At 45.9% G+C, this 72,089-nt stretch overlaps 1 long non-coding RNA gene across 2 annotated transcripts; it reads right to left on the bottom strand.

The window, feature by feature from the left end:
• Nucleotides 1–15,756: 15,756 nt before the first annotated feature.
• On the bottom strand, nucleotides 15,757–67,291 carry LOC131276363 (uncharacterized). Of its 2 annotated transcripts, none has more exons than XR_009183874.2 (3): nucleotides 67,255–67,291; nucleotides 66,732–66,818; nucleotides 15,757–16,026 (listed from the first exon to the last, which is right to left on the bottom strand). It is a non-coding gene; the product is annotated as an uncharacterized lncRNA (long non-coding RNA). The 2 variants fall into 2 exon arrangements; XR_009183873.2 differs by lacking the exon at nucleotides 15,757–16,026 and adding an exon at nucleotides 38,127–38,227.
• Nucleotides 67,292–72,089: the final 4,798 nt, after the last annotated feature.

Genomic DNA, 72,089 nt, shown 5'->3' with positions numbered 1-72,089 from the left:
AACGTGGTCGTCACCGCGGAGGGAAGCCAAAGTGCCGACACCTGCCAGCGGGAGAGCCGCATCCAACAGCCCTGTGGGATCTAAGCCCCCTCTCGCTCACATCCGCTGCCTCCGCCTGAACCCCTCCTTTCGGGGCGCCCAGACGGCGCCCGGGGTGGGGGTGGGGGAGGGGGAGGGGCAAGCGCTAGGCCTCCCGCGCCGCCGCAGACCGCTCTCCGACGCCCGCAAAGCCGGGAGCAAAGCGCAGGCGCCGCGGCCCGCTGGGCCGCCCACGCCCAGCGCCGCCCTGGCGCGCAGGCGCCACTCACCCCGCCCCCGGCAGAATCGCCCCGACCCCGCCCCTCCTGGTTGCTCTGGAGACGGTGGCCACTGGCGGGAGGTGCCCAAGCCCGGGAGCGGGAAGACGGTTGTGATGGATTGGGGGGGGAGGGCAGGCGTTTTCTGCCCTCGGGAGTTGTCCCCAGTGGCAGTGCCGGGACAGATGCGGCCAATAGGCATCCTGCCGAAACCCACCCGGTGCACTTCGGGCAGCGCGTCCACTGCCAGGAAAACCTCCGGCGCTGGGGGAAGCGGGGTTCCAAAATGTATACAGCGAATGCCAGCAGGAGGCCACGGGGACCCGACGGAAGGGGTCGCCGACGTGGGTGGAGCCTGCCGGGTGGGGACTGGGCTAGGAGAGAAGCTCTGCTATGCTGTCCTGGACAGTTGTTCCCTCCTGTCTGTCTGGTGAAAAGCCAAGAGACGGAAGAAGCTCCAGGAACGAGAGAGCGGCTCCGGTGCCCAAAGTCAGAGCCAAAACTTCCACCGCTAGGGGCCACTGGTGGATAGGAATAGTTCCTTCCTGACACTCGCTGGAGGCCAGAGGGCTGAGTTCTAAGGCAGGGGGAGGGGCAGGGCCCCTTGCAGAAGGGGCTGTGGGGGAAGGGACCCGTGGGCCAGCTCTGGGGCTGCTGGGAGAGCCCCCTCTCCATGCCATAGCTCACCTGGCCCAGGCCAAGGGTCTGGGTTGGGCCAGGCTGCCAGACCCGTCTGAAGAGGGGGTTTCCTCGCCAACCAAAGTCCCCGAGGCCTCCTCAAGCCGGGGCCTAGCTAGGGCCGGCCGGCGTTGCCCTGCAGGTCTCTCCCACGGCAATGGTCACAGACATGCTGTCTCCCATCGCCGTCACCTCCAGCTTATGTCAGGGGAACCCCGGCCTTTCCCACCGGTGGCCTGCGGGCTTCGGCCTGGGCTCCCGGCCAGGCCTGCAGAGGCCTGTCTCCCGGAGAGGACAGGCCCAGGGTCTTCCCTCTCCCTTGTCAATGACCTCTCTTTTCTGGGACGAGAGGGGCCCCAGAGCACCCCGACGACTCTGAGCAAGGAGCCCGCCCTTCCTCCTCTCGCCCTCCTTTTTGGGACCGTACCGACCAACGAGCGTTTCTCTCGGCTCTGGGGCCGCGGGACGCAAAACGAAACTGCTTACCTATTGGGTGGTGAGACACTTGCGTGGAAATCATTTCTGCTCACTTGAGGCAGGCACTGCGGTCAAGTGGGCTTACAGGTCCAGGTGTTCCATGGACCGGGTATATTCTAAGCGGCCATCGTGACCGTCCAAAGCGGACGTATGGGTTGTCTGGGCAGTGACTCGAGTCGTACCCATCCGTTTTTGGGGGGAAAAAAGGGAGAACCCATCATCTTCAGCACATTTCCCTCTGCCACAGCACGCCACGCAACCAGGTGATTTTCCTATTGATTGCCGTTCCAAGCTACCATAGCGGGCAATGCCGCAGGGATACTGTCCAGATTTCCAAACCGAAGCAGATAGGCCTTCTCGCCGAGGCGCAGCTGCCGGGTCGATCAAGCCCCAGGCCCTGGTGCTCCTGAGGGCTGCGGGGACACCCAGGACTGCGCTGCTGATGGCAGGTGGCTCCGGGCCTCAGTGGCCTGCCAGTGGGCTGTACTTGGGAATCCGTGCTCTTGCACGGGGTACGGGGTGGGGGGGTGGGGGAGTCGGTTGCAGGGGGGCCTCCCTACACATGCCTCTCCTTCTGTCACTTTGGCTGCGGCTGAGCCTGGCACTGGGTGCGTGCACGCTCAGGAGACAGGCTTCTGCATGTCTCTGGACAGGCCCCGTGCCAGCTGGGACCTGAGCCCCAGCGCAGGTGCACCACCTGCGCTCAGGTTCGTTGGACCGGCCCAGGTCAGCTGAGAGGGAGGAGAACGTGGTCGTCACCGCGGAGGGAAGCCAAAGTGCCGACACCTGCCAGCGGGAGAGCCGCATCCAACAGCCCTGTGGGATCTAAGCCCCCTCTCGCTCACATCCGCTGCCTCCGCCTGAACCCCTCCTTTCGGGGCGCCCAGACGGCGCCCGGGGTGGGGGTGGGGGAGGGGGAGGGGCAAGCGCTAGGCCTCCCACGCCGCCGCAGACCGCTCTCCGACGCCCGCAAAGCCGGGAGCAAAGCGCAGGCGCCCCGGCCCGCTGGGCCGCCCACGCCCAGCGCCGCCCTGGCGCGCAGGCGCCACTCACCCCGCCCCCGGCAGAATCGCCCCGACCCCGCCCCTCCTGGTTGCTCTGGAGACGGTGGCCACTGGCGGGAGGTGCCCAAGCCCGGGAGCGGGAAGACGGTTGTGATGGATTGGGGGGGAGGGGAGGCGTTTTCTGCCCTCGGGAGTTGTCCCCAGTGGCAGTGCCGGGACAGATGCGGCCAATAGGCATCCTGCCGAAACCCACCCGGTGCACTTCGGGCAGCGCGTCCACTGCCAGGAAAACCTCCGGCGCTGGGGGAAGCGGGGTTCCAAAATGTATACAGCGAATGCCAGCAGGAGGCCACGGGGACCCGACGGAAGTGGTCGCCGACGTGGGTGGAGCCTGCCGGGTGGGGACTGGGCTAGGAGAGAAGCTCTGCTATGCTGTCCTGGACAGTTGTTCCCTCCTGTCTGTCTGGTGAAAAGCCAAGAGACGGAAGAAGCTCCAGGAACGAGAGAGCGGCTCCGGTGCCCAAAGTCAGAGCCAAAACTTCCACCGCTAGGGGCCACTGTTGGATAGGAATAGTTCCTTCCTGACACTCGCTGGAGGCCAGAGGGCTGAGTTCTAAGGCAGGGGGAGGGGCAGGGCCCCTTGCAGAAGGGGCTGTGGGGGAAGGGACCCGTGGGCCAGCTCTGGGGCTGCTGGGAGAGCCCCCTCTCCATGCCATAGCTCACCTGGCCCAGGCCAAGGGTCTGGGTTGGGCCAGGCTGCCAGACCCGTCTGAAGAGGGGGTTTCCTCGCCAACCAAAGTCCCCGAGGCCTCCTCAAGCAGGGGCCTAGCTAGGGCCGGCCGGCGTTGCCCTGCAGGTCTCTCCCACGGCAATGGTCACAGACATGCTGTCTCCCATCGCCGTCACCTCCAGCTTATGTCAGGGGAACCCCGGCCTTTCCCACCGGTGGCCTGCGGGCTTCGGCCTGGGCTCCCGGCCAGGCCTGCAGAGGCCTGTCTCCCAGAGAGGACAGGCCCAGGGTCTTCCCTCTCCCTTGTCAATGACCTCTCTTTTCTGGGACGAGAGGGGCCCCAGAGCACCCCGACGAATCTGAGCAAGGAGCCCGCCCTTCCTCCTCTCGCCCTCCTTTTTGGGACCGTACCGACCAACGAGCGTTTCTCTCGGCTCTGGGGCCGCGGGACGCAAAACGAAACTGCTTACCTATTGGGTGGTGAGACACTTGCGTGGAAATCATTTCTGCTCACTTGAGGCAGGCACTGCGGTCAAGTGGGCTTACAGGTCCAGGTGTTCCATGGACCGGGTATATTCTAAGCGGCCATCGTGACCGTCCAAAGCGGACGTATGGGTTGTCTGGGCAGTGACTCGAGTCGTACCCATCCGTTTTTGGGGGGAAAAAAGGGAGAACCCATCATCTTCAGCACATTTCCCTCTGCCACAGCACGCCACGCAACCAGGTGATTTTCCTATTGATTGCCGTTCCAAGCTACCATAGCGGGCAATGCCGCAGGGATACTGTCCAGATTTCCAAACCGAAGCAGATAGGCCTTCTCGCCGAGGCGCAGCTGCCGGGTCGATCAAGCCCCAGGCCCTGGTGCTCCTGAGGGCTGCGGGGACACCCAGGACTGCGCTGCTGATGGCAGGTGGCTCCGGGCCTCAGTGGCCTGCCAGTGGGCTGTACTTGGGAATCCGTGCTCTTGCACGGGGTACGGGGTGGGGGGGTGGGGGAGTCGGTTGCAGGGGGGCCTCCCTACACATGCCTCTCCTTCTGTCACTTTGGCTGCGGCTGAGCCTGGCACTGGGTGCGTGCACGCTCAGGAGACAGGCTTCTGCATGTCTCTGGACAGGCCCCGTGCCAGCTGGGACCTGAGCCCCAGCGCAGGTGCACCACCTGCGCTCAGGTTCGTTGGACCGGCCCAGGTCAGCTGAGAGGGAGGAGAACGTGGTCGTCACCGCGGAGGGAAGCCAAAGTGCCGACACCTGCCAGCGGGAGAGCCGCATCCAACAGCCCTGTGGGATCTAAGCCCCCTCTCGCTCACATCCGCTGCCTCCGCCTGAACCCCTCCTTTCGGGGCGCCCAGACGGCGCCCGGGGTGGGGGTGGGGGAGGGGGAGGGGCAAGCGCTAGGCCTCCCGCGCCGCCGCAGACCGCTCTCTGACGCCCGCAAAGCCGGGAGCAAAGCGCAGGCGCCCCGGCCCGCTGGGCCGCCCACGCCCAGCGCCACTCACCCCGCACCCGGCAGACTCGCCCCGACCGCGCCCCTCCTGGTTGCTCTGGAGACGGTGGCCACTGGCGGGAGGTGCCCAAGCCCGGGAGCGGGAAGACGGTTGTGATGGATTGGGGGGGAGGGCAGGCGTTTTCTGCCCTCGGGAGTTGTCCCCAGTGGCAGTGCCGGGACAGATGCGGCCAATAGGCATCCTGCCGAAACCCACCCGGTGCACTTCGGGCAGCGCGTCCACTGCCAGGAAAACCTCCGGCGCTGGGGGAAGCGGGGTTCCAAAATGTATACAGCGAATGCCAGCAGGAGGCCACGGGGACCCGACGGAAGGGGTCGCCGACGTGGGTGGAGCCTGCCGGGTGGGGACTGGGCTAGGAGAGAAGCTCTGCTATGCTGTCCTGGACAGTTGTTCCCTCCTGTCTGTCTGGTGAAAAGCCAAGAGACGGAAGAAGCTCCAGGAACGAGAGAGCGGCTCCGGTGCCCAAAGTCAGAGCCAAAACTTCCACCGCTAGGGGCCACTGTTGGATAGGAATAGTTCCTTCCTGACACTCGCTGGAGGCCAGAGGGCTGAGTTCTAAGGCAGGGGGAGGGGCAGGGCCCCTTGCAGAAGGGCCTGTGGGGGAAGGGACCCGTGGGCCAGCTCTGGGGCTGCTGGGAGAGCCCCCTCTCCATGCCATAGCTCACCTGGCCCAGGCCAAGGGTCTGGGTTGGGCCAGGCTGCCAGACCCGTCTGAAGAGGGGGTTTCCTCGCCAACCAAAGTCCCCGAGGCCTCCTCAAGCAGGGGCCTAGCTAGGGCCGGCCGGCGTTGCCCTGCAGGTCTCTCCCACGGCAATGGTCACAGACATGCTGTCTCCCATCGCCGTCACCTCCAGCTTATGTCAGGGGAACCCCGGCCTTTCCCACCGGTGGCCTGCGGGCTTCGGCCTGGGCTCCCGGCCAGGCCTGCAGAGGCCTGTCTCCCGGAGAGGACAGGCCCAGGGTCTTCCCTCTCCCTTGTCAATGACCTCTCTTTTCTGGGACGAGAGGGTCCCCAGAGCACCCCGACGAATCTGAGCAAGGAGCCCGCCCTTCCTCCTCTCGCCCTCCTTTTTGGGACCGTACCGACCAACGAGCGTTTCTCTCGGCTCTGGGGCCGCGGGACGCAAAACGAAACTGCTTACCTATTGGGTGGTGAGACACTTGCGTGGAAATCATTTCTGCTCACTTGAGGCAGGCACTGCGGTCAAGTGGGCTTACAGGTCCAGGTGTTCCATGGACCGGGTATATTCTAAGCGGCCATCGTGACCGTCCAAAGCGGACGTATGGGTTGTCTGGGCAGTGACTCGAGTCGTACCCATCCGTTTTTGGGGGGAAAAAAGGGAGAACCCATCATCTTCAGCACATTTCCCTCTGCCACAGCACGCCACGCAACCAGGTGATTTTCCTATTGATTGCCGTTCCAAGCTACCATAGCGGGCAATGCCGCAGGGATACTGTCCAGATTTCCAAACCGAAGCAGATAGGCCTTCTCGCCGAGGCGCAGCTGCCGGGTCGATCAAGCCCCAGGCCCTGGTGCTCCTGAGGGCTGCGGGGACACCCAGGACTGCGCTGCTGATGGCAGGTGGCTCCGGGCCTCAGTGGCCTGCCAGTGGGCTGTACTTGGGAATCCGTGCTCTTGCACGGGGTACGGGGTGGGGGGGTGGGGGAGTCGGTTGCAGGGGGGCCTCCCTACACATGCCTCTCCTTCTGTCACTTTGGCTGCGGCTGAGCCTGGCACTGGGTGCGTGCACGCTCAGGAGACAGGCTTCTGCATGTCTCTGGACAGGCCCCGTGCCAGCTGGGACCTGAGCCCCAGCGCAGGTGCACCACCTGCGCTCAGGTTCGTTGGACCGGCCCAGGTCAGCTGAGAGGGAGGAGAACGTGGTCGTCACCGCGGAGGGAAGCCAAAGTGCCGACACCTGCCAGCGGGAGAGCCGCATCCAACAGCCCTGTGGGATCTAAGCCCCCTCTCGCTCACATCCGCTGCCTCCGCCTGAACCCCTCCTTTCGGGGCGCCCAGACGGCGCCCGGGGTGGGGGTGGGGGAGGGGGAGGGGCAAGCGCTAGGCCTCCCGCGCCGCCGCAGACCGCTCTCTGACGCCCGCAAAGCCGGGAGCAAAGCGCAGGCGCCCCGGCCCGCTGGGCCGCCCACGCCCAGCGCCACTCACCCCGCACCCGGCAGACTCGCCCCGACCGCGCCCCTCCTGGTTGCTCTGGAGACGGTGGCCACTGGCGGGAGGTGCCCAAGCCCGGGAGCGGGAAGACGGTTGTGATGGATTGGGGGGGAGGGCAGGCGTTTTCTGCCCTCGGGAGTTGTCCCCAGTGGCAGTGCCGGGACAGATGCGGCCAATAGGCATCCTGCCGAAACCCACCCGGTGCACTTCGGGCAGCACGTCCACTGCCAGGAAAACCTCCGGCGCTGGGGGAAGCGGGGTTCCAAAATGTATACAGCGAATGCCAGCAGGAGGCCACGGGGACCCGACGGAAGGGGTCGCCGACGTGGGTGGAGCCTGCCGGGTGGGGACTGGGCTAGGAGAGAAGCTCTGCTATGCTGTCCTGGACAGTTGTTCCCTCCTGTCTGTCTGGTGAAAAGCCAAGAGACGGAAGAAGCTCCAGGAACGAGAGAGCGGCTCCGGTGCCCAAAGTCAGAGCCAAAACTTCCACCGCTAGGGGCCACTGTTGGATAGGAATAGTTCCTTCCTGACACTCGCTGGAGGCCAGAGGGCTGAGTTCTAAGGCAGGGGGAGGGGCAGGGCCCCTTGCAGAAGGGGCTGTGGGGGAAGGGACCTGTGGGCCAGCTCTGGGGCTGCTGGGAGAGCCCCCTCTCCATGCCATAGCTCACCTGGCCCAGGCCAAGGGTCTGGGTTGGGCCAGGCTGCCAGACCCGTCTGAAGAGGGGGTTTCCTCGCCAACCAAAGTCCCCGAGGCCTCCTCAAGCCGGGGCCTAGCTAGGGCCGGCCGGCGTTGCCCTGCAGCTCTCTCCCACGGCAATGGTCACAGACATGCTGTCTCCCATCGCTGTCACCCCCACCTTATGTCAGGGGAACCCCGGCCTTTCCCACCGGTGGCCTGCGGGCTTCGGCCTGGGCTCCCGGCCAGGCCTGCAGAGGCCTGTCTCCCGGAGAGGACAGGCCCAGGGTCTTCCCTCTCCCTTGTCAATGACCTCTCTTCCTCTGCGTTTCTTTTCTGGGACGAGAGGGGCCACAGAGCACCCCGACGACTCTGAGCAATGAGCCCGCCCTTCCTCCTCTCGCCCTCCTTTTTGGGACCGTACCGACCAACGAGCGTTTCTCTCGGCTCTGGGGCCGCGGGACGCAAAACGAAACTGCTTACCTATTGGGTGGTGAGACACTTGCGTGGAAATCATTTCTGCTCACTTGAGGCAGGCACTGCGGTCAAGTGGGCTTACAGGTCCAGGTGTTCCATGGACCGGGTATATTCTAAGCGGCCATCGTGACCGTCCAAAGCGGACGTATGGGTTGTCTGGGCAGTGACTCGAGTCGTACCCATCCGTTTATGGGGGGAAAAAAGGGAGAACCCATCATCTTCAGCACATTTCCCTCTGCCACAGCACGCCACGCAACCAGGTGATTTTCCTATTGATTGCCGTTCCAAGCTACCATAGCGGGCAATGCCGCAGGGATACTGTCCAGATTTCCAAACCGAAGCAGATAGGCCTTCTCGCCGAGGCGCAGCTGCCGGGTCGATCAAGCCCCAGGCCCTGGTGCTCCTGAGGGCTGCGGGGACACCCAGGACTGCGCTGCTGATGGCAGGTGGCTCCGGGCCTCAGTGGCCTGCCAGTGGGCTGTACTTGGGAATCCGTGCTCTTGCACGGGGTACGGGGTGGGGAGGTGGGGGAGTCGGTTGCAGGGGGGCCTCCCTACACATGCCTCTCCTTCTGTCACTTTGGCTGCGGCTGAGCCTGGCACTGGGTGCGTGCACGCTCAGGAGACAGGCTTCTGCATGTCTCTGGACAGGCCCCGTGCCAGCTGGGACCTGAGCCCCAGCGCAGGTGCACCACCTGCGCTCAGGTTCGTTGGACCGGCCCAGGTCAGCTGAGAGGGAGGAGAACGTGGTCGTCACCGCGGAGGGAAGCCAAAGTGCCGACACCTGCCAGCGGGAGAGCCGCATCCAACAGCCCTGTGGGATCTAAGCCCCCTCTCGCTCACATCCGCTGCCTCCGCCTGAACCCCTCCTTTCGGGGCGCCCAGACGGCGCCCGGGGTGGGGGTGGGGGAGGGGGAGGGGCAAGCGCTAGGCCTCCCACGCCGCCGCAGACCGCTCTCCGACGCCCGCAAAGCCGGGAGCAAAGCGCAGGCGCCCCGGCCCGCTGGGCCGCCCACGCCCAGCGCCGCCCTGGCGCGCAGGCGCCACTCACCCCGCCCCCGGCAGAATCGCCCCGACCCCGCCCCTCCTGGTTGCTCTGGAGACGGTGGCCACTGGCGGGAGGTGCCCAAGCCCGGGAGCGGGAAGACGGTTGTGATGGATTGGGGGGGAGGGGAGGCGTTTTCTGCCCTCGGGAGTTGTCCCCAGTGGCAGTGCCGGGACAGATGCGGCCAATAGGCATCCTGCCGAAACCCACCCGGTGCACTTCGGGCAGCGCGTCCACTGCCAGGAAAACCTCCGGCGCTGGGGGAAGCGGGGTTCCAAAATGTATACAGCGAATGCCAGCAGGAGGCCACGGGGACCCGACGGAAGTGGTCGCCGACGTGGGTGGAGCCTGCCGGGTGGGGACTGGGCTAGGAGAGAAGCTCTGCTATGCTGTCCTGGACAGTTGTTCCCTCCTGTCTGTCTGGTGAAAAGCCAAGAGACGGAAGAAGCTCCAGGAACGAGAGAGCGGCTCCGGTGCCCAAAGTCAGAGCCAAAACTTCCACCGCTAGGGGCCACTGTTGGATAGGAATAGTTCCTTCCTGACACTCGCTGGAGGCCAGAGGGCTGAGTTCTAAGGCAGGGGGAGGGGCAGGGCCCCTTGCAGAAGGGGCTGTGGGGGAAGGGACCCGTGGGCCAGCTCTGGGGCTGCTGGGAGAGCCCCCTCTCCATGCCATAGCTCACCTGGCCCAGGCCAAGGGTCTGGGTTGGGCCAGGCTGCCAGACCCGTCTGAAGAGGGGGTTTCCTCGCCAACCAAAGTCCCCGAGGCCTCCTCAAGCAGGGGCCTAGCTAGGGCCGGCCGGCGTTGCCCTGCAGGTCTCTCCCACGGCAATGGTCACAGACATGCTGTCTCCCATCGCCGTCACCTCCAGCTTATGTCAGGGGAACCCCGGCCTTTCCCACCGGTGGCCTGCGGGCTTCGGCCTGGGCTCCCGGCCAGGCCTGCAGAGGCCTGTCTCCCGGAGAGGACAGGCCCAGGGTCTTCCCTCTCCCTTGTCAATGACCTCTCTCTCTCTCTGCGTTTCTTTTCTGGGACGAGAGGGGCCCCAGATCACCCCGACGACTCTGAGCAAGGAGCCCGCCCTTCCTCCTCTCGCCCTCCTTTTTGGGACCGTACCGACCAACGAGCGTTTCTCTCGGCTCTGGGGCCGCGGGACGCAAAACGAAACTGCTTACCTATTGGGTGGTGAGACACTTGCGTGGAAATCATTTCTGCTCACTTGAGGCAGGCACTGCGGTCAAGTGGGCTTACAGGTCCAGGTGTTCCATGGACCGGGTATATTCTAAGCGGCCATCGTGACCGTCTAAAGAGGACGACGTATGGGTTGTCTGGGCAGTGACTCGAGTCGTACCCATCCGTTTCTGGGGGAAAAAAAGGGAAAACCCATCATCTTCAGCACATTTCCCTCTGCCACAGCACGCCACGCAACAAGGTGATTTTCCTATTGATTGCCGTTCCAAGCTACCATAGTGGGCAATGCCGCAGGGATACTGTCCAGATTTCCAAACCAAAGCAGATAGGCCTTCTCGCCGAGGCGCAGCTGCCCGGTCGATCAAGCCCCAGGCCCTGGTGCTCCTGAGGGCTGCGGGGACACCCAGGACTACGTTGCTGATGGCAGGTGGCTCCGGGCTTCAGTGGCCTGCCAGTGGGCTCTACTTGGGAATCCGTGCTCTTGCACGGGGTACGGGGTGGGTGGGGGGAGTCGGTTGCAGGGGGGCCTCCCTACTCATGCCTCTTCTTCTGTCACTTTGGCTGCGGCTGGGCCTGGCACTGGGCGCGTGCACGCTCAGGAGACAGGCTTCTGCATGTCTCTGGACAGGCCCCGTGCCAGCTGGGACCTGAGCCCCAGCGCAGGTGCACCACCTGCGCTCAGGTTCGTTGGACCCGCCCAGGTCAGCTGAGAGGGAGGAGAACGTGGTCGTCACAGCGGAGGGAAGCCAAAGTGCCGACACCTGCCAGCGGGAGAGCCGCATCCAACAGCCCTGTGAGATCTCAGCCCCCTCTCGCTCCATCCGCTGCCTCCGCCTGACCCCCTCTTTTCGGGGCGCCCAGACGGCGCCCGGGCTGGGGGTGGGGGAGGGGGAGGGGCAAGCGCTAGGCCTCCCGCGCCGCCGCACGCCGCTCTCTGACTCCCGCAAAGCCGGGAGCAAAGCGCAGGCGCCCCGGCCCGCTGGGCCGCCCACGCCCAGCGCCACTCACCCCGCCCCCGGCAGACTCGCCCCGACCCCGCCCCTCCTGGTTGCTCTGGAGACGGTGGCCACTGGCGGGAGGTGCCCAAGCCCGGGAGCGGGAAGACGGTTGTGATGGATTGGGGGGGAGGGGAGGCGTTTTCTGCCCTCGGGAGTTGTCCCCAGTGGCAGTGCCGGGACAGATGCCGCCAATAGGCATCCTGCCGAAACCCACCCGGTGCACTTCGGGCAGCGCGTCCACTGCCAGGAAAACCTCCGGCGCTGGGGGAAGCGGGGTTCCAAAATGTATACAGCGAATGCCAGCAGGAGGCCACGGGGACCCGACGGAAGGGGTCGCCGACGTGGGTGGAGCCTGCCGGGTGGGGACTGGGCTAGGAGAGAAGCTCTGCTATGCTGTCCTGGACAGTTGTTCCCTCCTGTCTGTCTGGTGAAAAGCCAAGAGACGGAAGAAGCTCCAGGAACGAGAGAGCGGCTCCGGTGCCCAAAGTCAGAGCCAAAACTTCCACCGCTAGGGGCCACTGGTGGATAGGAATAGTTCCTTCCTGACACTCGCTGGAGGCCAGAGGGCTGAGTTCTAAGGCAGGGGGAGGGGCAGGGCCCCTTGCAGAAGGGGCTGTGGGGGAAGGGACCCGTGGGCCAGCTCTGGGGCTGCTGGGAGAGCCCCCTCTCCATGCCATAGCTCACCTGGCCCAGGCCAAGGGTCTGGGTTGGGCCAGGCTGCCAGACCCGTCTGAAGAGGGGGTTTCCTCGCCAACCAAAGTCCCCGAGGCCTCCTCAAGCAGGGGCCTAGCTAGGGCCGGCCGGCGTTGCCCTGCAGGTCTCTCCCACGGCAATGGTCACAGACATGCTGTCTCCCATCGCCGTCACCTCCAGCTTATGTCAGGGGAACCCCGGCCTTTCCCACCGGTGGCCTGCGGGCTTCGGCCTGGGCTCCCGGCCAGGCCTGCAGAGGCCTGTCTCCCGGAGAGGACAGGCCCAGGGTCTTCCCTCTCCCTTGTCAATGACCTCTCTTTTCTGGGACGAGAGGGGCCCCAGAGCACCCCGACGAATCTGAGCAAGGAGCCCGCCCTTCCTCCTCTCGCCCTCCTTTTTGGGACCGTACCGACCAACGAGCGTTTCTCTCGGCTCTGGGGCCGCGGGACGCAAAACGAAACTGCTTACCTATTGGGTGGTGAGACACTTGCGTGGAAATCATTTCTGCTCACTTGAGGCAGGCACTGCGGTCAAGTGGGCTTACAGGTCCAGGTGTTCCATGGACCGGGTATATTCTAAGCGGCCATCGTGACCGTCCAAAGCGGACGTATGGGTTGTCTGGGCAGTGACTCGAGTCGTACCCATCCGTTTATGGGGGGAAAAAAGGGAGAACCCATCATCTTCAGCACATTTCCCTCTGCCACAGCACGCCACGCAACCAGGTGATTTTCCTATTGATTGCCGTTCCAAGCTACCATAGCGGGCAATGCCGCAGGGATACTGTCCAGATTTCCAAACCGAAGCAGATAGGCCTTCTCGCCGAGGCGCAGCTGCCGGGTCGATCAAGCCCCAGGCCCTGGTGCTCCTGAGGGCTGCGGGGACACCCAGGACTGCGCTGCTGATGGCAGGTGGCTCCGGGCCTCAGTGGCCTGCCAGTGGGCTGTACTTGGGAATCCGTGCTCTTGCACGGGGTACGGGGTGGGGGGGTGGGGGAGTCGGTTGCAGGGGGGCCTCCCTACACATGCCTCTCCTTCTGTCACTTTGGCTGCGGCTGAGCCTGGCACTGGGTGCGTGCACGCTCAGGAGACAGGCTTCTGCATGTCTCTGGACAGGCCCCGTGCCAGCTGGGACCTGAGCCCCAGCGCAGGTGCACCACCTGCGCTCAGGTTCGTTGGACCGGCCCAGGTCAGCTGAGAGGGAGGAGAACGTGGTCGTCACCGCGGAGGGAAGCCAAAGTGCCGACACCTGCCAGCGGGAGAGCCGCATCCAACAGCCCTGTGGGATCTAAGCCCCCTCTCGCTCACATCCGCTGCCTCCGCCTGACCCCCTCCTTTCGGGGCGCCCAGACGGCGCCCGGGGTGGGGGTGGGGGAGGGGGAGGGGCAAGCGCTAGGCCTCCCACGCCGCCGCAGACCGCTCTCCGACGCCCGCAAAGCCGGGAGCAAAGCGCAGGCGCCCCGGCCCGCTGGGCCGCCCACGCCCAGCGCCGCCCTGGCGCGCAGGCGCCACTCACCCCGCCCCCGGCAGAATCGCCCCGACCCCGCCCCTCCTGGTTGCTCTGGAGACGGTGGCCACTGGCGGGAGGTGCCCAAGCCCGGGAGCGGGAAGACGGTTGTGATGGATTGGGGGGGAGGGGAGGCGTTTTCTGCCCTCGGGAGTTGTCCCCAGTGGCAGTGCCGGGACAGATGCGGCCAATAGGCATCCTGCCGAAACCCACCCGGTGCACTTCGGGCAGCGCGTCCACTGCCAGGAAAACCTCCGGCGCTGGGGGAAGCGGGGTTCCAAAATGTATACAGCGAATGCCAGCAGGAGGCCACGGGGACCCGACGGAAGTGGTCGCCGACGTGGGTGGAGCCTGCCGGGTGGGGACTGGGCTAGGAGAGAAGCTCTGCTATGCTGTCCTGGACAGTTGTTCCCTCCTGTCTGTCTGGTGAAAAGCCAAGAGACGGAAGAAGCTCCAGGAACGAGAGAGCGGCTCCGGTGCCCAAAGTCAGAGCCAAAACTTCCACCGCTAGGGGCCACTGTTGGATAGGAATAGTTCCTTCCTGACACTCGCTGGAGGCCAGAGGGCTGAGTTCTAAGGCAGGGGGAGGGGCAGGGCCCCTTGCAGAAGGGGCTGTGGGGGAAGGGACCCGTGGGCCAGCTCTGGGGCTGCTGGGAGAGCCCCCTCTCCATGCCATAGCTCACCTGGCCCAGGCCAAGGGTCTGGGTTGGGCCAGGCTGCCAGACCCGTCTGAAGAGGGGGTTTCCTCGCCAACCAAAGTCCCCGAGGCCTCCTCAAGCAGGGGCCTAGCTAGGGCCGGCCGGCGTTGCCCTGCAGGTCTCTCCCACGGCAATGGTCACAGACATGCTGTCTCCCATCGCCGTCACCTCCAGCTTATGTCAGGGGAACCCCGGCCTTTCCCACCGGTGGCCTGCGGGCTTCGGCCTGGGCTCCCGGCCAGGCCTGCAGAGGCCTGTCTCCCGGAGAGGACAGGCCCAGGGTCTTCCCTCTCCCTTGTCAATGACCTCTCTCTCTCTCTGCGTTTCTTTTCTGGGACGAGAGGGGCCCCAGATCACCCCGACGACTCTGAGCAGGAGCCCGCACTTCCTCCTCTCGCCCTCCTTTTTGGGACCTTACCGACCAACGAGCGTTTCTCTCGGCTCTGGGGCCGCGGGACGCAAAACGAAACTGCTTACCTATTGGGTGGTGAGACACTTGCGTGGAAATCATTTTTGCTCACTTGAGGCAGGCACTGCGGTCAAGTGGGCTTACAGGTCCAGGTGTTCCATGGACCGGGTATATTCTAAGCGGCCATCGTGACCGTCCAAAGCGGACGTATGGGTGGTCTGGGCAGTGACTCGAGTCGTACCCATCCGTTTTAGGGGGAAAAAAAGGGAGAACCCATCATCTTCAGCATATTTCCCTCTGCCACAGCACGCCACGCAACAAGGTGATTTTCCTATTGATTGCCGTTCCAAGCTACCATAGCGGGCAATGCCGCAGGGATACTGTCCAGATTTCCAAACCGAAGCAGATATGCCTTCTCGCCGAGGCGCAGCTGCCTGGTCGATCAATCCCCAGGCCCTGGTGCTCGTAAGGGCTGTGGACAAAGTCAGAAGAGACTTGTGGACAAAGATCACCTCTATGTCCTGCCCTGTCATAGAAAAACACAAACTCTAAAGTAGGGCAACTGAGATGGCACTGAACTTCATCTACCATGACCATAGAAACTGTGGGTCTCTGTAGCCCTCAAAAGAACTAATACCTGGGGTTGTATCTACTTTATCTGGCTCTGGGATAACAGGATTATTAACCACCTTTACTTTAAGGCATTAAAAGTTTTAAATTGGGGTACCAGAGGACAAACTGCTTTTTAGTTCTACAGCCTAGATGATTCTTTTAATCTGCCACTCCTAGCCCTTCACTCAGAGCTCTGGCAAAGGGAAGGCCCAGGGGGCTGGGAAGGTTAAAGGGCTCAGGAAAACCTTTCCCTTTCCCAATTCCCAAATGACCCACTCCCTTCCCTTCCCACACTTTCCCACATTAACCACATCCCTCATTAGTGTGGTACATCTGTTACAATTGGTGACCACCTACTGGAGCACTGACACTAAGTGGGGATTATACTTTACATTATAGTTTAAATTCTCTCCCATACAATTTTGTAAGTATGACAAGATATATAAAGGCCTGCACCTGACACTGCAACATCATTGAGCACAATTCCAATGTCCTGAAAATGCCCCCTTATTATACCTATACCCTCTCCCTCCCCTCAGAACCTCTGGGGGCCACTGCTTCCTCATCAATGATAAATGTTCTCCCATTACTAGAATCACAATAAGTCTGTAACAGAATAACAGTCAGTCTACTGTAGTCCATCATTCATTCCCCAATTGCAAGGATTCTGGAAAGGTGATGCCCAGTCTGTCTCTGAGAGAAGGCTTAGATCCCAAGGGGCAGGCAGATGAGACTATCTTCTTGAAGTTGCAGACTCTGTTCTTTGGAATGGCTGTTGTCCATTCTCATCTCCTTGTCAGATGTCCTTGGTAAGTTCAATGAACTGGAGAGTAGGTGTTGCAAATCTCTTGAGCTTCGGAGTCCACTGGCACATAGAAAGCCCAAAACTTTAAGTCTTGTGGACATAAACCTATCAGTTCTATTACTAACTATAGGCTCAGATACAATGGGCAGAAGATCCATGTGTTTGGAAACTACAACTGAGTCCAACTCTGTCACACTGGGGAGCATAAATTCCAAAGTAGGACCCAATGGCGGGGTGCCAAACTCCTCAAACGTCGACCCAGCCTATAGTGTCTGGCTGTCTGCAGAGCCCTCGGGAACCTAGCTATTTGAGGCAATTATTTACTATGGCAGTCAATCAGATCCTGCTAGGATGTGCATAAATGTAACCTCTAGCATGACCTCCCCATTCACTTTGAAGTCTCTTAACCATATAAACTCATTTGTCTTTACTCTTTCCTCCTTTTGATCAATGTCCAGTTGCATTGCTACTTGGTGCTTGGTGGTAATCCCTCGGTGCATGGGAGCCTCATCCCTGGGCATTATGTCCCATGCCAGGGGGAAGATAGTGTATTTATATGCTGAATTTGGCTAAGAGGCCACACTTAAGCAACAAGGACGCTCTCAGGAGGTAACTCTTAGGCAGCCTATAACACTAAGCTAGGTTTCAATTTCAAAAGTAAAGGTTCAAAAGCACAGTCATCAATATCAAGGGTCCATCAATGGCCCATCCTCTTTTACTAGTCACTGCCTGTATACTCAGGGGGTTCTTGCTGTCCCATTAAGGAATATGGCAGAACTGGAAATTTAATGTTCTGGTTATTGTGTGAATCTTCACCCACTGTGACAATGCCCCATGAACATTTGACCACATGCCTTACATATATGCCCCAGGTGAACCTCTTCCCATGAATCGCCCATCATTGACAGCCCACACCATTGATCCTCCCCTGCCACAGTTGGAACCCTTCTTAGATCCAACATTTATTCAAAAAATGAAGCCAATGAAATAACCAAACAGAATAAGAAAATGAAATGATAGGTTAAAAAATAAAAATTGAAAAAAATTGAAAAAAAAATTAAAAATAAAATTTTCATTGTGCCTTTCATCACTATAAGATCTGTTGTCTTGTATGTGCAGTGACATTTTCTTCCATTTATTCCCCCAGAGTCTTATTTTCTTCACTGTACCTTCAGAGAAGCTTTAGGTTATTTAAAAAAAAAGCCATGTACAGAAGATAGGGTTTTCCCATATACCCAATATCTTCCCCCTTTTCCTGTTTCCCCCATCAATAACATTTTACATGTGGATGGTACATTTGTTACAATTGATGTACAAATATTGAAGCATTGCTACTAACCATGGTCAATGATTTACATTATGGTTTATAATTTGGACCCTACACTTTTATAAATTTTGATGACATTTAACAAGGCCTGCATCCATCACTGTAAGACCATGTGGAACAATTCCATCACCCCAAAAATGCCCCAAGTTCCACCTATTTTATTTCTCTCTTGCCTCCCCTTAGGATCTGGGCAAGCATCATGCTTCATTCCATAAGAACGAGATTCATAGTTACTTACAACAACACTGAGTGCTTCATACACTGGCCTGTCCTCCCATTTAAGGCACTGCCTATAATCTTAAGAGACTCCTGCCACTCTGAGAACACAGCAGGACTGACTCCCCAGGAGACCACAACTTCCCTCTCATTATGTGGGTCTCCACCCTCTGATAACACATACTATGATGGGATGAACACTCACACACTCCCTAGAGGCCTGCCTCAGGTGTACCATGCCCTGCATGCTCCCCACATCCAAAACCCTAAACCAATAACTCTCCCTTCCATATTTGCCAAAATAACATTCTCAATGTTGTCGTTTCAACCACATACCCACAAATCCCCAGTGTTCACCTGCTCCCTCCCCCAACCCTCTTCCCAGTTCCCTGTACAGTCCAACCCACCTTACCTTCCCCTCCCCAACCCCTCACAAACCAGCACCACTGAACCCAAGAGCCTCACTGCACCACTGTCACACCCATTCACTACAACACTAATCCCCAGAGCTCATCTGTTCCCTCCCCCAACCCTTGCCCCAGTTCCATGGACAGTGCAACCCACCCCCACCCTACCCCCTCGCAGACCAGCACCACCCATCCCAATAGCCTCACTGCACCACCATCATGCCCAGCCACTGCACAGATAGATACACCCTTCCACCTTATCATCAATTTTGCCCATAAGGGCACTGGCCCACAACCCACTACACCATTTCTGACAGACACTTAAATTTAAGAAAGGATTAAAATAAAGTGGTCATTTATTGGCAAAGCAGCTGTGTTTCATAGATAGGGCACTGACCTTGGAGTTTCCACTCCCAGGTGTGAATCCAGCTCTGAGTCACATTAAGTTGTGAGATCTCAGGCAAGACATTGGACCTTTAATTAACCTTCCCAAGCATCTACAGTACATACTTGATATATATTAAGTCATTCATAGACAAATGTAATGGTTGATATATTCTCCTCCTCCTCAGGTGGAAAAACTGAGGTACAGAATTATACATGCAACAATGACAAAAAAACAAGTGAACTTCATCAGAAGTCAAAAGTTTTGTCAGTCAAAGAACATTATCAAGAAAGTGTAAAGAACCTACAGAAAAGTTGCAAATCTTATTTCTAGTATGGGTTTAAATATCCAGTATGTATAAAAGAACACCTACAACTCAACAACAAAAAGAAAAAAAAAACAATTAAAAATGGGCAAAGGACTTGAATAGATAATTCTCCAGAAGATATATCAAGTACCAATAAGCACATGAAAAGATATTCAAAGTCATTATTCATTAGGGAAATTCCTATAGAACATACAATATCTGCAGGGTCAGCCTTTGTGGATACATGGAGATTGAAATGATCTGGAAGATGTCAAGAAGACACTGCCAATTTTGGAAATTTAGGTGAATACAGAACAAATGGGAGGCACCATGGAAACCTGTCACTGAATTTTAGAACCATTTGTAGGCTGATTATTATAAGTTACTTTAGATTGCCATTAACTACAATTCTTTTCTTCTATTGTCTTTGCTATTCTTCTTACAGTAAGACGGATGGCCCAGCAGCAGCTCATACAGTACTTGTTAATCCACAAACTCCACTCTACCCTCCTGCCCAAGGCTAGAATACTACTTGAGTAATTCATGGTTAAACAATTAGTGTGCTCACAGATACTCTGTGTCATCCAAGCTCCCAAGGAATAAATGATAGTGGAGCTTCCCAAAAACCAAGAAGATGAGGTAGCCCAACTAATGCTGAGGTGAGGTCACTATTCTTTGTCTAAGATATAAATGTTACCCTTTTTGTTTCTTTCTCTTTCCATTGACTTCAGATAAGGTTATCTAATTACGTATAATATATTTCATACATACAATTTCCTAGGAGAGGCAAGTGTCGAGTGCGGTCCTCTTCAAACTGACCCCTTCTTTAAAAGAGCATCCACAAAAGGCAGCAGATTATAAACTATGTGGTTGGGGTCTTTACCTCAGCAAAATTTTTCCCTCCACTGATTAAGAATTTTATAATCACAAAGCAAAACGGACTTGAGAGATTTATGTTCAAGCAAAGCATGTGCCCTACCACAGATGTCCCTCCACTTGCTTATGGGGTCTTCGACTTGACCACAGTTTCCCATCTGTTCTTCTAAAGCACCAAGGGAACAAAGTACCTGAGCAAACACTACACAGCATGATCCACTATGGAGTTTTCATTTCTGTAATTGGGAATGACACTAAGCAGAAGCAAAAACAGCACATATTTTGGAAGCACTCATGTTTGAGGAAATATCTGCATAAGAAAATCAGAGCATTCTTGCTGGCTTTGTCTGGAGAGTCATTCTGTTTCCATATCCCGGAAGAAATGAAGATTGGGGTATGGCTAAAGAAAAGAGAGTTTCCAGGTAAAGAACTAGGTCTTACAAGCATCAATGTTCCCTTAGATGGCATGGACTCTGTGTACAGGGACTGGGGACTGTCTATGTGCAAGTCTGAGTGGTGTGCTTGTGAATGTGGGGGCAGGGGAGGGGGTGTGAGTGTGTGTCCTGGAGAGGGACAGTGGGATGCATATCCTTGAACACACTTCTAGCCTCCACTCTACACCCAGATCCAAAATTCAAGGATTAGGAATAAAACCTGAACTTGTTCTCAGTTGAGAGGGATTGCTGTCCAGCTGCCCCTCAATACTTCCCAAGGCCTGGCAGGCTTTCTGGAGGACTTGTGTGAAGGGGCTATTGCCTGGCTTGTTCCACACACTGGCTCTCACACTCCTGCTGACATGGTTTCCTGGAATGAACCAGACCCACCACAGAATCTCTGGACCACAGGGCCCAGGGCTCCCTGCTCTTCTCAGAACCCACAGCTCCAGTGAGACAGGTCAGCCTTGTCCCCCAGACTCTACCAATGCCCCTCCCTGTGAAGTTTCCTCAGGCCATAGTTTTCCTGCACTGGGTCATTCCAACAGGCACAAATGTTTTCTTCCTTCCCCCAGCTGTCAACACTGTTTCAGAGCAAGTCTGGTTCCAAAAATTATTCTGCACTGGTTCAAGAGAAGAGACTTGGGAAGAATGAAGAGTTGAAGAGAAAGAAAAGGAAATGTGGAGCAGGTCAGAAGAAGGGAAGGGAAGTAAGTGTATATGGAATCCACTGCTTTTCTAGCTTTCTTTTTGGCATTTCAGGAAATTCAGCAAAACTGAGGGGAACACTAGGTAACTGCAATTAACTTTTTATGTGAACATGCAAGTGGAGCTGGGAACTAGCTGGTAAAAATAGGCACAGGAAGTAAAGATGCCCTGACAACTTCTACCCAGGGGACAGAAACGCTTTCCATAAAAGCCCTTTAGTTGCTTGGCCATCCATTCAATGGCTCCTTAATTTGGGCAAGAGAGCTGTAGGTGCATGTAGGGTCACTGTATACAGCTTCCTCTTCCATTAATCTGTGCCTTTCCAGATTCTAGAACTTGTGTTTGTGTTCCAGATCCTAGTATCAACAGCTACAAAGACCATGCATGAACTGAAGGTCTTTGCCAGAGCCTCAGAGGAGCTGGTGTTTGCAGACTGAAAGGCATAATTCCATGAAATGGAGAAACCTCAGTACTCAACCCCTTATACCCATTCTCTAATCAGCTGATTTAGTGAAAGTCTGGTTTTTAGTTTGACAGATTTAAAGTGAGGTTTAGAGACTTTACTTTTAATGTTAGGTATTATTATACTAAACAATATTTATCTCCTACAAGTTTTCTTAATATTTATCAAGCACTCTAAAGAGAGTTAGAACTTCCTGAATTATCCTATGTCTGTTTCCCTAGTAGCTTTCACCAAAGACACTCTCATACAACCCTCATTTAGTCATAGTGGAACAAGTGTAAATGTAATACTTAATTAAGCATCTGTCCTCAGGTCAATGTTTTTCTAAACATACCTTTACTGAACTTTGTTCACTCAGCTGGAAGGGAATGTGGGAACAATATTACCCAGGGTCTAACAGTATAACTTGGACTTCCTGTCTTTTATACTTGCAAATTAATTTTGTTGGGTGCGGTCACCCCTCGGGCTGAAGTGTGGTTTGCTGGCCTGGCGAGGGGAGCGGCCGCGGTAGGCCTAATTCCGCTGCCCCCATAATAGGGTGGTTGGTCGGGCCCACCGCCACCCCTGAAGGAAGCTTGGCATGGGCGCAGAGTGCCCTCGGGTCTCCCCTTCTCGGCAGCCATGCTTCCGCGGCTGCCCCTCCTCCCAGATGGCGCCACCCAATGCCTTGTGGGGCGGCACCCTTCTTCTTCCTTCTCCCTGCGCAGGCGCAGGGCAGAAAATTCCAGTCTGCCCTTTTCCCCTCCCCCGACAGCAGCAACAGCCAGGCGTGGGCGGAGAAATCCAGTCTACCCTTTTCCCCTCCCCTGACAGCAGCAACAGCCAGGTGTGGGCGGAAAAATCCAGTCTGCCCTTTTCCCTCCCCCTGACAGCAGCAACAGCCAGGCGTGGGCGGGAAACTCAAGTCTGCCCTCCACCCCAGCAACAGCAGCCACCAATCCCTAAACCCTGCCCCTTCCCCCAGCAACAGTGACAGCCAATCCCTAACCACCACCCCTCCCCCATCCAGTACCGCCCACTGACCTTTCACCGGCAACCAATCAGAACAGGGCGTGGCTTCGACCAATCAGCCTTCCCCAGCCCCTATAAAACTGTTGCCTCTCCCTCAGTAAAGTGGACTTGTGTGTTTACCTTGTCTCCGCGGTAGTTCTTCTGCCATGCGCCCTCCAGTCCTGAGAGCCCCCGACAAGGGCCTGGCCTCCCTTGTCCCCAGTTTATTGCCTGCTTCTCCGGGCGGCCCCTTCGTCGCCGGCTTTGCCGGGTGACCCCATCAGCCGAACCGCGCAACCCCTGTGAGACCGACCCCTCGTCTGCTGCCGGACCGACCCCTCGTCCCAAGCGGGACCGACCCCTCGTCCAAAGCTGGACCGACCCCTCGTCCGCAGCCAGACTCCACCTCTACCGACCGAGCAAGCCGCCGCAGTTGGGTATAAAAATGGCTCCATTTTCTTCTGACACAATGCACTGTCTTCAAAAACCTTGATGGGGATCTAATTTTCTTTCTATCTATTGTGCTAAACGCACAAATGATTTTTCTTTTTCTGCAAAGCCCATCAATTCTACTACACTATATATTGTCATTATATTCATTCTTATTCAGTGCTCAGTATGTACTTTCAATAAGAAACTTCAAAGCATTCCTTCTATTTACAGACAAAAATGACATCTTATGGGAAACGGACTTTGGCCCAGTGGTTAGGGCGTCCGTCTACCATATGGGAGGTCTGCGGTTCAAACCCCGGGCCTCCTTGACCTGTGTGGAGCTGGCCATGTGCAGTGCTGATGTGCGCAAGGAGTGCCGTGCCACGCAAGGGTGTCCCCCGCGTGGGGGAGCCCCACACGCAAGGAGTGCGCCCGTGAGGAAAGCTGCCCAGCGTGAAAAGAAAGAGCAGCCTGCCCAGGAATGGCACCGCCCACACTTCCCATGCCACTGACGACAACAGAAGCGGACAAAGAAACAAGACGCAGCAAATAGACACCAAGAACAGACAACCAGGGGAGGGGGGGAAATTAAATAAATAAATAAATCTTAAAAAAAAAAAAAGAAAATTTGTTTCAGGTCTCTGCTTTGGTTTTGTCTTTTCATGCACTCCAGTTATTAACATACTGGCTCTTCTGTACCTATCATTAGCTTTTGACACTTTTTCTCAAATCTTTAAACAAATTTTTATTTCTCTTGAATATTTTTTCTCTTCATCAATTTCTATTTCTTATAAGGCATTATCATTCACTGTGTTTCTTCTAGCTTGCATTACATTTTGAAGTGATTTTTCCTTCTTCTTTTCCATCTTCTTTCCACATTTCTGTCCCTTCATTTTTTATTTCTTATCTGATGTCTTTTAATACCTTCCTTCATTTTCTTAATGCCTTATGCCATGCTTTTTTGAAAAACTACAACATAAAGGACACTGAAATGAAGATTTTTTCATTTCATTCTATGCTGTTACTCTGCATTTATTCCTTTTTTTGCCCTCTATTACCTTTGTATGTCGATTGACATGAGTATTTTTTCTATTGGTCAATTTATATGATTTTCCCCCTTGAATTTGTAGGCAGTATTATGATTCAGAATAGCTTTCCCAACCTCACAGAGCTGTCTCTCCTGTAGTTTCTGTAAAATGCTCAAAAATATGGCAGTTTAATTCTGGGTATTTCCTGGTTCCATATTTTTCCCACTCTTAAATATAGGTCTTTGTTCTCTCTGCCTCTATTGTACCCTGTTGTTTCCATTCTGCATATGATTATTGGGGGTTTTTTTAGATTTTTTAAAATTTATTTCTCTTCCTCCCCCTTGTTGTCTGTTCTCTGTGTCTGTTTGCTGTGTGTTTTTCTTTGTCTGCTTCTGTTGTTATCAGCAGCACAGGAATCTGTGTTTGTTTGTTTTTTGTGTCATCTTGCTGAGTCAGCTCTCTATGTGTGTGGTACCATTCTTGGGCAGACTGCACTTTTTTCATGCTGGGTGGCTCTCCATATTGCATGCATTCCTTGCCTGTGGGGTTCCCCTATGCTGGGGACACCCCTGCGTGGCAGGGCACTCCTTGCATGCATCAGCACTGCATGTAGGCCAGCTCACTACATGGGTCAGGAGGCCCTGGGTTTGAACCTTGGACCTCAGATGTGGTAGGCAGATGCCCTAACCATTGGGCCAAATCTGCTTCCCTTTAGTTTCTTATTACTGTTGAAACTGAAGGTAAGTTCAAGTCAATTCAAAGACGGTTATCATCAATTTGTGATGTTAAATATAAACTCCAACATAACCCTACAAATAAAATATCTAAAAAATTTCAGAAAAAGAAATAAGAATGGGAAAAAACTGTTTCACTACAAAAGATCAACTATACACAAAAGAAGGCAGGAATGGAGAAAATGAAGGGAAAAAGTATAAGATGTATAAAAAATGAATTTAAAATGCCTAAATGAATCCTGATTTTCAAAGTACTTGCTTCAAAATAAATAGATTATAAGGTGTACACCCAAGAGACTTCAGTCTTTGGACTGTCCATGTCACAGCTGGGCTTTGAATCTCAACAGTTCATTGGACTCACCCAGTACAACTAACTAGAAAATGATGGCACAATAATGATGGGTTGATGACACAACAATGGTCCCAAGAAACATAAAGAGTCTACAGTTGTAAGCAAGATATTCTCATGCATCTTGCTCTATGGGAGGAAAGCCCCCTCTCAATTAGAGGTGGAATGGGCATCCATCCCAGAATCCTCAGCACTGGGGGAATGAACTATGGACTAAAGTAGACTTACTGGTATCCTACTACAGACTTATTGTGATTCTAGCAATGGAAGATTTATATCATTGATGTGAAGGCAGTGGCCATTAGAGGTTCTGAGGGAAAGGAGAGGGAAAAACAGATATAAAATGGGTGCATTCTTGGGACTTGGGAATTGCCCTGAATGACATTGCAATGACAGATACAGGCCATTATATATCTTCCCATAACCTATAAAATGTGTGGGAGAGAATATAAATTACAATGTTAACTATAATCCATGATTAGAGGCAATGCTCCAAAATATGTTCATCAACTGTAATGAATGTACCACACTGATGGAGGACGTTAATGTTGGAAAATGGGGGAGGTATATGGAGGGGGGCATACAGAAATCCCCTATGTTTTTTATACATAATTTATGTAATCTAAGTATCTTTTAAAAAATAAAGAAGTAGATTAAACTCGCCAATCGAAATACACATATTGGCAGAATGTATTGTAAAAAATACTTCAAACACCTATGTTATTTTCAAGACACTCACTTTAGATCCAAAGAAACAAATAGTTTGGAAATTTTTAAAAGAAAAAAATGTTACATACTAAGAGTAACTAGAAGAGAGCAGGGGTGGCTAAACTACTAGCAGAATAAAATAGCCTTGTAGTCCAAAACTACAACAAAAGAAAATGGAGGACACTATATATTAAGAAAAGGGTCAATCCACCAGAAGGTATAGCAATAGACAACATATATACACAGAGCCACAAAATACATGAAACAACATTGGCAAAACTGAAAGACAAAATAGTTATACAGTAATAGTTGGAGACTTCAAAGCACCACTTTCAAGAATGAATCAACAGGAAGCAGACTTGGCCCAGTGGTTAGAGTGTCTGTCTACCACATGGCAGGTCCACGGTTCAAACCCCGGACCTCCTTGACCTGTGTGGAGTTGGCCCATGTGCAGTGCTGATGTGCACAAGGAGTGCCGTGCCATGCAGGGGAGCCCCATACGGAAAGAGTGTGCCCCATAAGGAGAGCCGCCTAGTGTGAAACAAAGTGCAGCCTGCCTAAGAATGGCACCGTCAACATGGAGAGCTGGCACAAGATAACTCAACAAAAGAGACACAGATTCCCATGCCGCTGAGAACAACAGAAACGGACAAAGAAGATGCAGCAAATAGACACAGAACAGACAACCCGGGGCGGGGGGGGGGGGCAAGGGGAGAGAAATAAATAAATAAATAAATAAATCTTAAAAAAAGAGAGAGAGAATGAATCAGGGAAGTGGATGTGCCTTAACTGATAGAATGTCTGCCTACCATATAGGAAGTCCAGTGTTCCATAACCAGGGCCTTGAGGCCCATGTGGTGAGCTGGCCCATGCACAGTACTGCCATGTGCAAGGAGTGCTATGCCATGCATGGGTGCCCCCAGTGTAGGGGTGCCCCATGCACAAGGAGTGCACCCCTCAAGGAGAGTCACCCCACATGAAAAACACAGCCCACACAGGAGTGCCACCACACACAAGGGAGACCTGACACAGCAATATGATGCAACCAAGAGACACAAATTCCCAGTGCCACCTGACAAGAATGCAAGCAGACACAAAAGAACACACAGCTAATGGACACAGAGAGCAGACAACTGAGGGGAAGGGGAAAGAAATTAAATAAATCTTAAAAAAAAAAGAATGAGTCAATCATTAAGACAGAGTTTCAGAACAGAAAATGAGGATGTGAACAATATTAAAAACAAACTGCACCTAATATATATAGAACACCACTCAACAACAGTAGAATACTCATTCTTCTAAAGTGTCCATGGACATTTTCCAGGCTAGGCACAAGACAACAAAAATTAAAAGATAGAAATCACAAAAAATCCTCTCCTACCCCAATGCATTTATATAAAAATCAATAGAAAGAAAACTGGAATTATACGATTAAGTGGAAAATATATGACCCATTTTTAAATAACTAATGGGCTAATTTTCTGAAATCCACCTACAAAGAAAATCAGAAAATTCTTAGAGAAATTTTTTTTTTAATGTGCAAAAAACTATGGAAAGGAGCAAGACAGTACTCACTAGGAAAAATAACTATAAATTCTTATATTAAGGAAGAATTAATAACCTAATTTCATATGTTGAGGAAAGAAGAGAAAACCAAACCTAACATTAGTAGGAGGAAGGAAATAATAAAGATTATAGAGTGGAGACAAGTGAGATAAAAAATAGAAAAACAAATGAGAGGATCAATGAAACCAAACTTTGGTTCTTTGAAAAGATTAATAAAATTGACAAGCCTTTATCCAGACAAACAAAGAGAAATGAGAGAAGATGCAAATAACTATTTAAGGAATGAAAGTGGGAACATTAACAGTCACCTGGCAGAATTTAAAGGGTTATAAGAGAATACTATGAACATTCATATATCAACAAACTAGATAACCAGAAGATATGAACAAATTCCTAAAATATAAAAATAACCTGCCTTGACACAAGAAGATATAAAAGATCTTAACAGACATATGAAAGCAAAGAGATTGAATAAATAATCAAAAACCTCCCATCAAGGAAAGGTCAAAGTCCAGATGACTTCAGGGAGAATTGTAACAAACATTCAAACAAGAATTAACACCAATCCTTCCCAAACTCTTCCAAAAAACTAAGGCTACTATTGTTCTAATACCAAACCAGATAGACACATCAAAAGACAAAGAATAACTTCCATATGAATATAGAAGCAAAAACTCCCAACAAAACACTGGCAAATCAAATCAAACTACATATATTATAAGGATTATACCCCATGGCCAAGGGTGACATATCCCCAGAATGCAGTGGTGGGTCAACCTAAGAAAATCACTCACTGTAGTAACACCACATTAAAACAAAGGAGGGAAAAACCTATGATCACTTCAATAGCACTGAGAAGGCTTCTGATGAAAGCTACCATGATTTCATAATAAAATCACTCAGAAAAACAGAAATGAAAGGTAACAACCATAACAAGTAAATACAAAAAACTCACAGCTAACATCATAGTCAACATGAGAATGAAAGCTTGCAATGAAAGAATGAAGCCTGAGGTCAAGAACAAGACAAGGATGCCCACTGTTACCACTTCTATTCAAAATTAAACTGGAAGTTCTAGCCAGGGTTATTAGGCAAAAAAAGAGAAAGGCATTCAATTCAGAAATCAAAAACTACCACTATTCTCAGATGGTATGATCCTTCATATTGAAGATCCCAAAGAATGCACAAGAAATCTACTACAGGAAATAAATTCAGAAAAGTTACAGGGTATAAGATAAACACTAAAAAAAAAATCAGTTTTGTTTTTCCATACCAGGAAAGAACAATCTGAAATGGGCATTAAACATCAATTCCAGTAGCTGCAACACCTACTCTGCAGTTCATTGGCATCACCCAGGGTAATTAACAAGGAGGCGAGGATGGACAACCACCATACCAAGGAAACAAGAGTCTACAACTGCAAGCAAGAGAGTCCCATCCATCAGCCATATAGGACTGAAGCCTCCTCTCAATTAGAGGTGGAGTAGGTATCCCCATCCCAGAATCCTTAGGATTGGGGAATAAAATATGGATGAGAGTGGACTTACTGCTATTCTACCATAGACTTATTGGTATTCCAGCAATGGAAGAAATTATATCATTGATGTGGAGACAGTGGCTGCTGGAGGTGCTGAAGGCAGAGAAAGGGAAAAAGAGGTGTAATATGGGGGCATTTTTGGAACATGGAACTGTCTTTAATGACACTGCAAAAACAGATACAGGCCACTATATATCCTAAAGAATTGAGTGAAAGTGAGTATAAAGAATATAAACTATAATCCATGCTTCATGGCAATGCTCCAAATGTGTTCAATTGCAATGAATGTACCACATTAATGAAAGAAGTTGTTAATGTGGGGAAGGGTGGGAGGTGTTTGGAATGGGGCATTTAGAAATCCTTTCTATTTTTTGTGTAACATTTTCTGTAATCTAAGTATATTTGAAAAAATAAAAACTGTCTTACATAAAATTTCATTCACTATAGACTCTAAAAGAATAAAATAATAAAATACCTGATAATGAATTTAAATAAAGAGATGAATGGCTCATACACTGAAAACTCCAAAGCACTTAATTAAATCTGACCTAATTAATTTTAATTAATGATGACCTAAATAAATGACAAGATATATGTCCTTTTTTTCAGATTTAATATTGTTACAATATTAGTACTATCTGAAGTAATCTACAGATTAAATACAATACCTATCAAAATCTCCACAAACTTTTTTTAGGAATGGAAAAAGATCCTCAAATTCATATGGAATAGCAAGGCACCAACTAGTCAAAACAATCTTTCAGAAGTCTCTAACTATATAATAAGCACACACAACCAAGATATCATCCCAAATTATACAACATAATGTAGACCAACTAGTCAAAACAATCTTTCAGAAGTCTCTAACTATATAATAAGCACACACAACCAAGATATCATCCCAAATTATACAACATAATGTAGAAAGAACAAGAAAAATCTCATCTATTCTCCAGGGGAAAAAACAATCAGCCAATACAGTCCCAAATGAACCAGAGAAGGAATTATCTGACAAAGCAGTCTCTGCTCAATGAGAAAGGTAAATCCTCCTGGAATGAAAGAAAAGATAGTTCTCAACAAAGAAACATAAATAACAAAAATGTAAAAGGAAACTTTAGACCTACATATAAAATATCCAAAATTCAAGGAAAACTAACAAGATGGTGGCAGAGTAAGGAGTTCCTAGAGTCAGTTCCTGCTACAGGGCAGTTAGTAATCACACAACACTATCTAAAGCACCTGTTTGGGGACTCCAGGAAGCCAGAAGCGTATCCTGCAGCATCCTTGAAAGAATGGAAGGAAGGAGACTGCCCATCTGCAGAAAAGATTCAAAAGTAGAGCACACCATGCCCTGGAGGCCAGTGCCCATCCTCCACTGGAGGCACAAGCTACCTCAGGAGGTATTCCGCAGGTGGAATTGGAAGCTCCATTTCCCAAAAATGGGCAGGAAGATAAGACTGGACACCAGCTTCAGCTATTGATTAGTAATTTCGGCAGGTGAAAGTATAATCCTCAGAATGGCTAAAATTTGAACCTATCCAAGTCAGAAGATTTTGGTATCCACCATGTTAACTCCACCCCAGGCACAAGGGAGGCAGATGGACTGAACATCCCAGTGCTGGTAGGGACCAACTTCTTTCCATCCAGATCAGATTGCAGCTCTAGCCCAAGCCCCAGCCCTGCCTCCAGCATGGAGAAAGTTGGAGGGAACTTTGCCAGCCTCTCTTGAAAAATACAGGCCACACAATTGATGCCAGTTATCTCCTACACTGGTGGTGCAAGCCATCTAAGGAGCTCTTCTGTGGCTGGAATTGGAAACTCTATTTCCCAAAAACAGGGAAGGAAGAGATGGTTGGTCACCAATTTCATCTACTAATTAGTAAATTCAGCAGGCTGAAGTACAACCCTAAAAACAGCTAAAGTTTTCACCTATCCAAGTCAGAAAGAGGACAGTAGATATCACTTGACTTTGCCCCGAGCATGAGATGAAGCTGGGCTACCTGAAAATCAAAGTGCTGGTAGAGACCAGCTTTTTTCACCCAGATTAGCCTGCAGGCCTAGCCCAGGCTTCAGCTCCACCTCTAGCAGAGAGCAAGCAGATGGAGCCTGCACCACCCTCTCCAGGTAACTGCAGGTACATTCAGTGAGGAGACTGAATAGCGGGAACTCTACTGGGGCAACTACAGTCATGTTGGACATGCATGGCATAGATTATTGCCCACACCTGCAGTTCCATCTCCCCTAGGCAGGGGAGAAAAGGACTTGAAGCTTAATCAGTCACTCTGGGTGACCACAATTGAGGCCTGCAAAACTTGGATTATTACACACAGCTGTGGATTTGTCCCAACACCTGGCAAAGGAGAAAGTTGGGAGAAGCTTCATCAGTCCCTGGGGAAATGAGGGCAGCCTGAGCCTCCACAGCTCACAGCACCAACTATATCCTTGGCTCCTACTGCACAATCAACAAGGGAGAAAGGGCAGGAAGCCCTAGACTAAAGAGAAAGAATGCATCCAGAATAAATACTTCTAACAAGTCAGATGTGGAAACACCAACAAAAAAACTACAATCCACACCAAGGAACAGAAAGACACAGCCCAGTTGAAGGAACAAAATAGGCCTCCAGATGACATAAAGGAGGTGAGACAACTAATCATAGATGTTCAAACAAATCTTAACAAATTCAATGAGATGGCTAAAAAGATTAAGGATATTAAGAAGACATTGGATGAGCACAAAGAAGAATTTGAAAGAATACATAGAAAAAGAGAAGATCTTATCAGAATGAAAGGAACAATAAATGAATTTAAAAACACACATGAATCATATAATAACAGATTTCAGGAGACAGAAGGATTGGTGAGCTTGAAGAAATGGCCTTTGAAATAAAACAGACAAAAGAACAGATGAAGAAAAGAATGGAAAAAATTGAACAAGGTCTCAAGGAACTAAATGATAGGAAGAGATATGCAAACAGTGACATGGGTGTCCCAGAAGAAGAAGAGAAGAGAAGAGAAAAAAGGCAGAAGGAATATTTGAAGAAATAATGGTAGAAAATTAACCAACCCTATTGAAGGACATGGATATCCACATTCAAGAAGCACAACATATGAATAAATCTCCCATATGAATAAATCCCATATGAATATGAAATCCCATATGAAATCCCATATGAAACTCCCATATGAATAAATCCAAATAGACCAACTCAGATACATATTAATCAGAATGCCAAATGCCAAAGATGAAGAAAGAATTCTGAGAGCAGCAAGAGAAGAGCAACACAAAATATATAAGGGATACCCAATAAGATTAAATGCCAATTTCTCATCAGAAACCATGGAGGCAAGAAGACAGTGGTATTATATATTTAAGATACTGCAGGAGAAAAACTGCCAGAGAAGAATCTTACACCTGGCAAGATTGTCTTTAAAAATTGAGGGTGAGTTTACAATATTCACAGATAAAAAGAAAAGGAGAGAACTTATAACCAAGAGACCAGCTTTGCAGTAAAGGTTAGGGTGTGTTATAGCCTGTAAAGAAAAAACAGGAAAGAGAGGTTTGGAAGAGAGTCTAAAAATGAAGATTATATCAGTCAAAGTAACTGAAAATCTAAAAACAGTGGTAAAAATAAAATATGACAGATAAAACCCCAACACTTACAAATAAACTTAACCAACATTCTAAAGCACTTGTATTCAGAAAACCACACCTCATTGCTAAAAGAAATTTTAAAAAGACCTATATATTTGGAAGAACATTCCATTCTCATTAATTGGAACACTACATGTCACTAAGATGTCAATTCTACTCAAATTGATATAAAGATTCAGTGCATTCCTGATAAAAATTCCACCAGCATTTTAAAAATAAATGGAAATTTATTTGGAAGGGTAAGGGGTCCTGAAAAGCCAGAAACATCTTAAAATAGAAAAGCAAAGTGGGAGGACTCTCACTTCTGGACTTTAAACTATATTACCTAGCTACAGTGGTTAAAAACAGCATGGTATTGGCATAAAGACAGATTCAGAGACCGATAGAACTAAATTGATGGTTTCAGAAACAGACCCTCACATCTAAGGTCAAGAGATTTCTGACTAGCCTGCCAAACCCATCCAGGGCAGGCAGACAGTCCATTCAACAAATGGTGCTGGGAGAACTGGATATCCATAGTTAAATGAAGGAAAAAGTATCCCTACCTGACAACTTATACAAAAATTAACTCAAAATGGAACAAAAACTTAAATATAAATTCAAGAACCATAAGGCTTTTAAAAGAAGATGTAGGAAAATATCTTCAAAACCTGGTGGTTGGTGGTGGATTCTTTTTTTTTTTTAATACTTTTTTAAAATTAAAGTTAATAGAGCACAAAGAATGTTACATTAAAAAACATCAGAGGTTCTCATATAATCCACTCCCCATGCCCCAACCCCATCATTTTTTGTAAATTGTATTTTTTGAAGATATATACATCACAAAAAATGTTACACTAAAAATTGTACTCCCCACACCCCCTACCCCACTCCTCCCACACCAACAACCTCCCCCATCATTGTGGCACACTCATCACACTGGGTGAACACATTTTGGAGCACAACTGCAGGTGGTGGATTCTTTTTTTTTTTTTTTTGTCCTTATAGGTCAATGAATATTTATTGAATAAATCTTAAGATGAAGTGTTTTTCATCCTCTCAAACCACCCTATTACTTTTTTTGTTCATAAACAATACCATTTATCTAAAATGTACAATCAATGGCATTTGGTATAATCACAGAGTTATGCATTCATCACTTCAATCAATATTAGAGTATTCTCATTACACCAAAAAAAGAAAAACAAAAAACAAACCACTGTCTTACCTATATGTTAGCTCTACTAATTAATCCTGTGATGTACTTTCTTTTTTTTATTGACTTTGTAATAATATTACATTAAAAATATATATATATGAGGTCCCATTCAACCCCACCACCCGCACCCCACCTCTCATCCCCCAGCAACACTCATTCCCATCATCATGACACATCCATTGCATTTGGTAAGTACATCTTTGGGCACCTCTGCACCTCATGGTCAATGGTCCACATCATGGCCCATACTCGCCCCCATTCCATCCAGTGGGCCCTGTGAGGATTTACAATGTCTGGTGATTGCCCCTGAAGCACCATCCAGGGCAGCTCCATGTCCCAAAGACGCCTCCACCTCTCATCTCTTCCTGCCTTTCCCCATACCCATCAGCCACCATGTCCACTTTTCCCAATCCAATGCCACCTCTTCTATGTGGACATTGGTTGTGTCCATTGCACCTCTATGTCAAGAGGAGGCTCAGATTCCACATGGATGCTGGATGCAATCCTCCCACTTTCAGTTGTAATCACTCTAGGCTCCATGGTGTGGTGGTTGTCCTTCTTCAACTCCATCTTAGCTGAGTGTGGTGAGTCCAATAAATCAGATTGTAGGTGCTAGAGTCTGTTGAGGCTCAGGACCTGGCTATCACATTGTCAGTCCAGAGATTCAAATCCCCTAAATATATCTTAAACCCCAACACTAACTGCAACTCCAGGACATTAGCATGAAAGTCTTATGAAGAGAGATCCCATCTAAGTCCTGATTCATCACACATAAACACCAGTTCCAAAGAGGGGCCATCTGACCTGGTAGTTAATCCCATCTGCCATGACCATAACTCCCATGGGTCTCTTTAGCCCTCAAAGGAACCAATACCTGGGGGTTGTATCTGCTTTATCTGTCTCTCAGACTCTGCTCAGTTGTGCATAAGGGGAATCCTTCTGACAGCCTCCAGACTCTTTTTTAGAGACTCATAGCCATATACACTCATTTCTCCTTTCTATTTCCCCCTTACATTAGGTCAAACAGCATTTTAAAGTCATGTTATTTTATGTAGACAGGGATATTCTGCTGATCTGCATTGAACCTTCCGTATAAGGTCATTTTCCAGTTGCATCATCAGTTGGTAGTTGATAGAGGTCCCTCGGTGCCAGGGATGCTCATCCCTGGGTGTCATGTCCCATGCTGGGGGGAAGGCATTGCATTTACATGCTGAGTTTGGCTTCGAGACTGGCCACATTTGAGTAACATGAAGGCTGACAGGAGGAAATTCCCAGGCACAATGCTGCTCTAGGCGTTGTTCTTATTTTGGGCTTATCCGCTCACAAGCATAGTCATTAGCATCAGGGGCTCACTGTTGAACCCTCACTCCCTCCCGGTCCCCACCGCTGCACCTGGGAGACTGTCGCTGCTCCCCTAGGGACCACAGCAGAGCACCACTGGCCAGGAACCCAGTACCCCCCCTGCTGTGGTTTTTAATTGTTGCCACTATGAGTATATCCAAACATTACCATGCACCCTGGACATGTGTTCTGTACAGCTCCCTGTCAGCCATATATCACATGTCAATGGTATCCTATACCAGTATCCCTCCATTGTCATTGTTGAATCACTCTGTGATCCAGAACTCCCTGAAATTTGAAGCCCAATATAATGTCAGGGTCCCTTACTAGGAGATGGCATATAGCGATGGGTTTAAAGGTTAGATAAAGAATACGTGTTGACTTGGAAAAAATTCTACATCCTATCTTTTTCTTTTTTTTTTTTCCCCTAATTATTGAGCTTCTCTTCACAGGAGCCCTAGACCACAGCAATGCATATATATAATATACAGCACTCCCATACATCCACCACAAAACCTTTTCCCTTCCACAGCGATACTCTTACACCCTATTCACATCATATTTACTTACCGTGATGTACAGAGTCTGAGACAATAGCTTTCTAACAAGGTGACATCTGTGCTTACATTGTGGTGCATACTTTAGGATACACAGTTTTTTACATTCTTAGTTATCCTATGTTTTACATTATGGTTTACATTATCAGTCTGTCATCTCCTATATGTTATGGTGTAATATTACATGTTTTATATCCATCCTTGTGTACTCTCATGAAACTCCTCTCTTACCCCCCATTTACCTTGGTTCCTCACATTTAACGTCCATTTTTCCTTCCACCTTGGTGCCCACAGTGACAGCCAACCTCCATTTCCCGAGGAGCCACTTCCAGAGATAGATGGAATAGTGTTCACGGCCTAACTTGCTCGACTGCCCCAATGCCCTGGGAGCCACCCTTTCTCTTGAGGGATACAGTTCCCTCTATTTGATGGCATTAGTCCTCCCCAGGATGTGGGTCCACCCCCACTCTCACTACTTGGGTTTCTACCCCAAGGTGTCACCCACTCTGGCAGAATGAGCATTTAGACATTCCCCAGGAGCCCGTCCTGCATCAGACCCTCCCCTCCGAGCATTCTAAACAGGTAACCCACTTTATTATATTTTGATATGATTTTCTTGGCATTTTACTCTCCACCAACACCTGACACTCTCCTGTGTTCATATGCTACCTCTCCCTCCCCCCACTTTTGGGCAATATTACCCATCCGCCCATCCCCAGTCACCTTCAAACCCGCAAAGCCCCAACCAAAGGCAACCCCTTGCCCCCATTTTATCTCTTCTTTGTGTTCATACTTACCACCATCTCGTCTTAAATTCCACCCCTGCAGACATCGGCTCACATCCTTCCTCCACCCTCCGATTCTTAAAGGAGCTAAGAGCAGGGCTGAGATGGACTACTGATGTTTAATGTACGTAAAAGTTTTAATTAACCCTACTGTAAAAGGGTGGAAATACAGAGAGTTGATGGTAATATATTATAGTGAGTTACAGTTGGTGTATAAATGGGAATGTGGCTGAAAAGTGTAGTCTAGGGATGTATATGTCAATTCACAGGAAGGTAGAGAATATTCTAGGGAATGAATAACACAGTAAACCCGGAGGTGGATGAAAATTGTGGTTGATGGTACAGATGCAAGAGTGTCCTTTGTGAACTAGAGAAGATACACATCTGCAGATATACATAATGCAGGGTGGTGGGAATTTGGAGAAGCATAAAAATATACAACTGGAATGACCTACGGACTGTGGTTAACAGTAATAATGTACCATTTATGCATGTATGCCTAGGATGTACTGTTTATGGAAAAAGTGTGCCAAATGTAAGCTATGGACCTGGTAATAATCTGATGATATCATCACATAATTTGTAACAAATGTGCCACCACAGTGTGGTGTATTGTTATAAGGGAATTCTGCACATGTGTATGATTGTTTTGTAAGCTTACAACTTTGTCATAAAAAAATGTAAAAAGTAATAATAGGGTATGTTGGAGGAATAACATACCAAATGAAAGATAAGGACTGTAGTTAGTGAGATTTTGACAATATTCTTTCATAATTTGAACAAATGTCTCATAACAATGCAAGGTGTTAGTGTTGGGTTAATGTATGGGACCCCTGTATGATGTTATGCATGTTTGTTTTGTAAGTTCACAACTTTTACTATATACATTGTTTATGCCTGTAAATGTATAAATCATATAAAAAATAAAAGAGTGGGTTAGGGGAAAAATACACCAAATGTAAGATACTTTGGTTAGTAGTAATATTTTGATGATACTCTTTATTCATTAGTTATAAATGATTCACAACAATGCTAGGCACTGATGACAGAGTGAAGTATGAGAGCCCCATATGATGTTATATATGTTTGTTTTGCAATAGTGTTTTCACAACTATTACTATACACTTATTGTTTATATATTTTGTGTATAAGTGATATACTTCAATAAATTAAAAAAAAAAAAAGAATTCCACAAGTCAACCAGCATATCTGTAGGCTTGGTTTCCTACCATCTTCCAACCTTGGGGTCACCCTGATGAATACACATCCCTTCCCCCACTACTCCTCTGTGGGCCAACCGCTGGCTCCAGTGCCTTCTTCCCATCTGATCAAGCCCTTCAGAAAACACAAGTGGCAGCACTGCCTCAGCCACAGGCACCCCCAGCCGACCCACATTTGGGTCCTGCAACCCCACCCCAAAGTGTAAAGACCACTTTCACCCTAAGTTCCTGGTGGGCAGCCTCATGGAGTCATCAGCACTGACCATTCTTTCCAGTTTGTGAACCTGGCAGCTCCCACCTCAACCTCTCCTCAAGGCCAGATACCCGTGAGTAGCACCAGTTAGCTTTGGGGGGTTGATACCCACAAGTTCCACCTTGGGCACCCATGCCAGGCTCCAGTGGGCCTGTGGGTCCATCCCCCCATATTGTCCTCTGGCACAGCCAATGCCTCTGGCTTTGCAGCTGCCACCAACAGGCCCTGTGCTGTGACAAATTTCAATCCCAACATGAGGCAGTGATGCTCAACATTTGGCAGCACCCCCCAGCCAGCTCCAGGTCGGGGGTTTCAGTAGGATGTAAGAGCTCTGGGAACCAAGTGAAGGTCACAAATCTGTGCTAAAGCATTCAAGCACTAAGTGTAAGAGCAGAAACGAGTGGGGCCCCACACCACAAACTGCTATGGGGTAAGCTTGGGCCTGAAGCCCTGGGGCCTGGAGCCAGAGCACCCCTATAGCCATTGTGGCAGCTGGCGCCCCTGAGAGGAACCCTGTGTTTGGAGGCATTAATGCCCCTACTAGCTGCTTGACACCCAGGGGCCTGCCCCAGCAGGGTCCCCTTACTTCTTCTGGTGGAGGCCCAGCACCTCTCAGAGCCATACTGGATTTACATGCACATCCATCCCAACCTTTATTCCCACCAATCCACCAGGAGCAGCCTTGTCTTCAGGGTTCTGTCATCACGAGGCAGGGCTTTGCATGAGACAGAAATGTAGGCCCTCAGCCCATTCACTTCTCTCCAGGTGGGGCTCCACCATCTCAGGGTCTAAAAGGAGAATACTGGTGTGAGGAGTGGAACCTCAAGCAGCCTTAGGAAGCAGATGGGGCTCAAGCAACTGGTCTCCCATCTACCACACAGGAGGTCCAGGGTTTGATGCCCAGGGCCCCCTGGTGAAGGCAAATTGGCCCATGTGGCAAGCTGGCACATGTGGAGTGCTGCCCCACACAGGGGAGCTGCACCACGCAGGAGTGCTGGCCCACATGGAGAGCTGGCGCAGCAAGACGATGCAACAAAAAGAGATATAGAGGAGATACAATAAGAGATAAAGCAAATCCGGGAGCTGAGGTGGCACAAGAAAATGATCAACCCTCTCACACTCTGGAAGGTCCCAGAATTGGTTCCCAGAGCTGCCTAATGAGAATACAAGCAGATACAGAAGGACACACAACAAATGGACACAGAGAGCAAAAATGGAGGGGGGGCAGAAATAAATAAAATTAAAAATTAAAAAAAGCCTTGTCCACAGGCTGGATCTGAGGTTGCCAAGTTTAAATGTGTCACACAAATCAACCCCTGTTCTCTTCACTTCTAGAGCCAGCTGGAGCCCCAAAGATAAAGGTTTCCATTTCCTCTGCATTCCCTGCAGGTTTGTTCCTGAAGTTGGGGGTTTTGGTTGTCATCTAGTAGGATCCCAGCAGCCAGATTACTCAGGCAGGAGAGGAGGCCTTGGCCTGTCTGCTCCAGACATGGAGCTGGCTGAGCCCACTGCTGCCACAGGTGCCTCCTGCCCTGCCCATCTTCCTTGTCAGGCTTCCAGATGTTTTATAAATAAAACCTGATTCTTTTTCTTTTCCATAATATATCTCTGATCTGTAAATCAACTACAGAGAAGCCATTGACTTGCACAATTGGAGAGGGATGAAGCCAGGCTTAACTCTTTGAAGTTTCTGATGTCCCAGGTAACGGGGTGGGGAAAGCAGCAAAATAAATGAAACCTGAGTATGAAGCCTGACACATAAATATTAAAAATGTGTTTGGACTTTAAGGTCTGGGAGTCCAATATATAGTGGATCCAAGGAAAGGATAGATGGGGTGCCCAGGGTAAAAATGACCTGGGGAAGGGAATGGTAGATGGGGAGCAGAAGGTGAAGAGGCCCCTTCTCTTCTCCTGAAGAGGGGGAGACACAGGTGGAGGCCCAAGACAGTGGGCCCAGGGAAGGGGACTCTGACTATGGAACGGGCTGCATCATCACTTGTACATACAATAAAACACAAGTGATACACCCAGTGTTTTGAAGCTGGTGATTTTTTTGCTTTTAATTAAGGTTTAGACAAATCACAGCTCACCTAGAGAGTGTGGGGGCCTGGCATCAAGGCACTAGGACCAGAGTGAACAAGAGATGAAAATTCACCTCTGCTCTGTAAACAGTGAAATGCATATGCCTAAGATATGAAATATTCTTGGACAATTTGCCTTAAAAAAAAAAAAAAAAGCATAGGACCGGACAACCAGCAAGATGGTGGCAGAGTGAGGAGCTCCTAGAGTCAGCTCCTGCTACAGGACAGTTAGTAAACACCCTGAGCTATCTGGAGCTAGCTAAGTACCTGTTTAGGGGCCCCAGGGAACCAGAAGAGCATCCTGCAACATCCTGAAGGAATGGAAGGAGGAGTCTGCCCATGTACAGAGAAGACTTTTAAGTAGAGCACATTACGCCCTGGAGGCCGGTGCCCATCCTCCACTGGTGGCACAATGTACCTCAGGAGCTATTCCATGATTGGAATTGAAAGCTACACTTCCCAAAAATGGGGAGGGAAAAGGTAGTTGGGCATCAACTTCAGCTACTGATGAGTAAATTCAGAGGGCTACAGTATATAATCCTAAGAACAGCTAAAGTTTGAACATGACTAAGTCAGAAAGAGGCTGGGAGCTGCCATCAAGGGGAGGCAGGACAGAATAAAAATCCCAGGGCTAGTAGGGACCAGCCCCTTTCCATCCAGATCAGACTGCAGCTCTAGCATAGGACCCAGCCTCATCTCCAGCAGGGAGGAAGTTGGGAGACCTGCATTAGCCTCTTCAGAAATTACCAGCCAAGTTGCAGACACCACTGAATATCCTACTATAGCAGCACAAGCCACCCCAAGAGCTATCCTGTGGCTGGAAATGGAAGCTCCATTTTCCCAAAAACAGGGGAGGAAGAGATGGTTGGCCACTGATTTCAGCTACTCATTAGTAAATTCAGCTTGTTAGAGTCTAACCCTAAGAACAGCTAAAGTATGAACCTGTCCAAGTCAGAAAGAGACTGGTGGCCACCATTTTAACTCTGCCCCCAGCAGGGGAAGCCAGCTGACCAAAAATCATGGTGACCATAGGGACCAGTTTCTTTCATCCAGATCAGGCAGCAGTCCTATCCTAGGCTTTAGCCCCACCTCTCACAGGGAGGAACCTAGTGGGTCCTGCACCAGCCTATACAGGTAACTGGAGGAACCTTTAGCTGACACGGACTGAATAATCAGAAGTCTACCAGGACAACTGTGGCCATCTTGGACCTGCAATGCATAGATTGCTGCCCATGCCTGCAGCTCCATCCCTGACCCAGGCAGGATTGAAAGGGGTGTGAAGCTTCATCAATCTCTCTGGGCAACTATGGTCTAGGTCTGCATGTCTTGAATTATTCCACACATCTGTGATTCTGTCCCTACCCCTGGCAAAGGAGAAAGTTGAAAGAAGCTTCATCAGTCCCTGAGTAATGAGAGCAGCTTAAGCCTCCACAGCTTAGAGAACCAATGACATCCTTGGCTCCTACTGCACAACCAGCAAAGGAGAAAAGGCAGAAAGCCATAAACTAAAGAGAAAAACTACACCCAGAATAAATACTTTACTACTCTGGATGCCAAGACACCAACAAAAATTATAATCCACACCAAGAAATAGGAAGATATGACCCAGTTAAAGGAACAAGATAACCCACCAGATCACAGAAAGGAGTTGAGACAACTAATTATAGAAGTTCAAACAAATCTCATTAATAAATCCACTGAGATGGCTAAAGAGATTAAGGATATTAAGAAGACATTGAAGGAGAACAAAGAAGAATTTGAAAGCATACATAGCAACTTAGCAGATCTCAGAGTGAAAGGTGCAATAAATGAAATTTAAAAACACTGGAATCATATAATAGCAGATTTGAGAAGGCAGAAGAAAGGAAGGATTGGTGAGCTGGAAGAAATGGCCTCTGAAAGTGAACATACAAAAGAACAGATAAAGAATGGGAAAAAATGAACAAGGAATCAGGAAACTAAATGACAGGAAAAGATGTGCAAACATACATGTCATGGGTGACCCAGAAGAGAAGAGAAGGGAAAAGGAATATTTGAAGAAATAATGGTAGAAAATTTCCCAACCCTATTGAAGGACATAGATATCCATGTCCAAGAAGCACAATGTACTCCCATCCAAAAAAATTCTGAATAAATCAACTCTGAGACACATACTAACCAGAATATCAGATGCCAAAGACAAAGAGAATTCTGAAAACAACAAGAGAAAAGCAATGCATAATATCAGGGATACCCAAAGATTAAGGGCTGATTTCTCTTCAGAAACCAGGAAGGCAATAAGACAGTGGTCTGATATATTTAAGATACTACAAGAGAAAAACTTCCAGCCAAGGATCTTATATCCAGCAAGACTGAGGGTGAAATTAGAATATTCACAGGCAAAGAGAAACAGAGAATTTCTGACTAAGAGGCAAGATTTTCAGGAAATACTAAAGGGTGTGCTAGACCCTGACAAGAAAAGACAGGAGAGAGAGGCCTGGAAGAGAATCTAGAAATGAAGATTATATCAATAAAAGTAAAAGTGGAAAAGAATGGTGAAAATAAAATATGGCAGATAAAACTCAAACAGTCAAGAATAAACTTAACCAATGATGTAAGGTACTTGTATTCATAAAACTGCAACTCAATGTTAAAAAAAATTTTTTTTAAAGTTCTAAATAACTGGAAGACTATTCCATGCTCATGCATTGGAAGACTAAATAACATTAAGATGTCAATTCTACTCAAATTGATATACAGATTCAATGCAAGTCTGATGAAAATTCTACCAGAATTTTTTTTAATTGAAAACACAATTATAAAATTTATTTGGAAGGGTAAGGGATCCTGAATAGCCAGAAACATCTTAAAAAGGAAAAGTGAACTCTCACCTCCAGACTTTAAATCATATTTCCTAGGTATAGTGGTTTAAAAAAGCATGGTACTGCCATAAAGACAGACACATAGATCAATGGAATCAATTTGATGGTCCCGAAACAGACCCTCACAGGTATGGTCAAGCCATTTTTGACTAGCCTGTCAAACCAACACAGCTCAGGCACAATAGCCCATTCAACAAATAGTGCTGAAAGAACTGGATATCCATAGCCAAAAGAAGGAAAGAGGACCCCTATCTCACATCTTATCCAAAAATTAACTCAAAATGGGCAAAAACTTAAAAATAAAAGCAAGAACCATAAAACTTCTAAAGAAATTGTAGGAAAGTATCTTCAAGACTTGGTGGTACGTGGTGGATTCTTAAAGAAGATAAGAGGAGGACTGAGATGAACTACTGATGGTTAATGTATGTAGAAGTTTTAATTAGTTTTGCTGTAAAAGTGTGGAAATGTATAGAGTAGATGGTAACATATAGTGAGTAAAACTAGTTAATAATTGGGGATGTGGCTGAAAATGGTATTCTAGATATGAAATGCCAAGTGACAAAATGCTAAAGAATAATCTAGGAACTGAATAGCACAGTAAACCAAGAGGTGGATGAGAATTGTGTTTGATGGTATGGATGCAAGAGTGTCTTTGTTAGCTAAAGTAAATGTACATCACTACTGTAAGGTGGTGGGAATGTGGAGAAGCATGGGAAAAATACAACTGGAAGGAGCTATGGACTCTTGTTAGCATTGATGATATAATATTCTTGCTTCTATGCCAAAGATGTACTGTGTTGATAATGGGGCAGTATGGAAAATGTGTGCCAAATGTACACTATGGTCATGGTAACAATCAGATGATATTATCTGGTCTGTAACAAATGTTCAGATAGAGGGGTGTTGTTTGGGAATTCTGTACATGTGCATGATTGTTTTGTAAGTTTACAACTTCTGCCATAAAAATATACTTAAAAATAATAATAGGGTGGGTTGCAGGAAAAATACACCAAATGTAAGATAAGGACAATAAGATTTTGACAAAAATCTTTCATAATTTGTAAGAAACATCTCACAAAAATGCAAGGTGTTGGTGATGGTATATGGGACCCCTGCATGATGTTATACATGTTTGCTTTCTAAGTTCAGAATTTTTACCATACTTATTATGAATGATCATATATAAATGATATAAAGATAATAATAGGGTGGGTTGGGGGAAAATATTTTGGTTAGTAGTAATATTGTGACAATGCTCTTTAATCATTAGTTAAAAATGTTTAACAACAATTCAAGGTATTGGTGGTAGGGTGAGGTATGAGAGTCCTGTATGATGCTATATATGTTTGTTTTGTAAATTCACAACTATTATTATACACTTATTGTTTATGTATGTGTATGTATGAGTGGTATACTTTAATAAATTAAAAAAAAATTTTTTTTAAATCATGGGACCCACTGAGTCCATCACTCTCCTTTCTGGGTAACAGCAGTGGAAGGAGACTATCTGGGGAGTCAGGCAAGCTAAAATTAGATTTCAATTATAAAACAAAGTAAAAATTAGGTATTTTTTTAAATCACCATTTTACAGATGAGGGATAGGTACAAAGATCTCAAAGTACTTCTCCTGAAGTGACCCACCAAGTACATGTCAGGATGTAAGTACAGGGAAGTCTGACTTTAGGCTAAACCACTGTGGAAATGACTTCACAAGAGTCACAATTCCATCCAAATTGGGCTGCCCTCAAAGCCCATGGTTGAGCTTCAACTACATCCAAGGGCTGCAAATATTATGGTCTGAAACCACCTCCCCAGCCAGGAGAGACATCATAGAGATGGTGGAAAGAGCCACTGTCTCCACTTTTTATACTCTATTAAATAAACAGTGAGTGCATGGTGACAGTTTAGGTGACCCTGTGCTAGGCACAGGGCAAGGAGAGATTAATTAAACCTTATGGGAGTGACTTACAGTCCAGGGAACAAGAGATAAAGAATCAGCAAATACAACTTGAAGAAGAGTGGTCAGTGGTAGGATAACAGAGCAGGTAAGAAAGATGCTGTGAGTTGATGAAGTTCAACCTGCTGCCCACATAGGATGTCTAAGGTTTGGTTCCTGGTGCCTTCTAAAAACAAACAAGGAAAGAAATGAATAAACCAACTCAAAGGAGCCTATGTGGCTCAGTGGTTCAGTGCCATCTTCCCACATACAAGGTCCCAGGTTCAATGCCCAGTCCTGGTACCTCAAAAAAAAAAAAAGTTACCAAAGTCAGAAAAGACAAGACTGGAGCTGGGGATCAAAAGAGGAGGAGAAAGCAGCCAAGTGGCGAGGGGTTATTTCCACATCAAGGAAATAGTTAGTGACAAGTGGAGAAGGAAGACAGAGCTTGATCACTGCATGATCTCCAAGGGAGGTGGGCATGGCAAATAAGCCCATTAAAATTGGGCAAAGTATTTAAATAGACATTTCTACAAAGAAGATATACAAATGGTAAATAAGCATATGAAAATGTGCTCAAGTCCACTAGCCATTAGGGAAAGGCACATCAAAAACATGATGAGCTATCCTTCACACCCATTCAAAAGGCTATTACTTTTTTAATTGGAAATAGCAAGTACTGGTAAGGATGCACATAAATAGGAAACCTTGTACACTGTTGGTAGGAATATAAAATAATGCACTGGCTGTGGAAAACAGCTTGGCAGTAACTCAAAATTAACCTAAAATTACCATATGAACTGGCAATCCCACTTCTGCATATATATCCAAAAGGATTGAAAGCAAGGACTCAGACAGGTATTTGTATGCCAATGTTCAGAGCACAATAAAGAAAATGTGGAAGTCAAATAACTACCAGAAGATGAATAAACAAAATGTGGTAAATACATATGATGGAATATTATTCAGCTGTAAGAAAGAATGAAGTCCTGATACATGCATCAACATGGATGAACCATCAGGACATTAAGTTTGGTAAAATAAACCAGACACAAAAGGACAAATATTGTATGACCTCACTGATATGAACTAAGGATAAGAACCAAACTCACAGAATTAGAATCTAGAATATGTTACCAAGGGATAGAATGGGGGTAGAGAATGGAGCGCTGATATTTAAATTGTGCAGAATTTCTGTTTAGGTTGATTGTAAATGTTTGGGAATGGATAGTGGTGATGGCAGGATGTTACTGTGAATTATATGTTTGTGAATGTGGTTGAGAGAATTTGTTTACGATCTTGTACATTAGTAGGAGGAAAGCTAGAAGCCTAAAGATGGGATTGTTTAACGAAGTGAAAACTGTTATGGATGATGGACTGAGGTTAATAGTACAAATATAAGATTGTTCTTTCATGAATTACAACAAATGTATGGCACTATTAAACATGGTTAATAACAGGAAGGTAGATGGAAAAAATACACCTAATGTAAATTAAGGATTATAGTTATCAGTAATACATTATATTCATTCATCAATCCTCACAAAGCTGACACACTAATGCAGAGTCAACAATAGAGGTATACACAGGAACATTAATTTTTTACATGAATTTTCTGTAAACATACAACTTCCCTCATTTAAAAAAATTGCAGTAATTTTAAAAAGCATTAAGCTAAGTGAAAGAAACTAGACACAAAGTACCACATATTCTATGATTTCATTAATATATACATAAAGATAAGTCTATAGAGATGGAATGAAATTAGTGGTTATGTAGGGCTGGGGAATGGCAGAGGGACTGGGAGGTGACTTCTAAGGAGTATAGGGCTTTCCTTCTAGGAGAGATGAAAATGTCCTAAACTTGATTGTGGTGAGGAATGCACACATCCGTAATTATACTAAAGTACACTTTGGATAGATTATATGGTATGTAACTATATCTCAAAAAAACTGCTTTTAAAATTTGGGGCACACATTGTGGAGGTTCTTGTAGTCCAGTGTAATACTCTTGCTTTTTACTGTAAGCTGGGAATGCATGGGGGTTTCAGTAAAGAAAAACAAGGGCCAAGACTTGCCTGAGGTTTTAACAGGATCATTCTGGCTGCTAGGTAAGAATGGACCACAGTGGCAAGCAGGTCAAAGGCAGACCAGTTAGGGAGCTACCACAGTAGTCCAGGCAAGTGATATGGTGGATTAGACAGAGCAGCAGCAGTTAGGGAAACCAGGTGGTTGGGTTTTACACATATTTGAAGTAGCTGTTGCTGGATTACTGTGGGGTAAGAAAGTGACACAATCCCAACTCCAAAAGACAGAGGAATGAACAAACAGGAGGAATGCAACTATGCATGAAAGTAGACTATTATTATTCTAATAATGTAAGAACTTGTAACATTGATAAAAATAAAGGCAGTGGACACAGAGGTTCTGAGGAGAGGGAGAGGGAAGAATAGGTATAATGCGGGGCATTTTTCAAACACTGGAATAATTTTGCATACTGCAATAACAGAGACAAGTCATTATACATTTTCTCAAAACATATAAAAATGTGCTGTGCAAAGTGTGAAACATCATGCAAACTATAGACCATGCTTAACAGCAATGCTTCAATATGTGCTCATCCCATGAAACAAATGGACCACACTAATGAAGGATGATGTTCATGGGGAAAACTGTGTTAGGGGGAGGGAGTAGGGTATATGGGATTCCACTATATTTTTGATGGAATATCTATGGCATCTAAAGCACCTTTAAAAATAAAGAAAACAAAATGCTTTTAAAAATTGTGACATTTAAGCAGAGGTATCAATGGAGTTGTGATGTTAGGCAAGAGAAAGACTGGGGTATCATCAAAACTATTTGATATTTGAAAACATGGAAACAGATTCTGAAGAGAGGGTGCACTGAATGAAATCCATAAAAAATAAAAATGATACACGGCTCTTCACCAAAATTTTAAAACTACAGATCTGCAAAAAAGAAACTATAAAGGCAAACTACAGACAGGGACTAATATTTGCAAACTTAACTATGACAAGGAAAGAACACATACCTAGACTATCTGAAACTGATATCTGGATAGGTATCTACAATATTGGGAGCGGCTATGGCTCAAGCAGTTGAGCACTTGCTTCCCACAAGAGAGGTTCTGGGTTCAGATCTAAGTACTTGCTAAAATAAACAAAAACAAAAAACAAGCAAACAAAAAATTTTTAGGGGATCCCATGTGGCTTGGTAGTAGAGCACTGGCTTCCCACTTATAAGGTCATGGGTTCAACCTCTGGGCTTAATACCAAGAAAACAAAAAACAAAAAAACCACACAGGTATTCTAGAATAAATTAAAAGAATTTCCAAAATTCTCAAAATTCAACCATGAAAAAACAATCCAGGGTGTCACAGGGTGACAACTGCTACCGGTTTTCACCAGACTGAGGTGTCCCTCAGACCGGTGGGCTCAAACTTGTTGGCCCCGGGGGAATTGAGGATGGATACGGAGACTATGCACACTCCAGAGACAGGGTTCTGGACCAAGTCTAACTTTATAACATAGAAACAGCTATTTATAGTTCAGGGCAATAGGGAAGGGGGGCTAGGTGGTATTAGATTGGCAGGGGTGAATATATGCCCAAACAAGGAGAGGGGTAAGCTATGGGGGACGGTTAGGTTGATCATGTAGTCTGAGCTTTTTCATGCCATACTGCCTGATTGGTGGGTATCAAACAAAGGGAAAAGGGCTCAGAGAGGAGGAAGAAGACATGGTGTAGCTGGACAGGGCCTGGTTGCCATTCTGTCTGACCTTGTGGTCAGTGGTTATTTTGTTTAGCTGTGTGGTTGCCTTAGAGACAGCGTATTGGCAACTGATAAGCTATGCCTTGTCAGCTGTGCACAGGGTGCTCTTGGGCGCTTTTATTTCTCCTACACCAGGGAAGTGGCTGTGGCCCATCTCCAGGGCCTCCTTGTGAAGGCAGGCTCACCCACAGGCTGCCGATTGCTGCCTGGCCCGCACATGCTGCAGAGAGCCGATTCAGCAAGGTGACACAACAAAGGAGGGAGACAAGCAAAAAACAAACAAACAAACAAACACCACCTTCCAAGGCCTGCAGCCTGGAGCTGAGCATCATGGGAGGGAGGGCCAGGGCAGCTTCCCGCACTGCCCATGTGCAGGCCCCACCCAAGGCCTCTGGACTGGGGATGGCTCCACCCGCTTCCTGCTTCAGGCACCCAGTGCTCAGCTAGTGGATCATCTGAACCATTCCTCAACTTCTGAGTGTTCTTCTTTTTTTTTTTTTTTTTTTAAAGATTTATTTATTTATTTAATTTCCCCCCCTCCCCTGGTTATCTGTTCTTGGTGTCTATTTGCTACGTCTTGTTTCTTTGTCTGCTTCTGTTGTCGTCAGCGGCACGGGGAAGTGTGGGTGGCGCCTTTCCTGGGCAGGCTGCTCTTTCTTTTTCACGCTGGGCGGCTTTCCTCACGGGCGCACTCCTTGCACGTGGGGCTCCCTCACACGGGGGACACCCTTGCGTGGCACGGCACTCCTTGTGCACATTAGCGCTGCGCATGGCCAGCTCCACACGGGTCAAGGAGGCCCGGGGTTTGAACCGCGGACCTCCCATATGGTAGACGGACGCCCTAACCACTGGGCCAAAGTCCGTTTCCCATGAGTGTTTTTCTTTAATCTTGAACATTCTCCATTTAATATTTCAGCCCTTTCAGCTTTTCACTTTATCTACTTAAGCATTATCTTGTCACCCTATTTCTTAGAGATTATACTTCAATTTTGAACTGTATTTCCATTTTTCTTATTTCTTCTCATTCACTTTTTGAATTTTAAAAATTTATATCTTATCATGTATTTCATTTTCTTAATGCCTGTTATCTACTTTTCAGAAAGCATATTTCAGTACATAATCTAGATCATGACAAAGAGCTTTCATTCATTTGTTGTGGATTACTCTGCACTTACTCCTTTTCTCCCTATATTACTTTGATACTTGAAAATAACTGTTTTTTCTCTTGGTTTTCATATGATTAAAAAAATTTTATAGAGAGAATTGAGACTGAAAATAGCTTTCCAACAATACAGATCTGTTTCTCTTTCTACATGTTTTATGAAATGTTTTAAAGTATGGATGCTTTCTTCCTGATATTTTCAAATTCTGTACTTCCACCACTCTTCCAAAAGGGTCTTCACTCAATTCATTACCTCTCCCACAACTTTTTTGGTCTATTTTCTTTCTCCATCTGACCACTGAATGTTCCTTTTACATGTACTCCTCTCTGGAGAAATATTTCCATGTTGCCAAAATCTAGTCATTCTCTATACATGTCTACAAATTTTCAAAATCAATGATCTATGAAAGTCTATATATATTCAAAAGTAATATGTATATGTTATTTCAATACGTTATACTATATTTCATTTCTGAATTATCTTGTTTTTGTATATCTAATGCATCATATTCCTACAATCCTTAGTTGTAGTTTCTTATACTTTATGACTACAGTTACTAATTTTCTATTTAGTTTTAAATCAACCTATTTTCATACATATTTGGTGTTAGCAATCATGATTCATATTCTGCAAATTTTGAAACATTTTTATTGCTTTAGATTCATAATCCAATAGGTTCAGGGTCATTTCTATCTGGACTACAATATTACAACCATATGGCTTTACACCTATCACCAGGCACACACATGGTCCTCAAGGATTCTGGTTATTATTTGTTCTTACTCTAGTTAAATAACTGTTTTATAAATAACCTCTAGAAAGAAAAATTCATTTAATAGGGTTTATTGAATTTTAAAAATTTAAGAACACATCAACATATTTCAGGCATAGTCTATCATGATCTTACTATTAAACGTTGAACATATGGACATTAAGGAGAATTAAGTTCTTCAAAATCAAAAATGTAGGTATCCAACAATTAACTCACATTTCAGGATTTCAAAAATGCACTCACAGGATACCTATAATCTGGGGGCTTTCTGCTGCTCACTACGTGGATGGTCATTTGTGGAAGTTATTCTACTCTGTTCACAGCTGCATTTTAAAAATCCACAGCTAACATCACACTCAAGAGTGAAATACTGAAACTCTTTCCCAAGAGTTCATGAACAAGATAAGTTAACTCACTTTCATCACTGCTTTTAGCATTGTACTATAAGTTCTAGCCAGAGCAATTGGGTAAGAAAAAAGTCATCCATACTGGAATGGAGGAAGGAAAACTATCCCTATAGATGACATATCCCTTTAAATACATAATTCCAAAGAAGTCACAACAATACTAATGCAACAATAAAGGCATAAAGCAAACTTGCATAGTATGAGATAAATGCACAAAAGTCAGTTTTGTTTATACAGCACAACAAAAAATAAGTCCACTCAATCAGCCGCTAACAAATAAAATAGCTAAGAATGAATTTAATGAAAGGATAAAACACATGAACACTAGCAAACAAACTGAATGAAACTAAAGAAGACCTAAACATATGGCAAGACATCCATTGTTCAATGATGATAAGATTATATTATTCTAATATCAATACTTAACATAGGGAGCTACAGATTCAATACAATAGTTACAAAAATCCCAGTGCCATTTTTGTTTACAGAAATGGAAAAACCGATTCTCTAATTTAAATGGCTTCAGTAAGTGTCTTTAATAGAGAAAACAATCACCTTTCTTCCTTGTGAGACTAGGATAGACTAATTTGTATAATATGAGGAGGGCTTTCATTGAGATCTGGTTGACTTGGGTAGGAATATGTGGGATTCTCTGAGGGATACTGGGGTTCACAGAAATTTGAGTCTTAATTCTCCCTGTTAATGGAGGGCAATATTTTTCTGTAAATTTCATAGGGACACAGAGGCCAGGATGTGGAATATCTCTGAGTACAGAGCTGTGTCTCCATTGCCATATTTTCATTCAGGCTGGGTGAAGTTTTTGGTTCTCAGAAGGAAGTAGAGGTCTCTGAAAACACAATAATTGACCAAGTCCCCTCCTCTTTAAACCCTAAATCTCAGGATCTGCAGTGAGTTAAGCATGAGCAAGGGTATGAAAATTCACTCAACATCAGTAGTGACCAGTAAAATTAATAAGAAAATTAGAAGGTCTCACTGCTCTTGGAGTGCACATGATCTGGGAGAGGAAGGACTGAAATAGGAAGGTGCACACTCCAGGATGCTGAGGGAGTTGTTTAGTTCTTTAGTCAGGGAAACACCTGTTGTTGACCACCTCTAGAGTTCTCATATCATTCTACATTTCAACTCCAGAATTTCTATTTCCACTAAATTTATACTTTCTAGCCCTTTATTGATATTCTCTACTTGGAGAGATATCATTCTCATGTTTTCCTTTCACTCACTGAGCAGATTAAAAATTTGTAGATGCACTAATCCAGAAAATGGGTGTTGATGGAAGTGGGTACTGCTCATCTCTTTTGAAAAAGAATGGTTCAAACCCCGGGCTTCCTTGACCTCTGTGGAGCTGGCCCATGGGCAGTGCTGATGTGCCAAGGAGTGCTGTGCCACACATGGGTGTCCCCTGCATAGGAGATCCACACATGCAAGGAGTGCACCCTGTAAGGAGTGCCACCCAGTATGAAAGGAAGTGCAGCCTGCCCAAGAATGCATTGCATGCATGGACAGCTGACACAAGATGAGGCAACAAAAAGAAACACAGATTCCCATGTCACTGACAACAACACAAGTGGACAAAAAAGATGCAGCAAAATAGACACAGAGAACAGACAACCAGAGTGGGGGGGGAAGGGGAGAGAAATAAAAATAAATAAATCTTTAAGGAAAAAAAAGAACAATCATGAACACTTATGCACCGAAGCAGGGCACCTCAAAATACATAGGCAAACAAGGAAAAAAACTAAGTGGGGAAATGCATGCCTCTACAATTACTCTGGGGGACTTTAATACACCAATGTTACCTTAGACAGACCATCTCAATGAGAATCAATAAAGAAGTAAAGACCCTGAATAATACATTAGAGGATCTGGACCTAATAGACATATACATAACATTACACTCAAATACAGTGGGATATATATTATTCTTGAGTGCACATGGATCATTCTCAAGAACAGACCACATGCTAGGCAACAGAACACCTCTCAATGAATTCAGAAAGACTGAAATTACACGAAGTAATTTATGTGACTAAAATGCACAGAAGCTGGAAATCAGCAAGGGGATGAGAAGCAGATTAGGCACAAAGATATGGGAGTTAAACAGTACACTCTTAGACAAACAGTGGGTCAAGGAGAAAATTGCAAAGAAATCGGTAACTACCTTAAAATGAATAAAAAAATAACACAGCAACATTGCATAACCTCTGGGATGCAGCAAAAACTGTACTGAGAGGAAAACTCACAGCTATAAATGCTGATATTAAAAAAGAAGAAAGTGCTAAAATCAAAGACTTAACTGCACATCTGGAGGAACCAGAAGAACAACAACTAACCCCAAAGGAAGTAGAAAGAAGGAAATAACAAAGATTAGTGCAGAACTAAATGAAATTTAAAATAAGAAAGGACTAGAAAAAATAAAACCAAAAGCTGGTTCTTGGAGATCAATAAAATTGATAAACCCTTAGCTACACTAACAAGGAAAAAAAAAGAAGATGCAAATACAAAAAATAAGGAATGAGGAAAAGGATATCACCACTGACCCCACAGAAATCAAGTTTATCATAAGAGGATACTTAGATAAACTGTATGCCAACAAGAATAATTTAGAATGGGCAAACTCCTAGAAACACACAAGCAGCCTATGTTGATGAAAGAAGAAAGATGAACTCAACAGACCAATTAGAAGTAAGCAGATACAGTCAACAAAAACCTCCGAACCAAGAGCCCAGACCTGTTTCACATGTGAATTCTATGAAACATTCCAGAAAGAACTAACACCAATCCTGCTCAAACTCTTCCAAAAAACTGAAGTAGAAGGAACATTGCCTAACTCATTCTATGATGTGAACATTAACCTAAAACCAAACCCAAACAAAGATGCTACAAGAAAGGAAAATTACAGGCCAATCTAATGAACCTAGATGCTAAAATCCTCAACAAAATACTTGCTAATCATATTCAAAACATATCAAGCAAATTTCACACCATGACTAAGTGAGTTTCATCCTGGGTATGCAAAGAGTGTTAAACATAAGAAAATCAATCAATAAAATACACCTCATAAAGAGATCAAAGGAATAGAAACACATGATAATCTCTACAGATGCAGTAAAAGCATTTGACAAAACACACCCTTTCCTGATTAAAACACTCCAAAAGACAGGAATAGAAGGAAACTTCCTCAACAGAACATAAGGTATATATGAAAAACCAACAGCTAAATCATATAAAATGGTGAAATCCTAAGAGCTTTTGCTCTAAGACTGGACACAAGACAAGGATGCCCACTGTTACCGCTCCTGTGTAACATTGTGTTCAAAGTGCTTGCATGAGCACTGCAGCCAGAAAAAGATGCAAAAAGCCTCAAAATTGGAAAGGAAGAAGTACAAGTTTATTTACAGACAACATGATCCTATACATAGAATGCCCTCTGAAACAAAGCTTCTAGAACTTATAGTTCAGTGAAGTCACAGGATATAAGAACAATGCAAAAAAAAAATCAGTAGCATTCTTGTATACCAATAATGAGCAATCTGATGAGAAAATCAAGAAAAAAATACCATTTACAATAGAAACTAAAAAAAAACAAATACCTAGGAACAGTTTAACTGAAGAAGTAAATGACTTATATGAAGAAAACTACAAAGCACTGTTACAGGAAATCAAAGAAGACTTAAATAAATGGAAGAATATTCCCTGCTCATGCATAAGAAGACTAAATATCATTAGATGTCTATCCTACCCAAACTAATCTACAAATTTAATGCAATCCCAATAAAAATCAACACAGCATTTTTTAATGACTTGGAAAGACTATGAAACTTATTTGGAAGGGCAAGAGTCCCCAAGTATTCAAAGACATATTGAAAAAGTAAAACAAAATTGGAGCAATCACACTACCTGACTTTAAAGCATACTACAGAGCTAGAGTGGTCAAAACTGCATGGTACTCTCACAAGAATACACATACTAGCCAATGGAACTGAACTGAGAGTTCTGATATAGATCATCACATATACAGTCATTTGATATTCAACAAGGCCACCAAATCCACTCGGCTGGGAAAGAATGGCCTCTTCAATAAATGGTGCTTGGAGACTGGACATAAATAACCAAAGAATTAGAGGAACACCATCTCACACCTTATATGAAAACTAAAGATGGATCAAAGATCTAATTATAAGAGCCAAAACCATAAAGACCTTGGAAGATAAGTAGGGAAGCTTCTATAGGACTTTGTAATAGCAAATGTCTTCATGAACTTCAATCCCAAAGCATGAGAAGCAAAAGAAAAAAATAGATAAATGGGACCTCCTCAAAATTAAAACCTTTTGCACTTGAAAGGAGTGTGTGAAGAAAGTGAAAAGACAGCCTCAGCAATGGTAGAAAATATTTGGAAATACCAAATATCTGATAGGAGCCTAATGTCCACCATATGTGAAGAAATATCTCAAAATAAAAAGACAAACAATCCATTTAAAAAATGGACAAGTGATTTGAACAGACACTTCTCCAAAGAAGGAAGACAAAAGGCTAAAAAGCATATGAAAACATGCTCAACATCACTAGCTATTAGGGAAATGCACATCAAAACTACAACAAGATACCATCTTACTTCCATTAGACTGGTGGACATTAAAAAATCAGAGGACTAAGGTGCTGGAGAGGATGTGGAGTAATGGACACCTTCATCCACTGCTGGTGGGAATGTAGAACAGCCCAGCCATTGTGGATGACAGTTTGGGGTTTCCTCAAAAAACTAACTATAATTCTGCCATATGACCCATCAATTCCACTGCTGGGTATATACCCAGAACTGACAACAAGGACAAGAACCGATTATACACAACAATGTTCATAGCACCATTATTCACTATTTCCAAAACTGGAATCAACCCAAATGCCCATTAAGAGATGAATGGATAATCAAAATTCAGTAGATACATACAATGGAACACTACCAACTGTAAGAAGGAATACAGTACAACACATGGGATAACATGAATGAATCTGAAGGGCCTTATGTTAAATGAAGCAAGCCAGGTATTGAAGGACAAATACTGAATGACTTCTTTGATAAGAATTAAGCTAATTGAGCCAACACAGGGAGCTAGAGTCTGGAAGATAGGTTTACAGGAAATAGAAAGGGAGAAGGTTGTAAGCCAATGCCCACAGGGGTGCAATCTATGATAAAGTATGAGTAGTTGTGCAGTGAAGGGATATGACAGGGGTGTAAGGATATTATTGGGTTGGGTGGTGCAAGCTTGATGGGTCTAGGGTAGGGAGGATGGGTTGAATGGTCCATGGAAATGGGGAAAGAGTTGAGGGGGGAGGTAGCAGGTGAACATTGGCAGGTATGTGGTTGAAACTACAATGCTGAGAAAATTGTTTTGGCAATATGACAAGGAAGGGCTACTGGTTTAGGGTGTTGGATGGAAATACATTTGGGAGAGGGCACACCTGGGGCAGTCTTCTAAAGAAGGTGCAAGTGATGATTTTGTCATAGTGTGTTGGATCAGTGGAGGGGGAACCACATAATGAGTGAAAAGGAGTTAAGCTCCCATACAGGGGAGTCTCGATATGTTCTCAAACACAGGGGAGGGTGTCTCTGGAGAGTATGGGTGGTTCCTAACAGGAGAGGACAGACTACTGTGTCAAGCCAGCAGCACTGTTGCAAATATCTACAAATTTTGTTCTTCAAGGAGTGAAGCCTGGTGGTCACAGTGGGTCCTGTGGCGGGAGAGAGAAAGAATGGGATCAACAGAAGAGTGAGTATTTAGGGGGCAAAGGAAGAATTCTGCATGATCTTGCAATGATGGATACAGGCCATGTTAAATTTCATAAAAAATTTATAAAAGTGAATGGTGTAAAATGTAAACCATAATAGAAACCACTGACCATAGTTTGAAGCTATGTTTTAATACTTGTACATCAGTTGTAACATATATGCCATCCTCATGTAAAAAGATTATTAACAAAGAAAGGGAAAAAGGGGAGGATGTTGGGTATACGAGAGTCCCCTCCATTCTGTATGTGACTTCACTGTGACCTAAAACTTCTTTGTAGACAAAATGAAAAAATAAAATACTGGGAAGTAATGGAAGAAAATGCAACTGTACATATAGCACAACATATATTACAGTGATGAAAGGCAAAACTTAAAAAACAATTCTTTTACTATTTTTCATTTTTAAATACCCCTTTTTAACCTTATTTTAGTTTTAGTTTTCTTAAATTATCATGTATTTTTCTTATGTTTAAGCCTTTTGTTATTATTTCATTTTCCTATTAAGCAAATTTGAAAATATTCTTAGCTTCATTTTTGAAGAACTTCTAGATTACAGAAGGGTTACAACTATGATAGAGGAGGATCATTGGTGTGGGGAGTACATGATGGGGGATAGATACATGGAAGGAAGTTCATGTGGGGATATATATAAGGTATATAAATATGTTCCAATGTTCATGGGGCATTGCCACAGTGGGTAGAAATTCACACAACAACTGAAAGAATACCGAATTCCTATCCTTGGGAGCTCTGCCACATTCTCTAATGCTACAGCAGCAATCCTCCAAGGAGCAATGACTAGTGAAAAAGGATGGTCCACTGATATACGCTTGAGATAGATGACTATGCTTATGCACTTTTTGCTCTTAAATTTGCAAGTTAGCATAGTGATGTAGGGTACTGAAGACCTACTTCCTGAGAGCCTCCATGTTACTCAAATATGGCCTCTCCCTAAGTCAAACTCAGCATATAAATGCATTACCTTCCCCCCCAATGTGGGTCATGGCTCCCAGGAATGAGCCTCCCTGACACTGAGGGATTACTACCAAGCACCAGAGGATGATGCAACTGGAAAAAGACACTGAACTAAAGGGGGAAAAGGTAAAGATACATGAGTTTATATGGCTAACAGACTTCAAAGTAAGCCAGGAGGCCATCAGAGAGTTATCCTTATAAAGTCTCCACAGGATCTCATAGGCTGCCAAAGCAGATACTACCACAAATAGTGGGACATCTGAGGGATCCAGAGACACCCAGCTTATACGGTCAGGGCAGATAGCTCTGGAGATTGAAGCCTGGCCATTGGGCCCTACTTCGGAGTTTGTGCTCCTGAGTGTGACAGAGCTGGACTCAAATATGACTTCTCTACACATGCCTCTTCTATCTCTTTTATTTGAAACTATAGTTGATGCTGGAATTGGTAGGTGTACATCCAAAAGACTTGAATCTCTGAAATGTTCCTGTGCCAGCTGGGCCCTGAACCTCAGTGGAGTTGTAACACCTACTCTCCAGTTCATTGGACTCATCTAGGTCAACTAACAAGGAGGTGAGGATGGACAACCATCACACCAAGGAACTGAGAAAGTCTACAACTGCAAGCAAGAAAGTCCCATTTATCAGCCAAAGGGGATCAAAGTCCCCTCTCTGGTAGAGTAGGCATCACTATTCCAGAATCCTCAGGAGTGTGGACTTACTGGTATTCCACTATAGACTTATTGTGGTTATATCAATGGAAAATCTATCACCAATGTGGAGACAATGGCCACTGGAGGTGCTGAAGTCATGGAGAGGGAAAAAGAGGTATAATATGGGGGCATTTTCAGGACTTAGAATAGACCTGACATTGCAATGACAGATACAGGCTGTAGCAGTCTGGTATTATTGATGAATTCCAAAAAGAAGTATTGAATTATGTTTGTAAAATGATCTTTTCCTCTGGGCATATGAGATTATATTGGATTTATAGGTTTACCTGATTAGGTAATTATGTTAATCACTTGTGCCAGAAGGGCATTGAGTCCCAACCCTTTGGTGGGCAGAAAAAAGGCATGGCAAAGGACAGAGTTAGAGGTTTTTTTTGTTTTTGTTTTTTTTTAAAGATGTATTTATTTATTTAATTTCCCCCCCTCCCCTGGTTGTCTGTTCTTGGTGTCTATATGCTGCATCTTGTTTCTTTGTCCGCTTCTGTTGTAGTCAGCAGCATGGGAAGTGTGGGTGGCGCCATTCCTGGGCAGGCTGCTTCTTTATTTTCACGCTGGGCGGCTTTCCTCATGGGCGCACTCCTTGCGCGTGGGGCTCCCCCACGCGGGGGACACCCTTGCGTGGCACGGCACTCCTTGCACGCATCAGCACTGTGCATGGGCCAGCTCCACATGGGTCAAGGCGGCCCGGGGTTTGAACCGCGGACCTCCCATATGGTAGACGGATGCCCTAACCACTGGGCCAAAGTCCGTTTCCCTATAGGTTCCTAATGTAGGAGTTTTTATGTTGGAATTTGATGCTGAAGCGGGAGTCCTAGGAAGCAAGGAACCCTGAACTCACAGAGAAGCAAGACTGCAGAAGGGAGGAAACCCAGGAAGCCTGAACCCTTGCAGACGTAGGCAGCCTCTTACTCCAACATGTGAAAACAGACTTTGGTGAGGGAAGTAACTTATGCTTTATGGCCTGGTATCTGTAAGCTCCTACCCCAAATAAATACCCTTTATAAAAAAAACAACCAATTTCTGGCATTTTACATCAGTACACCTTTGACTAATACTCAGGCCATTATATATTCTGCCATAACCTACAGAATTGAATGCAAGAGAGTGTAAACTACAAGGTAAACTATAATCCATGCTTAGTTGCAATGCTTCAAAATCTGTTCATCAGTTGTAATGAATGTAGCACACTAATGCTAGAAGTTGTTAATGTTGGGAACAGTGGGAGGTATAGGGAGTGGGGCATATGGGAATGTCTTATATTTTTCAATGTAACAATTTATGTAATCTAAGGATCTTTTAAAATTAAATTTAAAAAAGGATACAAAGGCCTCTGAGCTGACTACAAAGGGGTATCCAGGGATCTACCATCCTGGGAAAGGTGAAAGAGAGGGACACAGCCTAAGGCTGAGAGCTTCTGACCCACAATTCGGGTCTGCTGTGTCCCACCAGCTTTTCCAGGCTGACTGGGACCACACTGTTGTCTACCTTGGGCTACTAAACAGAGGTGGAGAAATCCAACATTCTTAATCTCCCTCTCTTATAGCCGGGGTTGATTGTTGAGGATGTACCTTCCCAGGAAACAGGAGAGAGAGGGACACAATCTAAGGCTGACTCATCTTTGGACCCACAAATTTGGTCTGTTGTGTCCCATGGGCCCTTCCAGGTCAGAGAGGCCTTGCCATTGTTTGCCTTAGGATGCTGCAAGGGAGTAAAGAAATCTGACCCTCTCAATCTCCTCAATGAACAGGGACTGATTGTTGAAGATGCAGAAGGGAGTAGAATTATTTCTTACCCAGGAAATGGGAGGGTGATGCCAGAGAAGGCTAGAGACTTTTTTATAAGAAAGTCCAAATTACAAGGATTTTAGCCTCCAGGCAGGATCTTCTCACATTGATCCAGGCTGTGTTACAGTAAAAACACATTAAACAGGCATCGAACTGAGGGCTGCCAAAGAGTGTCATCTGCTGGCAGAACTTGGTAGTACATATGAGAAAACTAAAAATAAATGAGGCATTTTCTGACCTTTATAGCTTGCCTCCCAAGGCCCTAGGAAGTAGGTCTGCAAAACATTACTGGGTGCAGAGCACACTTTTGAGCAACTAACAAGGACAAGCCTAATGATCCAGGTTGAATCAAGAATCAAAGAGCAACAGTAACACACAGCCTCGTGCCACTAAATCCCAATAAAAGACAAAGAAATTGAGCATCTGAGTAAACTACATACTATTCAGGTGCCTAGACATCAGCAAAAATTTATGAGCCAGAATAAGAAAATGGAAGGCATAGCCCAGGAAAAGGAATATATCAAAGTCCCAGAAGAGATGCAGGATTTGAGAGAACTAATTAACGAGATGTGTACCAATTTCCAAAATAAATTCATGAGTTAAAAGACAATATGGTTGAAGAGATGAATGTCATTCAAGAAGATGTTCAGCAAGCACAAAGAGAACTTGAAATGTGGAAGAGAAAAGCAACAGAGCTCATGGGAATGAAAGATGCAATAGGTGAAATCAAAAACAACATTAAAGGTTTACAACAATTTCAAGCAGACTTGAAAGGATAAAAGAAAGAATAAGTGATACCAAAGACAGAAAACAGCTGAAATTGAAGAGAGAAAAGAACAGAGGGAGGGAAAAAATTGAAAAAAAATTGAGCAGAGCCTCAGGGAGATGAATGACAAGAAAAAACACAACAACATACATGTCATGGGAGTTCCAGAAGGAGAATAGAAGGGAAAAGGATTAGAAAGAGTATTTAAGGGAATAGTTAAAATTTCCCAATGCTTACAAAAGAAATGACCCTGCATGTCCAAGAAGCCCACCTTATCCTAATCTGAATAAACCCCAATAGATATACTCCAAAGCATATATTATTCAGAATGTCAAATGTCAAAGATAAAGAGAAAATTCTGAGAGCATTAAGGGAAGCAAATCATCACATACAAGGGATGCCCAGTAATAGTGTGGATTTCTCATCAGAAACCATGGAGGTGAGAAGACAGTGGTATGATGCAATTAGGAGACTGAAAGAGAAAAACTGCCAGCCAAGAATTCTGCACCCAGCAAAACTGTCCTCCAAATATGTAGGTGAGTATAAAATATCCACAAACAGAAACTAAGAGAGTTTGTAAAAAAGAATCAAAATTGCAGGAAATAATAAGGAAGCCATAGAGCCTGAAAGAAAAAAACAGAAGAGAGAGGCCTGGAGCAGAGTAGAGACAAAAGAATAGCAGAAAGGATAACCAAGAGTAAAAAGATAAGACCAAAATATGATATCAACATGAATACCAAAGAATAAAATGTTGGAAATAATGCATTTACAGTAGTATCATTGATTGTGAATGAAGTAAATGCACCAAACAAAAGATATAGATTGACAGAATGGATAATAAACACAAGAGCCATCCACACACTGCTTACAAGAGACCCACCTTAGACTCATGGATACAAACCAGCTGAAAGTAAAAGGTTGAAAAAAGATACTCCATGTAAATAGAAACCAAAAAAGAGCAGGGATCGCTATACTATTATTGGACAAAACAAACTTTAAGTGAAAAGAAGTTATGAGACAGAGAAGGCCATTATATATTAATAAAAAGGGCAACCCTCCAGGAAGATATATTTATGCACCTAACCAGGGTGCCCCAAAATATGTAGGACAAACTCTGACCAAACCAAAGGGAGAAACAGGCATCTCTACAATAATCACTGGAGACTCTAATACACCACTCACATCATGAGACAGAACAACTGGACAGAAGATCAACAAGGAAACAGAGACCTTAAAGAATAATAAATGAGTTAGACCTAAAAGACACACAGAATGCTGCATCCAAATGCAGCAGGTTATACATTCTTCACACATGCCGATGCATCCTTCACCAGGATACACCACATGCAGGACACAATGCATGTCTCAATAAATGTGAAAAGACTGAAATTATACAAAGCACCTTCCTAGATCATAATGGAATAAAACTGGAAATCAATAATAGACAAGAAAAAGGCAACTTCACAACTGTGTGGACTCTAAACAACATACTCTTAAATGATCAGTGGATCAAAAAAGAAATTCCAAGTGAAATCAGGAAATATATTGAGAAAAATGAAAATGAGAACACAAATTACCAAAGCTTATGGGATACAGCAAAGCCAGTCTTTTTTTTTTTTTTTAAAGATTTATTTATTTTATTTAATTTCCCCCCCTCCCCTGGTTGTCTGTTCTTGGTGTCTGTTTGCTGCGTCTTGTTTCTTTGATCCGCTTCTGTTGTCGTCAGCGGCACGGGAAGTGTGGGCGGTGCCATTCCTGGGCAGGCTGCACTTTCTTTTCACGCTGGGCGGCTCTCCTCACGGGCGCACTCCTTGCACGTGGGGCTCCCCCACGCGGGGGACACCCTTGCGTGGCACGGCACTCCTTGCGCGCATCAGCACTGCGCATGGCCAGCTCCACACGGGTCAAGGAGGCCCGGGGTTTGAACCGCGGACCTCCCATGTGGTAGACGGACGCCCTAACCACTGGGCCAAAGTCCGTTTCCCAGCAAAGCCAGTCTTGAGAGGGAAATTTATGGTGCTAAACACCTATATTAAAAAAGAAGAGCTAAACTCACACTTAACTGAACACCTACAGAAATCAGAAAAAGAACAGCAAACCAATCCTCAAAGCAAGCAGAAGGAAAGAAGTAATAAAGATTAGAGCAGAAATAAATGAAATTGAGAAAAACAACAACAAAGAGAAAATCAAAACCAAAAGCTGGTTCTTTGAGAAGATCAGTAAAATTGACAAATTGCTAGCAAGATTAACAAAGGAGAAAAAGGAGGCAAAAAAAAAATCAGAAATGAAAGGAGGGAAGTAATGACTGACCCCACAAAAATAAAAAGAATCAAAAGAAGATATTCTGAGAAATTGTATGCCAACAATCTAGACAACCTAGAAATGGGCAAATTCCTAGAAATGCACCAACAACCTACACTGACACTATAAGAAATTCAAGAACTTAACAAACAAATCACATTTAAAGAGACTGAATCCATCATCAAACACCTCACAACAAAGAAAAGCTCAGGACCAGATGACTTCAGAGATTAATTTTACCAAGTATTTCGAAAAGAATTAACACCAATTCAGTTTAAATTCTTCCAAAATGATGAAGAGGAGGGAAAATTACCCAACTCTTTTTATGAAGCCAACATCACCCTAATACCAAAGCCAGATAAAGACAGTATAAGGAAAGAAAAGTACAGACCAATCTTTCTAATGAAATAGAGATACAAAAATTCTCAACAAAATGTTGACAAACTGAATCCAGCAACATTATCAAAGACTTACACATTGCGACCAAGTGGGATTTATTCCTGCTAGGCAATTTATTCCTGCTAGAAAATCAGTCAACATAGTACACCACATTAACAAATTGAAGGGGAAAAAAACACATGATCATCACAGAAAAGGCATTTGACAAAATCCAGCATTCTTTCTTGATAAAAAAAACACTTCAAAAGATATGATTGGAAGGAAAATGCCACAATATGGTAAAAGGATATGTGAAAAACCCACAGCCAACATTGTACTTGGTGGGGAAATGCTGAAAGCTTTCCATCGAAGATCAGGAACAAGACAAGGATGTGCACTATCACCACTGTTATTCAACATTGTACTACAAGTTCTAGCTAGAGTAATTAGAGAAGAAAAAAATTAAAGGCATACAAATAAGAAAAGAGGAAGTAAAACTTGCACTATTAGCAGATGACATCATCCTATATTTAGAAAATTCTGAAATGTCTACAACGAAGCTACCTGAGCTAATAAATGAGTTTAGCAAAGTGGCAGAATACAAGAGCCACATGCAGAAATCAGTGTTTTTTGTACACTAGTACTGCACAATCTGAGGAGAAATCAGGGAAAAATTCCATTTACAATAAGCAAGAAAAAGACTCAAATATGTAGGGGTCAACTTAATCAAAGAAGTACAGGACCTATATGCAGAAAACTACAAAACAGTGGTAAAAGAAATTTAAAATGACCTAAACAAATGGAATGACATTCCGTGTTCACGTACTGAAAGATTAAATATCATGAAGATGTCAATCCAACCTAAACTGATTTATAGGCTCAATATAATACCAATCATGGGAAACGGACTTTGGCCCAGTGGTTAGGGCATCCGTCTACCATATGGGAGGTCCGTGGTTCAAACCCCGGGCCTCCTTGACCCGTGTGGAGCTGGCCATGCGCAGTGCTGATGCGCGCAAGGAGTGCCGTGCCACGCAAGGGTGTCCCCCGCGTGGGGGAGCTCCACGTGCAAGGAGTGCGCCCGTGAGGAAAAGCTGCCCAGCGTGAAAAGAAAGAGCAGCCTGCCCAGGAATGGCGCCGCCCACACTTCCCGTGCCACTGACGACAACAGAAGCAGACAAAGAAACAAGACGCAGCAAATAGACACCAAGAACAGACAACCAGGGGAAGGGGGGAAATTAAATAAATAAATAAATCTTTAAAAATATATATATATATAATACCAATCAAAATTTCAACAGCCTACTCTACAGAAATAGAAAAGGCAGGGAAAAGGACTTGGCCCAGTGTTTAGGGCATTCGTCTACCACATGGGAGGTCCATGGTTCAAATCCCGGGTCTCCTTGACCCATGTGGAGCTGGTCCATGCGCAGTGCTCATGCACACAAGAAGTGCCCTGCCACACAGGGGTGTCCCCCACATAGGGGAGCCCCACGCACAAGGAGTGCGCCCCTAAGGAGAAGCCGCCCAGCATGAAAGACAGTGCAGCCTGCCCAGGAATGGCGCCGCCCACACTTTTCCTGCAGCTGAGGACAACAGAAGCAGACAAAGAAACAAGATGCAGCAAATAGACACAGAGAACAGACAACCGGGGGAGGGGGAGAATTAAATAAATAAATAAATCTGTAAAAAAAAAAGAAAGAAAAGAAAGAAAAGGCAATTACCAAATTCATTTGGAAGGGAAAGTGCACCTAAATAACCAAAAGCATCCTAAGAAAGGGCAACATGGTGGGAATTTCACTGCCAGATCTTAAAACATATTACAAAGCTACAGAGGTAAAAACAGCATGGTACTGGCATATAGAAAAACTCATTGATCAGTGAAATAGAATTTAGAATCCAGAAATAAACCCTCACCTCGATGGTCAACTAGCGTTTGACACATCTACCAAGTCCATGTTAATGGGAAAAAAGTCTCTTCAAAAAATGGTGCTGGGAGACCTGGATATCTATAACCAAAAGAATGGAATAGGACCCCTATCTTACATCCTATACAAGAATCAACTCAAAATGGATCAGAGACCTAAATATAAAAGGAAGGATCATAAAACTACCTGAAAAAAATATAGGGAAACATCTTAAGGACCTTGTGCTACATGGACAAAGCACATGAAACAAAAGAAAAAATGGATAAATGGGACCTCCTCAAAATTAAACACGTGTGCACCTCACAGGACTTTGTCAAAAGGGTAAAAAGGCAGCTGCCTTGGCATAAGGAAATGCTTGGAAATCATATGTCCAATAAGGGTTTAATAGCTATAATATATAAAGAAATGTTACCACTCAATAATAAAAAAAGACTCAATTAAAAAATGGGCAAAAGACATGAGTAGACATTTGTCCAAGGAAGAAATACAAATGGCAAGAAAACACATGAAAAAATGTCCAACATGAGTAAAAATTAGTGAAATGCCAATCACAACTAAGAAATATCATTTCACATCTATCAGAATGGCCACTATTAAAGTCAGAGAACAACAAATGTTGGAGAGGATGTGGAGAGATAGGAATACTTATTCCCTATTGGTGGGAATGCAGAATGGTACAGCCACTGTGGAGGACTGCTGGGCAGTTCCTAAAGAAGGTGAATACAGATTTGCCAGTGACCCAGCAATATCACTATTGGGTCTACACCCAGAACTGAAAGATACAAACAGACATCTGGACACCTATGTTCATGGCAGTGCTACTCACAACTGTCAAAAGCTGGAAAGAACCCAGTTGTTCATCAACTGAGGAATGGATAAACAAACAGTGGTATATTCCCATGATGGAATATAATGCAGCTGTAAGAAGAAAGGGAGTCATAAAACATTTGACAATGTGGATGAACCTGGAGGACATTATGTTGAGTGAAGCCAGACACAAAGGACAAATACAGTAAATACAGCATTACTATGAATTAAATATACTGTATAACACACTGTATGATTTCATTTATATAAAATGTAAATATAAATCAATTTATAAAGGGGAAAAAGTATTTGTGCAAGAATATTCAAAAATGGGAGTTGTAAAGAGTAGGGGAGGCACAGATGGAGAAGTGATGGATTTTCTTATTTATTATTATTGAAATTATGAAAATGCTCTAATAATGATAGAGGTGATGAATGCACAACTATGTGATGCTGCCGAATACCAATGATTGCGCACTTTGGATGAACTGTATGCTTCCTTGATACGTACCAATAAAATGATTTTTTTAAAAAAATTGACAAATAGCACTTAAAAATGGGAAAATATGTAAATAACACTTTCACCAGAGAAGAAACATTCAATTCTTTTCATCACTAGGGAAATACAAATTAAAACCTGCTATGACTTATCATAAAGACATAGTAAAATGGCTAAAATCAAGAAAGATAATACCAACTGTTAAAGAAGATATGGAAAACCTAGAGTCCTTATATATTTCTAGTGAGAATGCCAAATGGTGCTGCCACTTTGGGATTCATTTTGTCAGTTTCTTAAAAATATAAACTTACATCATTGTTGCTAGTTCCACTCCGAGATATCTATCCAAGACAAATTGCTGTACCATGATTCCCACAGCAAGTTCATGGCCGCCAAAACTGGGGAAAAAATACAAATGCCTATCAAACGGGGCTTGGATAAGAGAAGGTGGTACATCGTAAATAGCTCTGCAGCTCTAACTAGGTAATTTCATTCAAATAACTTTCACCGAATAAACAAGTTATCTGCGTCTGGAAAAATGCCAAAGACTGAAGCAGGCCCCAAGCCCCCTGCTGCCCAGGGCCCGGCGAAGGCAGCCCCCAAACTCCCGGTCCCTAACCGCACAGAGAGGGCAGGACCGGCGGGGGTGCCGCGCACAACCGTCAAGCGAGCAGGAGCTTCGGCAGCCGCACGGCTGGGCGCTCCCACAGCGCAGCGCGGGGATAGCCGCTCGGCCGCTTTTCTGCGCTGCCGGAGTCCCCCGCAGCCCCGCGCCCAGCCGCGCCCACAGGCCCGCGGGCGCTCCCCACCCACCCGCCCCGCCGCCGCCAGTACCGGGCTCCGAGCCGGGCGCAGGCGGGCGTCTGAGGAGGGGCCGCGCACTCCGCCTGAGGGTTCCGGGCCAGCGCTCACTGCTCGCCTGCTAGCGGGCCAGACACGCCCCGCACACGCGGAGCCCCGCACAGGCAGAGCCCCGCACGCGCGGGGCCTCGGCCCTGCTGGAGCACCAGGTCAGCGCGACCGACGACTCCGAACACCCGGAGCTTCAAAGGGCCGCCGCCGCGCCGCATGCCGGGTGGGGCCTGAGGGGGTGGGACCTGAGGGGGTGGGGCCCAAGGGGGCGGGGCTGAGTGCCCGGTCACGCCCCTGCCAGGCGGGCCCGCGCGCCCTCGCGCCCCTCGGCTCTCCTGTCCCACCCGCCTTCGGGGCCCCTACCTGTGTTCTCCTGGGCCAAGCATCTCCCCACCCCCGAGACCTGGCTGAGGCCTGGCAGCCCCTTGGATCCCCCTGGCCAGGAATGGGGCCCGCCTCCCAGGAAGAGCTGCCGGCCCCCCTGTTGTGAGATAAACATTCTTCTACATCACAAAAGACTGAAGCTCCGGGTGCTGCGCAATCAAGGGCAGCAGGAGGTGCGCTGGGTGGGGGGGACCGGGGAGTCTCATTGTAAACAGAAGGTGACTGGCTCCTTTTCAACTAACAGGTCATGATTCTAGGACCCAAGATGATAAAAATAGTTAAAATGGGCAGAATTGTAGTTTCTCAAGATACACAGGATTTTTAAAGTGGAAAATCTTCAAGGGAAATTAAGACCTATGAAATGCTATGGTTATAAGTGAATCAACACTTGGAATATTTTAGAGCAATACTCGGGGCAAACTCTCAGTAATTCATCTTTTAGGACTTGTGTAATAACTCCAAACAGATTATTCCTGTAATGTCAAAAAACTATCAAGTAAATGGAAACATTTTTTAAAAATTTTATTTAATTGCCCTTTTTTTAAAGCTACATTGATCACAAAAAAGTTACATTAAAAAATATGAGGTTCCCATACTCCACCCCCACCATAATATGCAAATACAGAGAGACAGAAAGATGATTAATGGCTGGGAGGGGTTGAGGGGAGTGGGGAAGGTGGAGTAACTCCCTTTGGATCTATGAGGGTTCCTTTGGAGTGGATAAAAATGTTCTGAAACTAGATAAATTCGATGCACAACATAGTGAATATACTAAATGCCACAGAATGTACTGTTAAAATTGTTAATTTTATGTTATGTTAATTTCACCTAACAAAAAAAATACAGATGTGAAGTGGAGGAAAAAGAAACGGTCATAATTATAATGTTCTTTGGTGCTTGAAAGGAACACTTTCTTTCTACTATATCTCTTACCTGCACAGTTCTGAGTTGTCACCTGCTGATGGTAGAGTTCCATGCCATCCAAAAGGACAAGGTGTGCCTACATTGCAAAAGAGCCACAAAAATCCTGACTGGTTCCTGTTCAAGGAATAGGTTCTCTAGTTCTAAAAATGGCTAAAAGCTAGGGTATTAAGTTAAAAAAGTATCATCAACACAGACATATGTTGAAATGTAGTGGAGAAATTCGGGTATGCATGGTTTTGAAGGCCAGGACACGAGAATACTGAGAAGGAAGTTGGTTTATTTCGACTGGCCGGGCTCGGTGGACTCTTGTCCTAATAAAAACCGAGCCCCGAACAGCCTTTTCCAGACCCTTTTATACAGAGAATATAGGATTAGGAAGACTAACAGTGATGGTAAACAGACCTTTGGTTAGGTTCTTCAGTGTTTGATCTTAGTATCAGATAGGTTATTTCCTCTAGGTGAGTTACATATTCTCCACATCCAAGCCAGTTTGGATTAGCATAGCTCCACATTGTCTGGAGGCAGCCCTGAATACACACTCAGTCTCACATCCCTTCTGAACATTCAAAGACTGTAGGGCCTATATTACTTATCTGGCCATCTTGGAGACTAGGTACTCTTGGAAATAATTTTGATTTAATGCACAGGCTATATCAGTAGAATTTGAGAGAGGTTTGATTATTTGTGTATAGAAAGGCCAGCACTCAGGAAGGATTTTGAGAAGGAAAAATGGTTTATTGAAGGCCGGCTGGACTTGGTAACTTCCTGTTGCAAACCCAGGCCCAGAAAACTTTCAAGTTTCTTTTATACAGAGAGGAAAGGTTAAATGGTCCTTTTGTTTCAGTTCTCAATAGGCTTGAATTAGCATATATATCTTCCACAGCTTAGGTAAGCTTTTAGCATGGACTTCAGACATTCTAGATAAGCTTTTAGTATATTTTGTTTGCATTTCCCCTGAATACTTAAAGTTTATAGACCTTGCATTGTTAAACTGTTTCCTGGGACTGGAGTCATTGCCATGACCAAGGTGACCGTGGTCACCAAGGGCAGGACTGCAGGCAGGTTAGGTTATCTCTGAAGAGACAAAGAGCCTCCCATCCATAGCCCACATCACATACTCAAGAGTGAATTAGGAAGAAAAAGGAATTTTGCAATTGAGCAAGTCTCTCGCTAGTCTTCATTACTAGAACCAATTAAAGCATTTTTCTTTTCTGCTCTAGTACAGAACCTGGTCAGAGGGTTTTTCTCCTAGCTCACTTAAGCTTCCCCTCTTCTATTAGTGCCTTTGCAGGGTCCTCTCTTGTTGTAGAATTTGAGAGAGGTTTGATCTGGAGCTTTCTGTTTCAATCCCAAGCCCAGAATGAGATTTTTGAGTACTTTTTATACAGAGAGGAAAGGCCAAATGGTCCTTTTGTTTCAGTTCTCAATAGGCTTGAATTAGCATATATATCTTCCACATCTTAGGTAAGATTTTAGCATGGACCTTAGGTATTCTAGGTAAGCTTTTAGCATATTTTTTTTGCATTTCCCCTGAATACTTAAAGTTTATAGACCTTGCATTTTTAAACTGTTTCCTGGGACTGGAGTCCTTGCAATGGGACTGCAGCCTTTTATCATCCCACACCCACAAGTCACAGATAGTTTAGGTTATCTCTGAAGAGACAAAGAGCCTCCCACTCATAGCCCACATCACTCTGACCACAAGAACCTTCCCTGCCATTCTTTATGTCCCATTACCCCCCACTTCCCTCCAGTTCCTCCTCCTCCCCCTCCTCCTCCTGCCTCTTCTCTCTCTTCTCTCAGGCTTTTCTAAACCACAAGAGGCAGTGGCTTCTTTTCTATTGTCATAGAACCTCAAATCCCAAAGACCTGCAGAATCACTCCTCAAAGTTTGCAAGTTTTTTCTATTACTTGTGTAGAGGACATGATCATTTTTGGTTACTGTTAGCATGGAGTATCTTTTTCAAAGATTTCACTTTTGGGCAGTTTTTATCCTGGATCTAAGGTGAGTCTCTTGTAGGCAGCACATGGATGGCTCATGTTTTTTCATCCATTCTGTCAGCCTGTATCCATTCACATTCAATGATATTACGGTAAATGCATTATTTACTTCTATCACTTTACTCTTTGGTTTTCATATGTCATGTCTTATTTCTGTCTGTATTTTCTCTCTTTTGGTTATCTGTTCTGCTATTCTTTCTTCTATAATCTCTTTCAAGCCCCTGTCTCCTGTCTTTTTCTGTCAGTTGTAAGGCTTCCTTTAATATTTCCTATAAAATGGAATCACTTTTATGAATTCTCTTAATTTCTGTTTTGTTTGTATTTTAAACTCACCTTCATATTTGAAGACCAATTTGCTTGATAAAGAATTCTCAGCTAGCAGTTTTTCTCTTTTAATATCCTAATTATATCATACCACTGTCTTCTCTCCTCCAAGTTCTGAGGAGAAATCCATACTAAATCTTTCTGGGCATCCATTGTATGTGATAGTTTGCTTCTCCATTGCTGCTCTCAGAATTTTCTTTGTCTTTGATGTTTGACATTTGGAGTAGTCCTATTAGACCTACTATGAATGTGAATAGACTTATGGGAGTAGGTCTATTCACATTTATTCTGATTGGGGTACACTGTGCTTCCTGGACATGCAAGGTCATTTCTTTCATGAGGGTTGGGAAATTTTCAGCTTTTATTTCCTCAGATACTCTTTCTGTCCCTTTTCCCTTCTCTTCTCCTTCTGGAACTCCCATGATATGCATGTTGTTGTGTTTTCTGTTACCACTCAACTCAATGAACCCTTGCTCCATTTTTTACATTCTTTCTCTTTCTGTTCTTTTCTCACTTCCATTTCTGCCATTCTATCTTCTGGATCACTTCTTGTTTCTTCTATCATTTCAAACTTGCTGTTGTATGCCTCTAATGTTTTTTGTTGTTTTTTTTTTGTTTGTTTGTTTCCTCTTTAGGAGGTACTGGCAATTGAACCCAGGACCTTGTGCATTGTAAGCAGATGCCCAACCACTGAGCTACATCTGCTCTGCAGTGAGAGTTCATTTTTTCATTTGTTTGCTTTTAGAAGGTGCCAGGGATCAAACCTGAGACCTTGTACATGGGAAGTACGTCCTCAACCACTTGAGCTACAACTGCTCCCCTCTAATTAGTTTTTTTTATCTCACTATTGTGTCTTTCATTCCAATGAGTTCTTTACTTTTCTATTCAGGCTTCCAAATTCTTTTTTGTGCTCACTTGGTGTCTTCTTAATATCTTTTATCTTTTTATCCATATCATCTTTCAATTCATTAATTTGATTTTGGGAATTTGTGTGCATCTCCTTGGTTAGTTGTCTGAAATCCTGTGTCTCTTCTGGGGACTTTGGTATATTCCTTTTCTTGGGTCATTTCTTCTATTTTCTTAGAATGACTTGTAACTTTTGCTGATGTCTAGGCATCTGATTTGGATGATGAGTTTACTCAGATGCTCACTTTCCTTTCATAGGGATTTAGTGGCAGAAGGCT

The sequence above is a fragment of the Dasypus novemcinctus genome, chromosome 28 (genome assembly GCF_030445035.2).
Source record: "Dasypus novemcinctus isolate mDasNov1 chromosome 28, mDasNov1.1.hap2, whole genome shotgun sequence".
Lineage (NCBI taxonomy): Eukaryota > Metazoa > Chordata > Mammalia > Cingulata > Dasypodidae > Dasypus > Dasypus novemcinctus.
The sequence above is the reverse complement of the archived record's forward strand: the minus strand, read 5'-3'. Positions and strand labels throughout refer to the sequence as shown.